Genomic DNA, 72089 nt, shown 5'->3' with positions numbered 1-72089 from the left:
TGCAAAGACTTTCTCCACGTCGGGTTTAATTTATCACCTGAAATCCAAACATCCCGGTCGCTATGCTGAATATGAGAGGAACGCGGCACAGAAAAGCAAAACCCCTCCGAGCATGCGCACTCCGTCTGTGGCGGACGTTTTTAAAAGGCAGGAAGTTTCCCAGTGATAGTGTTGCATTGTTGTATCTTTAAGCAGTTGCACTTTTTCCTGAATGCACTTTGTTTTTATGAAAGAACATATTTAATTGTACAACCTTTCAGCAGGCCAGAGGGCCTGTACATTATTATTTAATGTACACATGAGTGCATTGAAGTTAAACATTTAAGTTTGAATTTTAATTTATTTTATCATGTGCATTGTGGCAATGTGCTATCAATAAATATTTTCATAATTTGTAATTGATTTATTCTTTAAAACTTTGATATTAATTTATGTGATTGAAATGCCTTGATTTTAGTAAGGTTAGTACACAGTTATAGCCATAAATGCAATCGTAATAATAATAATTGACAATATCTTTCGGTGTTTCGGTTTTCGGCCTTGTGTTCCTCTTTTTCGGTTTTCCGTTTCGGCCAAGAATTTTCATTTCGGTGCATCCCTTATATATATATATATATATATATATATATATATATATATATATATATATATATACCCTATAGTACACCCTAAGTGAGCATGTTAAAACTGTGTCCAAAATGTCAATATTTTGTGTGAGCACTATTGTTTTCTAGAACTGTTTTAATATTCCTGGGCATGGAATTCACCAGAGCTGCACAGGTTGTTGCTGGGTTTCTCTTCCACACCTCCATAATGACATCACGGAGCTGCTGGATGTTGGACACATGGCCCTTCTCCACCTTCTGCTTGGGGATACCCCACAGGTTCAGGAGACACACTTAGCCACTTCAGCTTTATCAGCAAGGCAGTTGTCATCTTGGCAGCATGTTTGGGGTCGTTATGTTGGAAAGGGAGTTCCCTCTTCTGAAGGGAGGGTGTGCCGTTCTGCTTCAGAGTATCACATTGAATGGAAGCAATGTTTTCCACAATGAACAGCAAATCTCTCTTACCACCAAAACTCATTCAGCCCCAGACTATGATTTTTCCACCACCATGCTGGACTGTAGGGAAAACACGTTTTTCTTTGTACTCCACACCAGGGTATTTATCTTGGTATCAAACCACAGTACATGGTTCCAGTAATTCATGCTCTTGGACAGGTTGTTTTCAGCAAAATGTTTTTGGGCTTTCTTCAAAGAGGCTTTCTTCTGGGGCCATGCAAACCGAATTGTTGCAGTGTGTAAATTGCAAACTTTAAAGCAATGCTGGAATTTTCTGCATGGACCTGAACATTTAAAATTTTTTAAATTATTATTATTTGTACAGATAATTTGAATTCACATAATGTAAGCCTAGTAATCAACAGATTAAAAAGGTATAGTATAACAAATAAAAGCCTTTTAATTATATGTTGGATATTTTTCACTGTTGAGATATTTACTTGAGTGATTGAGTTAGTGAAGATCATTATGAGTAGAGGTGCCGTTACAGGGGTTGCATAGTTTGCCTGGCATAGTGTCCTACCTATTATTATTATTATTATTATTATTATTATTATTATTATTATATTTTTTATTATTATATCTATGTAGCTAACCTAGACACTAGGGGGCCTTAAATCACTACTTTTTAATAATTATAAATATATTATTGTTTACTATAATATATATTGTCTTAATGGAAATTCATTATGGTTGAGACTTTTTATAAAAATAAAAAAGTCAAATGAAAAAAATCATCTGAAAAGAAATGTTTTGCATATGCTCCTTAAAACTCTTAATTGTGCTCCTGGTTATGAGTATGTAATTATCAAATTTAAACTTCATTATGCTTGCAGCCCTCTTACAACATGTAATTTTCCTGATGGCTGTTTCTAAACCATACAAGGTAGCAGGTCTCACCACAGTCCTATACACTTTCCCTTTCACTCTTGCAGATACCCTTCTATCACAAATCACTCCTGCTACTCTTCCCTGCCTACACGCTCTTCTTTACTTCTCTAACACACTCTTCATAACACCTCTTTTTCCTGCAACCACACCACTCCACTGCCCTCCCTCTCATTCACACAGATGTACTCTGTCTTACTCCTACTGACTTTCATTCCCCTTCTTTTCAGCGTGTACCTCAAATCAAATAAAATTGTATTTGTCACATACACATACAGGGTACGACATGCAGTAAAATGCTTTTTACGACAGCCCGGCATGAGGGAATAGAATGGGGTAAAAAATAAAACAAAGAAAAAGAAGGCAGATGAATAAAGTATAAAAACTATATAACATATAAGAATATATAAGGATATACTATACACTATATCCCGTTCAGAACACAGCCCTGTGGGATGTTGGTGTTTAGAGTGAAGATTCAGAACATACACTCACTGGCCACTTTATTAGGTACACCTTACCAGTACTGGGTTGGACCCCCTTTTGCATTCAGAACTGCCTTAATCCTTCGTGGCATAGATTCAACAAGGTACTGGAAACATTCCTCAGAGATTTTGATCCATATTGACATGATAGCATCACGCAGTTGCTGCAGATTTGTCGGCTGCACATCCATGATGCGAATCTCCTGTTCCACCACATCCCAAAGGTGATCTATTTGATTGAGATCTGGTGACTGTGGAGGCCATTTAAGTACAGTCATGTTCAAGAAACCAGTCTGAGATGATTCGCGCTTTATGACATGGCGCGTTATCCTGCTGGAAGTAACCATCAGAAGATGAGTACACTGTGGTCATAAAGGTATGGACATGGTCAGCAACAATACTCAGGTAGGCTGTGGCATTGCCATGATGCTCAATTGGTACTAATGGGCCCAAAGTGTGCCAAGAAAATATCCCCCACACCATTACACCACCACCACCAGCCTGAACCATTGATACGGTTGATGTCGCAGCAGAAATCGAGACTCATCAGACCAGGTAACGTTTTTGCAATCTTCTATTGTCCAATTTTGGTGACCCTGTGCGAATTGTAGCCTCAGTTTCCTGTTCTTAGCTATCAGGAGTGGCACCCGGTGTGGTCTTCTGCTGCTGTAGCCCATCCGCCTCAAGGTTTCGACGTGTTGTGCGTTCCGCTCACTGGATATTTTCTCTTTTTCAGACCATTCTCTGAAAACCCTAGAGATGGTTGTGCGTGAATATCCCAGTAGATCAGCAGTTTCTGAAATACTTAGACCAGCCCTTCTGGCACCAACAACCATGCCACATTCAAAGTCACTTAAATCACCTTTCTTCCCCATTTCAGTTTGTTGATGTAAATGGTGAGTTCTCCACACTCTCTGAGGTAAAGTTTGGTGTTCCTCAAGGATCTGTCTTAGGCCCTCTGCTTTTCTCTTTTTATATGCTGCCTCTTGGTGAAATGATTCATAAACATAGTATTCGCTTCCATTGCTATGCTGATGATACACAGCTGTATATTTCAGCAAAGCCAGATGGGAGAGATCAGCTTAACAATGTTGAGAAGTGTGTAGAGGACATTAGACAGTGGATGCTTGATAACTTTCTTCTGCTCAACTCAGATAAGACGGAAGTACTTTTACTAGGACCACATGCAGCTAGAAGCAAACTTTCTGATTACGTAGCATCTCTGGATGGTGTTTCTGTTTCAGCGTGTTCTGCTGTCAAAGACCTTGGTGTTATTATTGACCCTAGTCTTTCCTTTGAGGCTCATGTGAATAATATCACCAGGATCTCTTTCTTTCACCTTAGAAATATTGCTAAAATTAGAAACATGATGTCGTTACAGGATGCAGAAAAACTAGTTCATGCTTTTGTTACTTCTAGATTAGACTACTGTAATGCTTTACTGTCTGGGTGTGCAATAAGTGCATAAATAAGCTTCAGTTAGTTCAGAATGCAGCAGCAAGAGTCCTCACTAGATCTAGAAAATATGACCACATCACCCCTATTTTAATCAGTCTACACTGGCTCCCAATCAAATCTTGCATTGATTATAAAATACTACTACTGACGTATAAAGCACTTAACGGTCTCGCACCACAGTATCTGAGTGAACTTCTGTACCAGTATGATCCTCCATGCCTACTTAGATCAAAAGGTGCTGGCTGTCTGTTGGTTCCTCAAATAATGAAGACTACAGCAGGGGGCACAGCTTTCTCTTATAAAGCCCTACAGTTATGGAACAGCCTTCCAATCAGTGTTCGGGACTCAGACACAGTCTCAGTGTTCAAGTCGAGGTTGAAAACACATTTATTTAGTCAAGCCTTTGATCAGTAGATTTTTTCTTAGGTAAAGGCTCAGATCTGGAGGGAACATTGATATAGAGTCTTTGGTGAACTGGGATATTTGTATGCTGTCGTCCCCTCACATTCACACATTTACTCAGGTTTGTTGACGGTGGTGTGGTGGGTCGTCTCTTATCCCAGAGATCCCACCAAGCAGGTTAAGGAGCTCGGTGTGAATGATGTTTAGCTGAACGCACCACCCTCTGGAGAGCTCGTCTGTCCTGCATGGTGCTGTTCCAGGAACCAGGAAGTGATGCTTCCCATCAGAACACTCTCAATGGTACATGTGTAAAAAGTCTTTAGCACCTGAGAGGGTAGTTTAAAGTCCCTTAAACGTCTCAGTTGGTACAGACGCTGCCGGCCCTTCTTCACCAGGGTGTTGATGTAACATGAACAAGACAGGTCCTGTATGATGTGAACACCTAGGTACCGGAAACTGTCCACTCTCTCCACTGGGGTCCCGTTGAGGAGAACGTTCAGGAGAAGGTTGTTCTCCTGGCACCATCTCTCCAGGTTTTTAACCTCCTGTAGGTAGGCCGTCTCATCGTTGTTGGAGATCAGGCCCACCACAACAGTGTCGTCAGCAAACTTGATGATGGTGCTGGAGTTGGAAGGGGCCACACAGTCGTATGTGTACAGTGAGTACAGCAGGGGGCTCAGAACACAACCCTGGGGAGCTCCAGTGCTGAGGGTGAGGGTAAATGAAGTGTGTTTTCCCACCATTATGGCTCATTATGGCTTGTGGTCTGTCTGTCAGGAAGTTAGAGATCCATTGGCACAGCGGCAGGCTGAGTCCCAGGACCTCCAACTTAGAGGTGAGTGTGGAGGGAATTATGGTGTTAAATGCTCAACTGTAGTCCACAAACAGCATCTTAGTATAATTCCCTTTTTTGTGGTCTAGGTGGCTCATTGTAGTGTGGAGGAGATGAGCAATGGCATACTCAGTGAAATGGTTCTGACGGTAAGTGAACTGTATTGGGTCCAGTGTGTCTGGTAGTGATGCAGTGATGAAGTCTCTGACCAGTCTTTCAAAGCACTTCATCACTACTGAGGTCAGGGCTACAGGGCGGTAGTCGTTAAGGCAGGTGGGCTGGGGTTTCTTTGGGTCAGGAACAATGGTGGACTGTTTAAAACATGAGGGGACAACAGATTGTTCCAGTGAGAGGTTGAATATCTCAGTGAACACCGGTGCTAGCTGGTCAGCGCAGGTTTTTAGAACCCGACCTGTGATGCCATCTGGTCCTGCTGCTTACCTGGTATTCACTCTCTTGAATGCCCTCCTCACGTCATGCTCCGAGGTGGTGAATGTGTTTACCTCTCCGGCTCTCTCTGCGTGCACGCTGTTTGTGCCGCTTGCGCCATTAGCGTGGTTATCTGCAGCCTTGAAACGAGCGTTTAGCTCGTCTGCCAGAGAAGCGTCCGCATTCACCATTCTAGAAGATGGTGTTCTATAGTCTGTGATTGTTCTTAGTCCCTGCCACAGGCTCCTAGAGCCACCATGTTGGAACTGTGACTCTAGTTTCCTCCCATAGCGCCTCTTTGATTTCTTCACCACTCTGCGAACACTGTAAGACGCAGCCTTGTACTCATCCATGGCTTCTGGTTGGGAAACGTTCTGATGGTGGTCTTTTGCACCGTATCATCCGCTAGTTTCCTAATGAATCCCACAACCGCTTCTGTAAACATGTTGACGTCATCAGAGCTGCGCCTGAACATGTCCCAGTCTATGTCATCCAAAGCGTCCTGCAGAGCGGCTACCAATTGATCAGTCCAGCGCGCAACCTCCCTCTGAACCGGAGCTTCCTGTTTCAGCCTTTGTTTGTAAACAGGCATAAGGAAGATGGTGGCATGGTCCGATTTCCCAAACGGTGGACGTGATTGTGCCTTGTAGCTGTTTTTGAATAGTGTGTAACAGTGGTCCAGTGTCCTTTCGCCCCTGGTGGGGTAGGTGATGTGCTGATGAAAGTTTGGTAGCGCGGGCTTGAGGTTGGCACTGTTGAAATCTTCTACCACAATGAGCGCAGCGTCCCGATGCTGTGTTTGATGAAGAGTTAGTGTCTCATGTAAATCCCATACTGCAATGTCTGTGTCTGCTTGAGGTGGAATATAAACGGCACTGACTGTTACTGAGCTGAATTCCCGAGGTAGATAAAAGGGCCGACATTTGATGGTCAGTAGTTCCAGGTTTGGTGTGCAGGAGCGTGAAAGAGGAACGATGCTCGCACTGTCACACCAGTGGTTGTTCACCATCAGACACACTCCACCTCCTCTTGACTTGACTCCAGTGTTCTGTCCATGCGGTAAACCGAGAAAAACTCTCACTGTTCAGCCATGTCTCGGTAAAGCAGAAAAGGTTGCAGTCCCGAATGTCCTTCTGGAACTTGACCCTTGCCCTGAGGTCGTTGAGCTTGCTCTCCAGTGACTGGACGTTGGCTAACAGGATAGTAGGTAAGAGAGTGCAGTGTGCCGCAGGCCCTCAGCCTGTTCCTGACAAACAAAAAAAAAAACAAAAAAAGAGAAAATGTAGCCAGAGCAGTCGTGACGGCAGCTGACCTCACTGGCGCCATCTTGAATTCCTCCCCCTCTCCAGGCTCATCTCAACCTGCTCACTACTCTCACCACAAATCACAATATCATCCCCAAACATCATAGCCCAACTTCTCATACATCTCCTCATATGTCTTTTTTCTTGGTTTTCTCAAGGCATCTCCTTGTACTTCTGCCTATTTTCTCCTCTCTCTGCCAATCCCAATTCTGTTTTGCCAACCTCTTTCTCCTTATGCCTTCCTGCACTTCCTCATTCCACCACCATGTCTCTTTGTCTTCCTATCTATTTCCAGATGTCACATCAAGTACCTTTCTAGCTGTCTCCCCATCACTTCTGCAGTAGTTGCCCAATTATCCAGCACTTCTTCACTTATTACTTTTACTCATTACTTTTTTTACACAAATATCTAGTTTATGAAGCTAAGAATGAGCAGGGCAGAAAGCAACAAGTAGTAAATCTAACGTGGATGAGACAGTGATGTAAACATGACTGAGAACAAAGACATTTCTGATCACCTGATTGTCATCATCATCCTTGTGTTCTATATGTGGATTGTCAGCCTAGACACATTCATTAGGTAACATTTTAATTCGTTTTGTATTAATATATATATTAGGCTGTCAAAATTCTAACGCAAATTATTTTAAATGGCACTAAGTTTTATTACATTTCTGTTTTACCATTTTTATAAAAAAATATAAATACATAAATATATAACTAAATATAAAAGTTAAAACCTTCAGCACAACATACATTTATTCACAACGTCCTTTCTTTACTTAGATATAAAATAAATAAATAAACTCCACCGAAAAATATTTTTAATCAGTAAACTGTAAATATTTATGCGCCAAATCTCAAATCAAACGCCAAGTCCGCCATGATTCACACAATTAACCCTCTGGGTGGCATTTTGTGAGTTTTTCCCTCATAATGGCAAAATGAACTTAAATTACTGGCTTTTTTGATCGTACAGATAAGAACAATACATCATTTGAATCTGTAAAATGCCTAATTATATTTGTATACATTTATAATAACAACGAAATGCTGTGCTTTTGTAAAATAAATTAAACAGACAGTGTGCGCTCTCTGCCATGTCATCTCTTTTCACAAACACAAATAAAACAACCTGAATCTCAGTGAACATTTGCCTCACAGACATAATAAATATATGTATAGAAAGCTTGAAATGTCTTTTACATAAACCACATTCAAATAGAATAAAAATATTATCTGATTATGTAATCGGTATGATTACATAAATCAGTATTAATTATACTATAAATCCCATAAAACCATACCATACCATAAATTGGCTTCTTGACTTTACTTAAAGAGGTGCAGTTTCTTCGATATCACCTCATTAACTGTCCGTGTGGAAACATAGCAAAGGTTCCGTTTGGTGTCCTGATGATTTCCATAAATTAAACCATCATTACTTTAAAACATTTACATGAATTTTTTGTCTTCATGCTCTATGTTGCATCCATATTTCTCAATGTCCATGTTGCTTAAAGTATTAAAAACAGGAAGTATTAATATATGGTACATTAATATCATAGAGAAATGTGTGATTAAGTTGCGATTAAATATTTAAATTGTTTGACAGCCCTAATATAAATATGAGGTGAGGTCCAGTTACCAACGTGACACTAAAGCAGGTAGAAGTAGTAACTACTTTTTACTTAAGTACATGTCAGAGACAAAACTTCTTTACTTTCACTTGAGTAAAAAAGTATAATCAGTACTTCAACGTTTACCTGAGCATTTTAATACATGAGTATCTGTACTTCTACTTAAGTAAAGGATGTGTGTACTTTTGCCACCTCTGCCTACAGACCACCATCCGATGCTGTCTAGCTACACTGTTCCCTGCCAACACCTTACAGTCTCCAATCTCTTTCAGGTTTCATCTCCTGCATAGAACATAGTCCACCTGTGTGCACCTTCCTCCACTCTTATACGTTACTCTATGCTCCTAGCTCCTCTTAAAATACGTGTTCACCACTGCCATTTCCATCCTTTTAGCAAAATCTACCACCATCTCCCCTTCCACATTCCTCTCCTTAAAGCCATACCTACCCATCACCTCCTCATCACCTCTGTTCCCTTCACCTACATACCCATTAAAGTCTGCCCCAATCACCAATCGTTCATTCCTAGGTACACCATCTACCACTTCATTTAATTCACTCCATAATTTTTCATTCTCCTCAGAGAATGAGAGATCTCACAGCTGACTTGTGGAGCATAAGCACTGATGACATTTATCATCAACCCTTCAACTTCCAGCTTCATGTTCATCACACTATCAGAAACTCTCTTCACTTCCACTACACTCTTACTATACTCTTCCTTCAGGATAACCCTGCACCATTTCTCTTTCCATCAACACCATGATAGAACAGTTTAAACCCACCTCCAATGTTCCTGGCCTTACTCCCTTTCCACTTGGTCTCCTGAACACACAACATATCTACCTTTCTCCTCTACATCATTTCAGCTACCTCTCTCCCTCTACCAGTCATAGTACCAACATTTAAAGTGCCAACCCGAACCTCCACTCTCCTACACTTCTCCTTTTCCTGCCGTCTCTGTAGATGTCTTCCTCCTCTCCTTCTCCTCCTTCAGCCAACAGTAGCCCAATTTCCACTGGTACCCTGTAGGCTAACGATACCTGTGGCGGTCGTTGGTAACCCGGGCCGTGACCAATCCGGTATGAAATTCTTGGGACCGGCACTAATAGTGCACTGGCTTGTGCAACCATAATGGCTGGGTTACCGATTAATCAAGTCATGAAGGCTATACAGTCTGCTCCAGCTTTAGGTCTTCCAAATTATGCTAAGCCTTTTCACCTTTATGTGCATGAACGCGGTGGTACAGCTGCAGGGATTCTAGCCCAGGAACATGGTGACAGATATAGCCCTGTTGTGTATCTTTTCAAATCTTTAGACAACATAGCACAAGGGATGCCCTCGTGTTTGCGTGCAGTGGCTGATGCGGCTCTGATGATGGGATGCTGAGAAAATGGTGCTGTCACATCCTTTGATACTCACAACAGGTAACTAGGGTGGCCGAGAAGTGCAAAACACTAATGTGCTATGTTCAAATCAGAAAACAAATCCAAAAACAAAACAACAAATGCAAAAACAAATGAACAAATCCGCAATCACATTAACCATTAACAAATCTGAAATTACAACAACAATTTAGACAAACCGGAAATAGTAGGTATAGTTTGTAAATGGAACACTTATTGATCATTGGACTCAAGATATACAGGAAGTATGAAATCTTATAACTTTGTTTCTTGTACATGTGTAAAGTTTTTTGTTTACTTGAAAATATTTTTTGTTTCGATTAGTGCACCTTTAAATATAAGAAAATAACAGAGGTAAACATTGCCAAACTATACCTACCTTTTCCGGTTTGTCTGAATTGTCGTTGCAACAAATCTGAAAACACATGAACAAATCCAAAAGCACAACCTTTCTTCCTTGTCAATGTTTACTTCTGTTATTTTCTTATATGTAAAGGTGCACTAATCGAAATAAAACAGTTGAAAGTAAAAAGTGAACTTTACACATGTACAAGAAACAAAGTTATAAGATTTCATACCTGTATATCTTAAATGACAGGTGTCTTGTCCAATGATCGGTAAGTGTTCCATTCGCAAACTATACCTACCTTTTCCGGTTTATCTGAATTTGTTAATGTGTTTGCGGATTTGTTATTTAGCTTTTGCATTTGTTAATTTGTTTTCTGATTTGTTAATTTGTTTTCTGATTTGTTATTGTGTTTTGCACTTCTTGGCCACCGTAGGTAACAGCTATTTTACACAACCTCAACACACAACATATGACAGCACAACATAGATCTGGTTATGAAACCACCCTCTTGGCAACAGAAAATGTAACCATTAAGCCTACTTTTTAGCCACATTTAGCAGTAGTAGCGCTGCGTGATCTGCTAGACTTTATTGATTTAGATGGTTTTGACGACGCACAGGATTGACTTAAACACATTGAACAAGAGACCTTTTGTAGGCCCAATCTTTTAGATATGGCCCTGGAAGAGGGGGATTGCCTATATGTAGATGGATCATGTTTAAAACCTTCTGATGTGTATTATGTGGATATGCGGTTATAAGATAACCTGATGAAATAGTTGAAGCTAAATCATTACCATACACATCTGCACAAACTGCAGTGTTGGAGGCACTTACAAGAGCATGTCAGTTGTCTAAAGGTAAAGTAGTGCTATATACAGTGATTCTAAGTATGGTTATGGTGTTGTGCATGATTTTGCCAAAACATGGACATGGGCGTAAATTTCATTTAACAGTATGGGGGGGACAATAAATAATAAATTTCTCATGAGCAATTTTTAAAGGGGACACAAATAATACAGTCAAGTTGTACTTATAAAGATATGGTTTAGGTGCACTGAAAAATGACTGTCTTATGTCTTATGTCTATTTTCCTTTTCTCCATTATTTTATCTAGTCTATGACACTGCAAGGCAAGGCAATTTTATTTATACTGTAACACATTTAATACACAATGGTAATTCAAAGAGCTTTACATAAAGAAAGTAAAACTATCATAAAAAATAATCACAACAATAAAAACAAGGAATTAAAAAAAGGTTTAAAATGTTATTTAAAATGAATTAAGACACTTAAGAACAGAATAGAAATTGATTATACAAAAAAATACAGTGGGGTCACACTAAAAAAAATAGCACTTTGGTTGAACATGATTCAATCGTGGACAGTGGTTCCACATGATTACACCACATTATCTTAACAAAACTGGATGATGTTAAACAAACTCAACACATTGGTGTTCATTTAACATAAACAGATGATGTTGATTAAACATGATTTAAATATTTCTATTTAACTTGAATTAATGTTTTTTGTTGAACGTCAATTAATCATGATATCTTAAATTTAATCATTGATGTTAAGCCTATATGTTAACATCACTTTGGATCCAATTTAGTCAAGTTAGTGCTGCTAAATGTTATCAGCCCTGTTTTTCCTTTCCTTGCTTCAATGACCTTTAAAAGATGACTACAGAGGCAGCAAATATATAATAAATCCTTTACTAGGGAACAGTTTACAGCAGGTGCCATACTTTAACAATTTTTGTTTTTACAAAACACTTAAACTAATGCATTTGTAAGCTACAGTTTTCTGACATAACACAAATGTGTACAGAAACTTTCTTTTACACAGCAACTAGTGAACTTGCTGCTTCCTCTTTGTCCATGACCACGTGCACATGACTGAATGTGCTTTTAGGAAAAACAATGTTTAAAAAATATATTTTTTTAAACTAAGAACAAAAACTCAATACATTCAAAGCAGTGTAGCATGAGCATAACATGAAACAACTCCTAAATGAAACAAACATGTTCACATTCCTACATGTACAACAAATGCAGGGTAACCCATTAATAACTAGCATAGTGTTTGCTTTTAATATTTTTCTATGAGATTGCTACACACATTTCACAAAAAAAACTGAATAATTAAGAGTATTTCTGTGAACAATAAAATTAGGCTCTCAAATTTTCTTCCAGCAAAGTTTTTGGCCATTTGACAATAACAATTAGTTATTGTTATAGTTTCAAGGTAAAGATCAGTCTGTTCATCAGTCCTTTAATGTGGTGTAAAAAGCTTGTTCTTGAGTGCTTGAACTTTGGTTGAGAGTTTGTGTCATCAAGCTTCAGGAACACTTTTTGCAGGAGTTCAAAGGTATATCAAAGCTCCTTAGGAAAACTTAGGTTTAAGCATATACAGTATTAGGCCAATTAGTCAAGCAACACCATTAGCTACATTACCAAGATCTTCTAGTGCTATAACCCCTTCAAGAATTAGTCCAACATCTGCAGGTTCATCATCAACTTCACATCCTTCACATCTGATGACAAAAACGCCGATCACCATTTCTTTGAGTGCAGCTTGAGCATTGGAAAAATCTGCATCCATAAACAGAACAAAGTACATTATAACATAAAATACATTGTTATACACAAAGTCTCTGTCTCAATATTGAGGCAATTATACCATGTACTCCTTGATTAGATTGTCAGGATCCTCATTTAGGTAGACAAGCAGGGCTTTGAGGACACACTCTGTCCTAACAATAATGCAGACACATTAAGGAAAATAAAGAAAATTAGCAACACGTACCTATAAACTACTACATTATTACGTTAACACAAGTCATAAGTGAGAAACAACTGATTGATACATCTATTAAAACAATTTTCATGGCTATCATACCTGTGTAAGTGGCAGGAGAAGTTTCCTTATCCGTTGCCCCTGAGCTTCACCTCTCTTGGCAAAGATCCTCAAAAGATTTGGAGTGTGTTCATCCAGCTTTGAGAAGAATTTTGAAATTAAGGCTACAATTGGTATGCAAGCAAATACAGCACCTAAAACGTCACAACTTAAGTATCCAAAAAATTCCAGTTGCTGTTCCACTAAACTGCTGAGTAATATGTGTAAATCATATGGTTAAATAATGTATTATCATTAATACAACGTACACTACTGCATTTTATGTACAAATGGATAGTGCATTGTCTATGGACAAATGGATGGACAAGTGAACAGTTTACTTAACGTTAACGTTACCTGTTAGTTTACTTCAGTTGATGGCGCGGTCATCTCTTTTAGGATTAAAATTGTGCATTCTGTCATAAACACATTAGTCTCAAACGACATAATAAAACGGTGGGCTAATAATGCTACTAAGACTGATGAAAATGGATGGACACGTACCTGTTCGTTTGAGGTTTATTAGAGCATGGCGCGCGATCTCTTTCGGACACACTCTAACGCATTTTGTGAATGTTGCCGCCAGAATGTTGCGTCACGGCAAATTTCCGCTTTCTTAAGAGTGTTGTTTATTTTCGAGATGATGATGATTTTCAGTGTGATTGACTTTTAAAACATTATTTGTATCATTCCGATTGATTAGGCGTGTAATATCAGAAGACAGCATCCAATTATAAACGTTTCTTCTTTCAAAATAAAAGTAATTTAAATTAGAAGCTACAGTCCGTGTGAATTTGTATATTTTACATGCATTCTTTTTTAAAATCTAGAAAGTAAACATTAGTCATTTTTTTCTTCAATTTATTAAATTTTTCATGTAGCGTTGCACTTTACAGCAATAAATGTTAATTATTTATATATAACAGTTTGACTGAGCTACTTGACTGAAACATGTACTTTTAAAATGAAAACTTCAAGTTAAGCCAAAGAGTAACAATTTCAAATCAGTTTAACATAATGCAATCGTGTTAAGAAGAGAAATAGCTGCAATGACATTAATTCAACATGAATTGTTTATGTAAAGTGAACAGAACTGAAAAATCATTTTTTTGAGTGCAGTTTGGACATAGCACAGTGCTCATTTAGTAAATGCACAGCTAAACAATATGCTAATTGTGGCCGTTAATGTTAAGTTTACATTATGCCAAGTCGTTCCCAAATAAAACAATGCATGGGAAAAGATAAGTAATATTTTAATCGCTAATATAGCAGATTCATGGAAAATTACATAGGTAATCAGCCCAACTAATTTATAAATGAGTCTGCATCAGCTACATTAAAGAGAATCGCTTTATTTAAAGTGAATAAAATACCCTACTTAATGGAGTTCAACATTAATTGAGCTGCAGCCACACACCTGACTCGTGTGTGCAGAGTAGATGAACTGAAAATTCAGGTAGTGGGTCAAACCACTGTGAGGAAGGGGAGGGGGAACGCAACTGTTTCTAAATGCATTTTTGCGGGTTTTTTTCTACTTACGCAATTATTTAGGTATACATACATATATTTTTCAAAATAGAGAGTGCAATATTTTTTTAATACTTTTTTTGTGGGGGACAATCCTCGGATGGGGGGGCAACCCTCGGTTGGGGGGACATGTCCTCTCCATCCCCCCGGGATTTACACCCATTATCATGGAAGCAAAGACACTTTAAAACAGCTGATAGAAAGCCCATAGCACATTTTAATCTCATAGGCGACCTTATACATTCTGCTCAACTCCCTGCCAAAGTGGCCAGAGTTAAGGATAAAGGACATGCTACAGGTGATTCAGAGGAAATTCAGGGAAACATGTTGACATGACAGAGAATGCTAAAACTCTGCTATAAAAGTAGCTAAGGAAGCAACAAAACAACCACCCACATAGCAATTTTTCTCTGGCCCATCTCCGGCCCACACAACCAGCTTTTGCTTGGCCCACATACCGCAATGGATTGAGCCCAAGTCTCAGCCAAGTTAAATACCCATAACTGGTCCTGAATTGGGCCAGGTCAAAATATGACATTGGAACCAAAATACAACCATAATTAAACTATATCAACAGCAGAAAGCCCAAAACTTCCACACCTGAGCATAATCCATAGGTTAACTAAACCTGGCAGCCAAAATATGGGCCATAAAAGGGCCATGACAGATCCATATCTCACCCACTTGTATGACCAAAGCTGGCTCTATTGTGGTTCTATACACTGGACCAGATAGGTTCCACATGTCAGCCTTAAAAAAAAACATAACCAGGCCACTTATTACACACCCCTCCCAAATGAATAGTCACAACAACGACAGTATTCTGAACAAATATTTAATTATATTTAACATCAAAACATTGACATATACACTTGTACAAACAACCACCCCATCAGTTCTGCAATTAAAATAAAAGCAAAAATAAAACGAGTAGAAGTTCTCCACTTTGTTTTTGTTCATGAAGTTAAATGTAACGCTTAATCATCCCTGTTTCTGGTCAGGAACAAGATTTACTGTACCTATAACACTTGGTAATAACCAGAAACATGGACATTCAAGTGTTATACATAGTGTGAAACTTGTTAATGACCATAAACATGGATATTCAAGTTTTACACTATGTATAACACTTGAATGTCCCTGTTTCTGGTCAGGAACAAGATTTACTGTACCTATAACACTTGTTAATAACCAGAAACATGGACATTCAATTGTTATACATAGTGTGAAACTTGTTAATGAACATAAACATGGACACTTGAATGTCCATGTTTCTGGTCAGGAACAAGATTTCCCCTTCGGGAACTTGAGCTGCATCGAAACGCTATGGGAAAGCCCCTGCATGACCGCGCTCTGAACCACATTTGTAATCTGACCAATAGGTTGGGACGTGACGTCATCGGCAGGTAAACAGGAAGCTACAAATGGCTGCGAGATGGACAAGACGCTAGCTTCTGCTCGTTCAGGTAAGTGCTGTTTCGCTGTGTTTTTCTGATCAAGTGATGGCAGGCAGGCAGAATTACCGTAAGTGTGTTTATCCATGTCTGCGTTTTATTACCGGAAAGGATTTGCATGATCAGTGTGTTGTTTGCTTAGGAGTTGAGCATGCACAATCGGCTCTCGAGGGAGTCGATTGCTCACATTGTAGCTGCATGGCTATGCGCACGCTTCGCTCCCGGAGAGCACTCTTTGAGAAGAGCTCTTTCCCTCACGGCTCCGGTCCTGCTCTCGCTGAGGCACAGCGGTGCCAGCGCTCGTCACTTCCTCGGCGCCGGGGCCTGCCGTTTTTTTCCGATCGTGGTTGGGGCTAAGGCGTGCGGCTACGGGGTGTTGGTCGGTCCATGGCGACCCTGGTAGCCACAGAGAGGCATCTGTGGTTCACCTTGTCAGACCTCCCAGACAAGGATCGAGCTGTGCTTTTGAACGCACCAATGGCTCCTCCTGGACTGTTTGGCGACGCTGTGATGGCAGTCGTGAACAAGTTCCACGACGCTGCTCCGGCCGTTCGGGTCATGGAAGCCGGTCTGTCAGCCCTACCACAGGGTGTGCTTTAGGGACCAGTGGCTTCCCTCCAGTGGTTCGCTCCCCATCTTTCCACCCGAAGGTTCGTTGTGGGTGGGGGGTTCCACCGACTCTCGCGAGGTGTCGTCAGTTGCAGGGCTCCACCCTGGCTGCTCTGAGTGGGTCAGAGGCCAGCCCTGAGGGGCTGGTTCCCCTGAGGAACTTTCAGGGCTTAGGAGGGGCTGCCAGAAGTCTCCCGGTGGGTCCTGCGGACTATAGAGGATGGTTACACGATTCAGTTCACGTCCTCTTCTCCCCGTTTCAACGGGATGTGTCCCACCCTGGTGGGGCCCAAGCAGGCTCTGGTCCTGGAACAAGAAGTACGCACACTCCTGGGGAAAGGGGCCATCGAGGTGGTTCCCCCCTCGGTTTGGGAGTCAGGCTTTTACAGCCCGTACTTTGTCGTTCCGAAGAAGGATGGCGGGTTGCGTCCCATTCTAGCCTCTCAGGAGGCTCAGGTTTAGTATGCTCACCCTCAAAGAGGTCGTGACTCAGATCAGGTCCGGGAACTGGTTCGTCACAATAGATCTTAAAGACACATACTTTCACGTTTCCATCCTTCCTGCACACATGAGGTTCCTGAGGTTTGCTTTCAGGGGCGAAGCTTTCCAATTTCGGGTCAAATTACATCGCCGATTGGTTGATTCTGGCACATCCGGAGCTCCAGGCGATTCGGCACCGAGATGTCGTCCTCGCCTGCATGAAGGTGCTTGGGTTTCGACTAAACACCAGCAAAAGCGTGCTTTCTCCTGCAGAGAACCACCTTTTTGGGCGTGGTGTGGGACTCGACCAAGATGCAGGCACGGTTGTTGCCTGCTTGGGTCTAGGTCATCCTCACTGCTGTCTGGAGAGTGAGGCAAGGCCAGCCGCTCACTGTGAAGCAGTTCCAGAGGCTGCTGGGTCTCATGGCGGCAGCGTCCAGCGTAATCTTGCTCGACCTCTTGCACATGAGGCCCCTCCAGTGGTGGCTCCAGGGCAGGGGGTTCTTCCTCAGGGGGAAACCATATCGCACTATTAAGGTCTCGTGGCGTGCCCTTCGAGCCTTGACAACAACAAACAAACAACAGTAAAAAAAAACTAAAAAAAACAATACAAAATATATCAATAAATAAAATAAATAAAAAAGGGCCATTGTTTTACATAAAATTCCTTACACAAAAACTTTTAGTACAGTAGAAATTTTACCAGTCTTCATAACTTTATCAGTGGATATTGAAATCAAATCAATATAATGTTCTATAAAGGCCACAAAGACAGGTAAACTTTGCTAAAGAAAATAATTAAATTTATAATAAAACAAATTTTCTTTTGTGGGGTCTGAGTCAAAATACCCAAATATAACATTTCTCATTTGTAATGAAAATTCTGGCAAAATCTTCAATTTAACAAAAACACCAATATCATACCAAAATTCCTGAGTGTAATGACATGTCCAAAATAAGTGTTCCACTATTTCACCTTTACTATTATTATACAGTGTGACAAAAATTACGGTATACTGATGTGCGCATGCCCAGTAGTTTTAGATTTAGCTAAGGATTAAATATAATGAAAATGTTTAGACTGTCTTGATGGTTTATTGGTCTACAAGTTTAAATTAGTCACAAAAACCTTATCAACTGAAATCAAACAATTACAGTTGATTGATGATAAATTCAATTGATATGTTTTTTGTGTGTTTTATAACATCAACAGATTAAAGAAAAATTATATATTAACAATAACATTATACGACCTTAAAAAAAAAAAAAAAAAAAAAAAAAAAGAATCGGTTGTGCAGCTCACAGAGTCTCCCATTGCTCCTGTGCTCCCGCCTTCTGATTCTGAAGAAACGGTCATCACTCAATACCACAGGAGCACCTGACCTGGGGAACCTGACATCTCTGTCACGGTAAGAAATTATCTTTTGTTTTATATTAATCACATTTTACTGTTGTTTCTATATAATGTATACTTCTGAAAGATTTGTGGTAATTAAAGTTACAGGCACGATATAAAGAAGGTAAGTGTGCAGAGTGAACTGGTTTAACTCAGCGATAAACACCTGTGGAAAACTGAATATTCTTAACGATTAGCAGATAACTAGTAAATTGTCTACTAAAATGTGGAAATAACGACTTTTCAAACCATTTTCACTCGTGTTTTCTCCATATAGTGTCCTCATGATAACAGGAGGGTGAAACAGTAAAAGAGGCTTCACGCATTTTTGACTTTGACATGTTTGACTTGAAGCTATGCAGTGCAGACCGACTAATTCGAGAGCAGACAACTCCGAATTCTTCCTGATCACTTTCACGGTATTTTTATCTTAAGCACGCCTCGGTTTGTGCAGTCAAGTCAAACACTTCCTGTGTTAGCGCCACTAAGCTTTTTAAGACAAAACATCATTATAAGTAACTTAAACTAATGTTATATCTAATGTAACTAATGTTATGTCATACAGTAGCATGTTCTACTTTATATAATTTTTTTTGCTTTACAGGTAGCCTGAAGCAGAACCGTTTGCTGAAAACTGTCAGTAAGAAAGAGCTGGAGACGGCGCTTGGTAAATGGTTCACCAAGGCAAGAGACAAAGAAGGCAACCGTGCTTTGAGAGCCCAGTGGGACCATGATCGGAGGGCAGTACAGCCAGAAGTGTAAACCATAACCTATAGCTAGGGCTGCACAATTAATAATATTTTATCCCAATCACTGTTTTTGCCTCTGTATAATTAAAGGAATACTCCACCCTGAAATGAAAAAATATCTTATAAATTACTTATCCTCAAGGCATCCTATACGGTGGCTAAGAGAGCTCAACACGCTGCAACTGAAGAAAACACATGCAAATAGAAAAAAGCACCAGCAAATAAAAAAAAAACAACGTTATCAGTTTGACAACACATGTGCTTTAAACCCCCACAATGCAACCAAGTACAGAAACACGCTGCAAACCCCCACAATGCAACCAAACACAGAAACATGCTGCAAATCCTCACAACACAACCAAACACAGGAACACGCTGCAAATCCTCACAACACAAACAAACACAGAAACACGCTGCAAATCCTCACAACACAAACAAACATAGAAACACGCTGCAAATCCTCACAACACAACCAAACACAGAAACACGCTGCAAATCCTCACAACACAACCAAACACAGAAACACGCTGCAAATCCTCACAACACAACCAAATAGCACAGATCACAAAATAAATGTTTCAAGGGGACCACAACAAGTGACAAACCCATCTGGGACTGCTTATTGTTCAATGTCTATTCGTCAGTGTTGTTGATGTGTGTCGATGACCTGGGGGGTATTCCAGAAAGCAGGTTATGTGACATACCTGGGTATGTTTAAGGGTAAGTTCGTGGATAACCTCAACTTTCGGTTCCAAAAACGGAGGTAACTTTCTGTGTATGTATGTAACCATAGCAACTGACTCTCTAAAGGTAACCTGCTCGGGAGCAGGTTATGTTTCAGTGTAACTTCGTTTCAGAAGGTTGGTGAGCATGGCGTGCCCTTTTTATGAGGATCCTGTCGGGAGATGGTTATAAGACCGCGTATTTGGACTTTGGACTGTTTTTGGTTTGTGTTTTGTTCTGCCCTGTATTGCTCTGTTTGCTGGTATTTGGAGTTTCTGGACTGTTTTTGTTTTTTTGGTTTTGCTTCCCTGTATTGCCCTATTGCCTGTGCCTAGACCCTGGACTGTTTTTGGATTCTGTTTTTGCCTTTGCCCCTTTGCTTTACTTTATATATTAAATTCTGTTTTTTTTCCCATAACCTTGTGTGCATCCTGCATTTGGGTCCTCCCATCCAGTCACTCTGCACCTACCCCTGCACCCGTGCTTTCTGAAACATGGTTGTAATTACACTCCGAAATTTCCTAATTCTCTTTGAACACATCATTCAGAGAGGGAAAACTTTTATGTATATACCTAATAATACTGCTTATAGACATATCATACAAGCACTGAGAAACATTAGTTTTATGATGTCTTGGAGAATGTGAAATAAGTGCTATGCAAAGTTTTTTGAGAAGATTAAGAATTTATTTATGAGCAATTTATTAGTTTAACACACAACTTTGTTTTAGGATTGATTGATGATTGATTCTTGCATGTTGAATTGTTGCAATTGTACTTTGTATGTTGCGATTTTTGATGATGGTAAGACAGGCCATAAAGTTCTATAGAGTATAATATATAATAGTATAAAGTAATAAATTATTATATGCATGTAGGGATGAAATGAAATTAAATCTGTTGTTTTTTTGTTTTGTCTTTATCTTTGCAGTTTATGTCACCGATCCTGTTCCCATGAAGAACATCCTATGTTATGGTGTGAGGCGCTAAATCATAAATGATTAAAGTGACCATTGTTAGTGTTAAGATGGTTCTCACACTGGTTCTCTAAACACATATCTTTGTTGTTTGTTCAGTGTCTATAGGGTCTTTCCGATGTGAGTATGTAAGGTATACAGGAAGTATTTATCTGGGCTCACACATCTCCGGCTATTATGTCTTCTTACCCAATTAGGAACAGTTTAAGGTCAGGTTTTTTCCAGTGTGTAATATATATATATATATATATATATATATATATATATATATATATAGCAACACAGTCTTTTGACCTACACAGAACTACACAGTTTATTTGTTTAGAAAGGTGAAGATCCTAAGTTTTTGTTTTGTTTTTATTTGAAAATCATAATTAAACAGAAAAACAAACAACCTTGGATTCAAGACCTTTATTCACTGTCGTTTTGTGCCGAGTACAAAGGAACTCTGAGGTCCTGGGCTAGTGAGTCAGTTTGTTGCACTCACATATAAGTCAAAAGACTTGCTTGACATAGTAAAAAAATATCGAGTAAAGCCGAAAGACGAGTCGCGTAAGAAGATCGCTAAAGAAAAGGCACTCGTGGTGACGGCGCGCTAACCGACATGGTGGCTCTGAGGGAAACCTGCTAGCGGCTGCTAACAAAGACAACAGACCAATATGGAAGAAAACTGCGTCACAGCAAAGGTACACATAAAGAAAGCCAGAAGAAGCCTACCTAGAGTGTGAGTCGTCGGCTGAGTGAAATTTCCCCTGGAACAGTTCGGATATTTTTCTTCATGACTCTATTAGCCATCGTCTAAAAGTGACTGTAAGTGTTCACTGGGTATTTCATCCTGTAAGTCATAGAGCTTGACATGAATAAATCCTGCACGTCAGTGACTATAAACGAGTCTTTATAAGAAGAGTAGAAGCCATGGAAAATATTAAAAATTGTGACGTTTTTTTGTGAAGCTTTTAAAGTTACGTGACATGGCAGATGAAAGCACAGTTGCCTGTGTTGACCAAAAGAGGGTGCTAAAGCCCACAGAAAAGGCTGTGGAGAAGAATTTACACAGGCTGAAAGGAGAACGCAAGGGAAAGCTGGCACGAATAACCAAACAGAAGAATTATTTGTCCAAATTAATGGGAAACGAACACAATGCTAAGTTCATTAAAGATGAAGAATTGCTACGGTTCGAGAGATGCTTGGGACAGTATGAACGGATTAATGAACTGTTGTGTGAGTTAATAGGCGAAGATGATAAGAAATCGGATCAAGATGCTCATGAGAACAGATATTCTGAATTTCAGCGGTTTATGGGAGACACAAACAAATGATTTTCAGATGTCCTAAAAGATGAGGAAGATGATATTAGGCCACATGATAGTGTATCCAAAGCTAACTCCATGGTAAGCCACACTTCCAGTACTACTTCTGCAATGCTGAGAATTAAAGCCGAACGTGAAGCACGGTTGGCAAGAGCTGCAGCAATGAAAAAGAGAGAAGCAATAGAGCAGGAACAAGTTCACTAGAAAACAGCAATTAGAGCTCGAAATTGAGCTTGCTGCTTCAGACGTCAAACTGAAGGTGTACGAAGAATTTGAAGATGCTCATGGATCTAACTATGATTTATCAGAACTACCTTCAGGACCCAGATTTGAACCCCTGATGTGTAAACAAGAAAAACACAATGTAGACGATTATTTGTGTCGTGGAGCTGGTAAGACATTCCTTACATTCAATCCAAGGCCAGCCACTCAAGTTCGTGCTTCAGATAGAAGAAAGTCATCGTCAAGGTTTGATGCTGTCAGCGGCACGCCGCATCATAATCATCATGACCACACGGATTTTTCTACAGATAGCCTGCACAAAGTGTTACAGCATTAAAACGAAGTCACAGAGATGCTTTTAAACAACAGAGTTTGTCTCAACTCCCTCAAAGAGACATATCCACGTTTACAGGAGATCCTCTGACTTACAGATCTTTAATAAGGGCATTTGAGCATGCTATCGACAGTAAAACAGACAGTCATCAGGACTGGCTGTACTACCTCGAACAGTTCACGAGTGGAGAGCCACTTGAACTCATACGGAGCTGTGAGCACATGAAACCCGACAGAGCTTATAAAGAAGCTAGAGAACTGCTTGATCGTCACTATGGAGATGAAATGACCATCGCTACAGCTTACATCAAGAAGGCTATGGAATGGCCTCAGATAAGGCTGGAAGACAGAAAGGAATTGAATGCTTTTGCTTTGTTCTTGGTTGGATGTTGTAACACAGTGAATGAAGTGGACTACATGGACGAAATTAACAATCCTACCAACATGAAGTCCATTTTATCCAAACTTCCATTCAAACTGAAAGAAAGATGGAGAAGTTATGCTTATGACATTCAAGAAAGAAAAAGAAAAAGAGCCAGATTTCCTGATTTAGTGGAATATGTGTACCGACAAGCAAAGGTTGCCAACGACCCGTTGTTTGGGGATATCCACTGGACTCCACTTCAAGTAACCACCACAGCTCAAAAAGGCAACCAAACATTAGAAAAAGTGAGTCTAAAAGAAGCAGCTTTGCTGTACATGTGTCTGCTACCGAAAATAACACCAGTAAAAACCAACCTGAGAAGAAACCTTTAGCAGCCAAGTCAGCAAGTGTTTTTCAAAGTCCCTGTCTTTACTGCCAGAAGAACCATGCACTAAATGTGTGCAACAAGATTCGAGAACATCCTCTGAAAGAAAGAATTCAGTTCCTGAAAATGAACGGCCTTTGTTTTGGGTGTCTGACGGCAGGTCATATGTCCAAGGACTGTAAAAAAAGGTCCTCTTGTCCAGATTGTTCATTCAAGCACCCAGCTATCTTGCATGTTGTTAAGGAAGATGCTTCATCAAAGAACATCAGTGCAGAGGACAGGTCACAAAGCACGAGTGAAGTCACAAGTTCTCTCGTATCTGCAGGGTGCAGAAAAGGTGACAATACTGGGGCCGGGAACAGCGAGTGTATTCTTCCCATCGTACCTGTGCATATAAAACACAGGTCTAGGAAGTACAGCGACTTTCTGTACTGAAGAATTGGCAAAGAAGCTGAATGTGCGAGGCAGAAAGACGGAGTTCCTGCTTCGTACTATAGCGCAAGAACAGAAAGTAAATAGCTATGAACTTACCGATCTGGAGGTGTGTGGCTTAGAGGAGCAAGATTACATTCAGCTTCCCAATGTGTATACTCAGCCAGATATACCTGCTAAAAAGGCCAACATCCCACAGAAGAAAGATTTGGAGAAGTGGTCTTACCTGAGTCAAGTCCATCTCCCAAAACTTGAAGCAGAGGTTAGTCTGCTCATCGGTGTCAATGCATACAAAGCCATGGAGCCATGGGAAATCATTAATAGCCAGAACGATGGACCATATGCCGTGAAGACAGCTCTTGGCTGGGTTGTCAATAGGCCAATCAGCAAATGCATGAGAATGAATCAGATGATGGCAAAAGTTTCCTTGGTAACCGGATTTCTTTGATAAGCGTTAAAGACATGCTGATGAAGCATTACAATGCAGATTTTCCAGAAAGAAGATGTGCTGACAGACGAGAACAGTCTCAACATGACAAACAGTTCATGCATACAGTGACAACATCAGCTCAGCTCATGGATGGTCACTTCCGCATCAAGTTGCCTTTGAAGAATAACAAGGTGAAGATGCCATGCAACCGAAGAATTGCTGAACAGAGGCTTAACTCTTTGAAGAGGAAGTTCAGTAGGAATACGGACTTCTTTCAAGAGTACAAGGCTTTTATGGACAACATTCTGGAAAAAGGCTATGCAGTAAGGATTCCTGAGGAACAGTTGATTCGCAGTGATGGAAGAGTATGGTTTATTCCACACCATGGGGTTTACCACCCAAAAAAGAGGAAACTTAGAGTTGTCTTTGACTGTGCAGCAACTTACCAAGGTGTGTCGCTAAATGACCAGTTGTTGCAAGGGCCTAACTTAACTAACACCCTCATCGGAGTATTGTCGAGATTCAGACAGGAGCCTGTAGCCATGATGGCAGACCATGTTCTACCAGGTGCGGCTTACAGAGACGGACATGGATATGCTACGCTTTCTCTGGTGGCCAGGTGGTAATCTGAATGTGGTAGGAGAACAGTACAGAATGTGTGTGCATTTGTTCGGTGCTACATCATCTCCTAGTTGTGCGTCGTATGCGTTAAGAAGAACATCGGAAGATGCAGCATCAAAGAGTACCCCAGAAGCCACACAGACAGTCCTTAAGAACTTCTATGTGGACGACTGTTTGAAATCAGTAGCCACAGAAGATAAAGCCATTGCTCTTGTGAGGGAGCTGATGACATTGTGTGCCAGTGATGGTTTCCATTTGACCAAGTGGGTCAGCAACAGCAGAGCCCTGCTTAGATCCATTCCTGACCACAAACGAGCGGCTGAAGTCAAAGATCTTGATTTGGAGCATGATGAGTTACCAGTGGAACGAGCATTAGGCATGCAGTGGTGCACAAGTTCTGACAGCTTCAGGTTCAAAATACATCTGCGGGACAAGCCATGCACAAGACGGGGCATTTTATCTGTAGTCAGTTCGGTGTATGACCCAATGGGTTTTTTTGGCACCACTCCTACTACCCATCAAGCTCATTTTAAGAGATCTCTGCCAAGAGAAGAAAGGTTGGGATAAAGAGATCCACGAAAAGGCAGTCCAGACATGGATGAAGTAGCTGACAGACTTGGACAAGCTTTCAGAACTACGTCTGAACAGATGTTTAAAACCCCCCACATTTGGGCCCACAAATGCTGCTCAAATTCACCATTTCTCAGACGCTAGTCAAGACGGATATGACGTTGTGTCGTATCTCTTGCTGACAAATGACCGGGGTGAGAAACATGTATCATTTTTAATGGGAAAGTCCAGAGTCTCTTCACTCAAACAGATCACGATCCGGAGAATGTAGTTGACAGCAGCAATGGTTGCAGTCAAGATCGATCCGATGTTGAAAGAAGAACTTGAAGTTCCCCTGATGGAGTCGGTCTTCTGGACGGATAGTACAACAGTACTAAAGTACATTGAAAATGATGCTCTTCATTTCAAGACGTTTGTAGCCAACCGTGTTTCTTTCATTAGAGAAGCAACTACATCTCCTCAGTGAAAGTATGTCAACACCTCACAAAACCCAGCAGATCAGGCTTCCAGAGGTTTGAAGATCCAGAGCTTCATGGAAAGTAAGAGCTGGTTTCAGGGGCCAAGTTTCCTGCAAAGGGAAGTTGAATGGCCAGAACAACCGGAACAGTGTTTTTACCTGACTGAAGATGATGTTGAGGTGAAGACATCCGCTGCAGTGTCATGCACAAACTCAAACAAATGCACAGACCCACTGAATCAGCTTGTTGAGTATTACTCCAGTTGGCATAAGCTGAAAAAGGCGGCAGCCTGGATTTTGTACTTGAGAAGGACGTTGCGGCACCTGAGCGAGAAGGGTGTTTGAGCAGAACATACAGCAGAAGGAGAATGATCCAGAGAAATGCAGATCTATAGTTGAACAGCAAATGGTAATATGCAAGAAAAACCTGGAAAAAGGAGTACTTACCGTGGAAGATCTATCCAGAGTGGAAATTGAACTGGTTAAATACAGTCAGAGACCAACTTATGCGGCTGAGATATAAGCCTTGCAGCCGGCAGGCTCCCGTGTGAAAAGGAGCAGTTCTATCTTCAAACTGGATCCATATTTGCAAGAGGGAGTGTTGAGAGTAGGAGGACGTTTGAACAGATCGGCGATGCCTGAGGAGGCCAAGCATCCTGCCATTCTGCATAAACAGCACAGAATAGCTCACCTCATTCTCCACCACATCCATCAAGAGTGTGGACATGGAGGTAGGAACCACATCTTAGCCATATTGCGACAACGGTATTAGATACCAAGAGCCAATGCAGCAACAAGAAAAGTGATTTCAGAGTGCAACCTCTGCAGAAGACTGCATGCAAGGGCAGGAGAGCAGAAAATAGATCTGCCACAAGACCGTCTACTTCCCGACAAACCACCCTTCACCAACACAGGTGTAGATTATTTTGGACCTTTTGAGGTCAAAAGAGGACGTGCAAAGGTTAAGCGTTATGGAGTGCTCTTCACATGTTTAACTGTCAGGGCAGTGCATATAAAAGTAGCCCATTCTCTTGACACTGATTCATGTATTAATGCCTTACGGCGTTTTCAAGCCCGAAGAGGTCAAGTGTCAATTATTCGTTCCGACAATGGCACCAACTTTGTCGGCGCTGAACGAGAGCTGCGTGAGGCATTGGCAGAGTTGGATCAGTCTCGTATCAATGAAGTCATGATGATAAAGGGTGTGCAATGGATTTTTAACCTGCCTGCTGCGTCTCACCACGGCGGTATATGGGAGCATCAAATCCGTACAGTGAGAAAGGTGCTGAGCTCCGTTGTGAAGCAACAGCTCTTAGAAGATGAAAAACTACATACTCTTTTGTGCGAAGTCGAGAGCATCATCAATGGGAGACCCTTAACCATGAACACAGATCACCCCAATGACCTCGATCCTCTGACGCCGAATCATCTGCTCAAGTTGAGAACACAGCCTAGTTTCCCACCTGGTGTGTTTGCTAAGGATGATGTCTATGCCCGCTGGCGCGGGAGACAAATACAATATATGGCGGATCTGTTCTGGCGAAGGTGGACTCACGAATACCTACCGCTTCTGCAAGAACGGCAAAAATGGCTCAGCTTAAAGAGAAGTTTCAAGGTTGGAGATGTTGTCATCATTGCAGATTCATTCCCGCCAAGAAACTCATGGATGTTAGGCAGAATCATGAGGGTGATGCCTGACTCCAAAGGCGTTGTCCGAAGTGCTGAAGTTCGTACGAAGACCAGCATCATTCACAGACCCATAACTAAACTTTGTTGCAGGGAGAAGAATGATGATAGAAGACAAAGTCTGGAATAGAATTGAAATGACCAGTTAAGCAGTCTGTGAGATGTATTTAGTTGTTAATACTTACCAGGTAATGTTTACCTTTAAATACAGTACTTTCCTGTGAAGAATAGAAGATTCTTGCGAAAAGGAGTTGAGAAAGTGTTAAACGTAAGTGTATAAATGACTTCAATTTAAATTTAAGTTGATAATTGATATGTTAAGGCCTATTCAATTAGGGGCCTGGATATGTTGAAGCCATTTCAAGAGTTCAAGTATAATGTAATTTGATTGGCTGTTAGATTTGGTATAAAAGAGATAGAACCTTGCAAAACAGTCACAAGCCACTGGACTTAGGAGCAACACAGTCTTTTGACCTACACATAACTACACAGAATTACACAGTTTATTTTTTGGAAAGGTGAAGATCCTAAGTTTTTGTTTTGTTTTTATATGAAAATCATAATTAAACAGTAAAACAAACAACTTTGGATTCAAGACCTTTATTCACTGTCGTTTTGTGCCGAGTACAAAGGAACTCTGAGGTCCTGGGCTAGTGAGTCAGTTTGTTGCACTCACATCCTAACAACTTGCAACAATAAATTTGTATTGTTCCTACACTCCCCAGGCCTAGCCAAGGTGTGTGTATGTATGTATGTATGTATATATATATATATATATATATATATATATATATATATATATATATATATATATATATATATACATATACATACAGTGGTGTGAAAGTGTTTACCCCTTCCTGATTTCTTTTTTTTTTTTTGCATGTTTGTCACACTTCAGATGTTTCAGATCATCAAACTAATTTAAATGTTAGTAAAAGATAACAAGTGAACACAACATGCAGTTTTTAAATGAAGGTTTTTATTATTGAGGGACAACAAAATCCAAAACTACATGGCCTTGTGTAAAAAAGTGTTTACCCCCCTGTTTATCACACCTGAGTTAAATTTCTCTAGCCATACCTAGGCCTGATTACTGCCACACCTGTTCGCAATCAGGAAATCTCTTAAAGAGGACCTGCCTGACAAATTGAAGTAGAGCAAAAGATCATCAAAAGCTAGACATCATGCCGAGATCCAAAGAAATTCAGAAACAAATGACAGAAAGTAATTGAGCTCTATCAGTCTGGACGGTATAAAGCCATTTCTAAAGCTTTGGGACTCCAGCAAACCACAGTGAGAGCCATTATTCACAAATAGCAAAACCATGGAACAGTGAAGAACCTTCCAAGGAGTGGCCAGGCCGACCAAAATTACTCAAAGGGCACAGCAATGACTCATCCAAGAGGTCACAAAAGACCCCACAACGACATTCAAAGAACTGCAGGCCTTACTTGTCTCAGTTAAGGTCAGTGTTCATGACTCCACCATAAGAAAGAGACTGGTCTGCATGGCAGAGTTCCAAGACGAAAACCGCTGCTGAGCAAAAATAACAAAGGCTCATCTCAGTTTTGCCAGAAAACATCTTGATGATCCTCAAGACTTTTGCGAAAATACTCTGTGGACTGACGAGACAAAAGTTGAACTTTTTGGAAGGTGTGTGTCCCATTACATCTGGCGTAAAAGTAACACCGCATTTCAGAAAAAGAATATCATACCAACAGTAAAATATGGTGCTGGTAGTGTGATAGTCTGAGGCTGTTTTGCTGCTTCAGGACCTGGAAGATTGCTGTGATGAATGGAACCATCAATTTAGCTGTTCACCAAAAAATCCTGAAGGAGAATGTCCGGCCATCTGTTCGTGACCTCAAGCTGAAGCGAACTTTGGTTATGCAGCAGGACAATGATCCAAAACACACAAGCAATTCCACCTCTGAATGTCTGAAGAAAAACAAAATGAAGACTTGAGTGTCCTAGTCAAAGTTCTGACCTGAATCCTATTGAGATGCTGTGGCATGACCTTAAAAAGGAAGTTCATGCTCGAAAATACTCCAATGTGGAGGGTTACAACAATTCTGCATTGATGAGTGGACCAAAATTCCTCCACAGCGCTGTAACACTCATTGCAAGTTATCGCAAACGCTTGATTACAGTTGTTGCTGCTAAGGATAGCCCAACAAGTTATTAGGTTTATATATATATATATATATATATATATATAGTGAGAAAAGTAAGTATTTGAACACCCTGCTATTTTGCAAGTTCTCCCACTTAGAAATCATGGAGGGGTCTGAAATTGTCACCGTAGGTGCATGTCCACTGTGAGAGACATAATCTAAAAAAGAAAAGTCCAGAAATCACAATCTATGATTTTTTTAACTATTTATTTGTATGATACAGCTGCAAATAAGTATTTGAACACCTGAGAAAGTCAATGTTAAAATTTGGTACAGTAGCCTTTGTTTGCAATTACAGAGATCAAACGTTTCCTGTAGTTTTTCACCAGGTTTGCACACACTGCAGGAGGGATTTTGGTTCACTCCTTCACACAGATCTTCTCTAGATCAGTCAGGTTTCTGGCCTGTCGCTGAGAAACACAGAGTTTGAGTTCCCTTCAAAGATTCTCTATTGGATTTAGGTCTGGAGACTGGCTAGGCCACGCCAGAACCTTGATAGAGCCACTCCTTGGTTATCCTGGCTGTGTGCTTCGGGTCATTGTCATGTTGGAAGACCCAGCCTCGACCCATCTCTAATGCTCTAACTGAGGGAAGGAGGTTGTTCCCCAAAATCTCGCAATACATGGCCCCGGTCATCCTCTCCTTAATACAGTGCAGTCGCCCTGTCCCATGTGCAGAAAAACACCCCCAAAGCATGGATGCTACCACCCCCATGCTTCACAGTACGAATGGTGTTCTTGGGTTGGTACCCAACATTCTTCTTCCTCCAAACACTTTTAGTGGAATTATGACCCAAAAGTTCTATTTTGGTCTCATCTGACCACATGAATTTCTCCCATGACTCCTCTGGATCATCCAAATGGTCATTGGCAAACTTAAGAAGTGCCTGGACATGTGCTGGTTTAAGCAGGGCAACCTTCAGTGCCATGCATGATTTCAAACCATGACGTCTTAGTCTATTACCAACAGTAACCTTGGAAACGGTGGTCCCAGCTCTTTTCAGGTCATTGACCAGCTCCTCCCGTGTAGTTCTGGGCTGATTTCTCACCTTCCTTAGGATTATTGAGACCCCACTAGGTGAGATCTGGCATGGAGCCCCAGTCCGAGGGAGAATGACAGTCATGTTTAGCTTCTTACATTTTCTAATGATTGCTCCAACAGTGGACCTTTTTTCACCAAGCTGCTTGGCAATTTCCACGTAGCCCTTTCCAGCTTTGTGGGGGTGTACAATTTTGTCTCTAGTGTCTTTGGACAGCTCTTCAGTCTTGGCCATGTTGATAGTTGGATTCTTACTGATTGTATGGAGTGGACAGGTGTCTTTATGCAGCTAACAACCTCAAACAGGTGCATCTAATTTAGGATAATAAATGTAGTGGAGGTGAACATTTTAAAGGCAGACTGACAGGTCTTTGAGGGTCAAAATTCTAGCCTGATAGACAGATGTTCAAATACTTATTTTCCTATATATATATATATGTATATATATATATGTATGTATATATAAAACCTTTGGTTAAATGTATTAAAAATAAAAAGGAAGCGACTACGCCACCTGGGTTATTTATTCACCCAGGAAAATAGATTGAAACCAAAAGAAAAATTAAACCAAAAAAAAAGTTACAAAAATATGAAGGACCCTGCTGGTTCGGATGGGATTAAAGACAGAGACGTGACTTTCCAAAAATAGTACAAATTTATTACACTTAAAAATATTTTAAAATACCATTTACAGCTTACCAGTTATTTACCCACAATTGGAGAGACTAGATTAAATCCACTTTGTAAAAGAAGGGACAAATCACACAGCAAATCAGTGCATAATTCTTAACAGCAATAATAAACCAAAAACAAAGCCAAAATACACAAACATACTCTCCCCTTCTGTTTAAGTCTCAAAAATCACAGCTCATCAGATAATTACATGTGGAAATAGTTATATAAATGGTACATACACTTATATACACACCTAAAGAAAGAAAAACAGTACTGCAAAACACAGATTTAAAAAGTGTACAAGTGGCTCACGGAGCAAAAATACCAAGCCTGTTAATTTAATACACTTGCACAAGAGATAAATATCCAAGTCCTTACTCAAACATAACGCAGAGAACAGTTGCGCAGAATAATCTCTTAAAAACACTCAGTAACACAGCAGTTTACAACCGCGATGTCCGCTTGGTCCAAACTGCAAATCAACAATCTAAATCAGGTTTATAAAACAGTTTGTAGAAACATATACAAAACAGCAGCTAGCTAGTTTTAAATTCGTCGACCCAACGACATTAACTCCAAGGCCTAAAAAGTGTGGAGGCACTGTTAGTTACAGTCATCTGAGAGCTCACAATACCCCCCTCTATGCCCAATTGTCTCTGGCAAATGATGGACATTAGGATGGTAGCCTGCAGTTGTTCGGGTAGTCCGACATAATTGGGCTCTTACAGTAGGCACTATGTCCTCTGGAGCGATCCAAGATGGCGGCGCGACAGTAGCTCGCAGCGGCCTCTCCGGATCCAAAAATGGTGCCTTTACCATAGTTAGCCCGACCTTCCACAATACATGGACACCACAGTCAGCTGTGTTCATGCGTACGACCACCAGACACTGCTACAGTACAGGCATCATGCAACCAATAATCTGCATGATGATTTTATCAACAACCTTCGCGACCTCGGCTTGCTGTGACCTCGGCCACAAAGACCAGGCCCCCAGCCCTCGGTGTTACCTGATGCTGGTGGCCGGGAGAGGAGACGCAGCAAGCGGGCGGGTGTCCGTGCTAGGCTAAATGCTAACCCTAGCCGGCCGGCTCTCCCGTCCATTCTTCTTTTCAACGTCTGCTCCCTGGATAATAAACTGGACTACATCCGACTCCAGCGAACCACACGGTGAGAGTTTAGAGACTGTTGCGTCTTTGTTTTCACAGAGACGTGGCTCAGCGACAGAGTTCCGGAAGCCGCCATCCAGCTAGATGGGCTACCCGTGTTTCGAGCCGACAGAAACGCAGTTCTTTGCAGTAAGACTTGCGGTGGTGGTGTGTGTGTTTATATCAACACGGAATGGTGTAAGAACTCTGTGCTTGTTTCACGCTACTGCTCATCGTTAGTGGAGTTTGTGACTGTTAGATGCAGACCTTTTTATTTACCACGTGAATTCACCACTGTTTTCATTGTCGGAGTGTACATTCCTCCCAGTGCTAATGCTAAGGAGGCACTGAGTGAACTCTACGGCGCTATTAGCGACCGGCAGAAGGTTCACCCCAACGGATTGTTTATTATCGCCGGAGATTTCAACCATGCAAATCTCAAGAATGTGCTTCCTAAACTCCATCAGCATGTGGACTTTGCAACGAGAGGAGCGAACACGCTGGATCTTGTTTACACAAACATCCCCGGCGCGTATCGTGCAGAGCCCCGCCCCCATCTCAGATACTCAGACCACTGCTCTGTTATGTTATAACATAAGCGTACAGACCGCTCATTAGACGCTCTAAACCGGTTCTGAAACAGGTGAAAACCTGGCCAGAAGGAGCTACTTCTGCCCTTCAGGACTGTTTTGAGTGCACTGACTGGAACATGTTTAGAGAGCTACATCCTGCTACATCAGCAAGTGCGTTGATAATGTGACCATCTCCAAGTCCATCACTACACGCTCCAACCAGAAGCCATGGATGACTGCAAATGTGCGTGCGCTGTTTAAACAAAAAGACTCTGCCTTCAGAACAGGGGACAAGATGGCCTTAAAAACAGCAAGGGCCAAACTGTCTCGTGCCATCAGAGAGGCGAAGCGCGCACACACGAAGAAAATTCATGACCACTTCCAGGACAGTGGAGACACTCAGCGCATGTGGCAGGGCATCCAGGCGATCACGAATTACAAGACCACATCACCTGCTTGTGACCGTGACGCCTCCCTCCCAGCTGCACTGAACGACTTCTACGCCCGGTTTGAGGTACAGAACAATGTGGTGGCACATTGCTAACCACAGCTGAAGTGAGGAAAACTTTATGCAGAGTTAACCCATGGAAGTCTGCTGGACCTGACAACATTCCTGGCAGAGTGCTCAGGGAATGTGCAGAACAACTAGCAGATGTCTTCACTGACATCTTCAACATCTCCCTGAGCAGCAACGTTGTTCCCATGTGCATCAAGGCAACGACCATTGTTCCTGTGCCAAAGAAATCAACTGTCTCCTGCCTCAATGACTATCGTCTCGTCACACTCACTCCCATCCCAAGTGCTTCGAGAGGCTCGTCATGAGGCACATCAAGACACAGCTTCCACCCTCCCTGGACCCCATGCAGTTTGCGTATCGTCCAAACCGTTCCACGGACGATGCCATCTCCACAACCCTCCATCTGGCCCTCACCCACCTGGATAACAAGGACTCATATGTACAAATGCTGTTCATTGATTTCAGCTCAGCATTAAACACAATCATTCCTCAGCACCTGATCGAGAAGTTGAACCTTCTGGGCCTGAACACCTCTCTCTGCAACTGGATCCTGGACTTCCTGACTGGGAGACCTCAGTCAGTCCTGGTCAGGAACAGCATCTCCAGCACCACCACAGTGAGCCCCTCAGGGCTGTGTGCTCAGTCCACTGCTGTTCACTCTGCTGACTCATGACTGTGCACCAACGCACAGCTCAAATCATATCATCAAGTTTGCTGATGACACGACCGTGGTGGGTCTAATCAGCAAGAACGACAAGTCAGCATATAGAGAAGAGGTGCCACGGTTAACTGCCTTGTGTGGAGCAAACAACCTGTCTTTGAACGTGAACAAAACTAAAGAGATGGTTGTGGACTTCAGTCGAGCACAAAGTGACCAATCTCCACTAATTATTAATGGATCCTCTGTGGAGATCGTCAAGAGCATCAAATTCCTTGCTGTTAATCTGGCAGACAACCTCACCTGGTCACTTAACACCAGCTCCATCACCAAGAAAGCCCAGCAGCATCTCTACTTCCTGTGAAGGCTGAGGAAAGCCCACCTCCCTCCCCTCATCCTGACCATGTTCTACAGAGGGACCATTGAGAGCATCCTGAGCAGCTGCATCACTGCCTGGTTTGGAAATTGCACCGTCTCGGATCACAAAACCCTACATTGGATATTGAGGACAGCTGAGAAGATCATCGGAGTCTCTCTCCCCTCTATCATGGACATTTACACTACACGCTGCATCCGCAAGGCACACAGCATTGTGGACGATTACACACACCAGTCACACACACTTCTCACACTCCTACCATCAGGAAAACGGTTCCGAAGCATTCAGGCCGTCACAACAAGACTGTGCAACAGTTTCTTTCCACAAGCCATCAGGCTTCTCAACACAAAGAACTGAAACAGAACTCACACACTCACTTACACACACACTCACGAACTGTACAACCTGGACTAAACACAATCATCACTGATCTTGATCCACTCCACCACCATTTATCTTTTTATTATTATTTATACTCGCTCCTTGTATTACAGTATAATGTTTACATGCTGTCTTTGCACCTTTGTATTCAGTAGAATGTTTACATGCTGTCTTTGCACCTCCTTGCTGCTGTTTTTTTTTTTTTTTGCACTACATTGTTCTGTTCTGTTTGTATTCTCTCCTGGGTATAGTTTTTACATTTCTTCTTACACAGTACTGTATATTCAAGTATACAGTAGGTTTAATAGTCGGCGCTATACTTGTTTTTTTTACTTTTGTCTTGTCTTGTGTTGTCTTGTGTTGTCTGTCTGCACTGTCTGTCTGTACTGTTCTTTCGTTTGCACCAGGTTGCACTCGATGCACTTTGTTTGTGTTGTAGCTCTATGCTGTTGTTGTTTAGTGTAGCACCAGGGTTCCGGAGGAACGTTGTTTCATTTTTACTGTGTACTGTGTACCACTGTGTATAGTAAAAATGACAATAAAAGCCTCTTGACTTGACTTGATGCCACTGAAGGATCACTAGGCGAGGAATCATGGATTAGAAGAGTCTCAAGATCAGGGAGACTATTAGGTAAGATGGAAATACCCTCAGGGGCAAATAGGAGGCGGCAGTGAATGAACAATTGTTACTATAGCCAGAGGGGAATATGCTTGCCTTGACACAAATAAGCACATATCATCATCCGATAGATCTTCACTGGATTCCATAAAGGCTTGATCAGATTCTGAAAGGAGGTCAGAAGGCTCTGCCAAATTTTGCCCAGCTGTTTGAGCTCTTAACAGAGTACGATGCACATGTCTCACTTTTTCCAAATCATCAACAGGGGCAATGGTGTACACAGACCCACCAGATGTAGGGGCTCGCAGCACTTCATAAACCACAGAACTCCAGCAGTCTTGAATCGTGCCTGACCACTTGGCCACTTAAAGTCTAGCTTGATGATCATAAATCCAGTCATGAACACCACCTTGAGTGGGAGCCTCAATTCGACCTAAAAGAAAGTCGACAGGTAATTGTGGATCTTGCCCGAACATTAAGAAATAGGGAGATTGATTTGCAGACTGATGGGGGGTAGTATTATAGGAGAAAACCACTTGAGGGAGATATACAGCCCAGTTTTTCTTCTTACAAGAGGGTAAATTGCTCGCATTGACCATTTCCAGTTGGATGAGCTGGAGTGGTTCGACTCCGTGCAATGCTATACAACTCACACAATTGATGAATAAGGATACTCTCAAAGTTCCTTCCCTGGTCTGAGTGGATGCGACTAGGAACGCCAAACTTGTAGAACCACTCATTAACCAACACCTTTGCCACCGTAGATGCTCTCTGATCACGAGTTGGCACCGCCTGGGTGTATTTGGAAAACACATCAGTCAAGGATGTTCTTCATTCCATTCTGTGAGGGCTCAATTAATGTAAAATCAATAGCCAGAATTTGGTTAGGCCTTGAAGCTAACAAATGGCCCATATAGGTCTGGACACAGGGAAAGACATCCTTAGCAACAGCACAGCGTTCACATTGTTGGCACCATCGCTTAATGTCAGAAGACATATTTCCCCCTTCTCCACAACTGTAGCAACACTCCCAATGCTGCATCTGTTCCTGCAGCCCATGCAGGAAAAGCTGTAAAAGATGCTTGTACACATTTACATTTACATTTGTGGCATTTAGCAGACGCCCTTATCCAGAGCGACGTACCAAAGTGCTTTGAGTCTCTAGTAATGAATAAATGTACACTGGTACACAAGATTACAAACTTAATATAAATATAACCCTTGAATTCTACAAGCTTGGAAGTGCTAATTTAAGTATTTCAGGAAGAAGTAGGTCTTCAGTCGTCACTTGAAGATAGTCAGCGACTGTACGGACATCTAGAGGAAGTTCGTTCCACCACCTCGGTGCCAGAACAAAGAAGAGCCTTGAAGTGTACTTACCTCTCATTCTGAGAGAAGGAGGTACCAGTCGAGCAGTGCTGGAGGATCTCAGACAGCGGGGTGCAGTGCGAGATGTGATAAGGTCACTGAGGTAAGATGGTGCTAGTCCATTTTTGGTCTTGTAGGCAACCATCAGTGTTTTAGATCTGATACGTGCAGCTACTGGAAGCCAGTGAAGAGAGCGCAGCAGTGGGGTGGTGTGGGAGAACTTGGGCTGATTGAACACAAGTCGTGCAGCTGCGTTTTGGATCATTTGCAGTGGATGAATAGCGTTCAGGGGAAGACCTGCCAGCAGAGAGTTGCAGTAGTCAAGTCTTGAAATGACAAGAGACTGAACAAGCACCTGGGCAGCCTGTATAGACAGAAACGGTCGAATCCTTCGGATGTTATAGAGAAGAAATCGAGGAGAACGAGCAACATTAGCGGCATGTGGGAAGAAGGACAGTTCATTGTCCATAGTTACCCCAAAGTTACGAGCAGTGGCTGAAGGGGAGAGCAGAGAGTCATGAAGTGTCATTTGGAGATCTTGACCTGGAGATGAATCACCTGGGATGACCAGCAGTTCTGTTTTGCTGGGGTTGAGTTTTAGTTGGTGAGCACTCATCCATGAAGATATGTCTGTCAAGCATGCTGATATCAGAGCGGAAGCTGTGGTATCTGATGGAGGGAAAGAAAAGATTAGTTGAGTGTCATCTGCATAGCAGTGATAAGAAAACCCATGTGAGGATATGACTTCACCAATGGAGTGGGTATAGAGGGAGAAAAGGAGGGGACCAAGTACCGAGCCTTGTGGGACACCAGTGGTGAGTCTGCACGGGGCAGATGTGCATTCCTTCCTGGTATGAGCGACCTTCCAGTTAGAAAGCAAACCATTTGCATGCTGTTCCACAGATACCGAGGCTCTTGAGGGTTGACAAAAGTGTCTTGTGGTTGACTGTGTCAAATGCTGCTGAAAGATCCAGGAAGATAAGTACAGGCTAACCAAGCAGCATGCAGTCTCTCAGAAACAGCCAAAAGTGCCGTCTCTGTGGAATGTGCTGTTTTGAACCCAGACTGATTAGGATCATGGAGGTTGTTCTGTGAGAGATAGACAGACAGTTGGTTAAAAACAGTGCGTTCCAGAGATTAAGAAAGAAGGGAGAGAAGTGATACCGGTCTGTAGTTATTGATGTCTGATGGACCCAAAGCAGGTTTCTTCAAGATGGGAATGACACTTGCTTGCTTGAAGGTAGTTGGTACATAGCCAGATGTTAATGACCCATTGATGATTGTGGAGATGAAGGGCAGGTGATCTTGTGTGATGGTCTGAAGCATAGTTAAAGGGATTGGATCCAGAGGACAGGTGGTGGGATTGCAAGATTGGATGACTTGCAGTATCTCTTCTGTTAAGGTTGAGAAGCTTGACAGAGACGTCGTGGATTGTCGACTGTGTTGTGTAGTCGTTGTTGGGGAGGAAGTGAAGGTCTGGCAGATTTTCTTAATCTTCTCATCATTGAAAAAGGCAAAGTCATTAGGGGGGTTGAGTAGTGAAGAGAAGATGTTGTGAAGCTTACGAGGATCTTGTGCAGAGGCCTCAACTTTTCCTTGTAGAAGGCAGTTTTGGCAGAAGTCACCTCCAATAAAAATTTAGTCAGGAGTGCACGGTAAGATGCGAGGTCTACATCGAGTTGTGATCTTTTTCACTTCCTCTCTGCAGATCTGAGCTCTCGTCGATTGCTGCGCAAAACTTCTGACAAGAAGTCTTCTTGGGTTTTGTAGTCAAGGGGCAAAGGAGGTCCATGGTTGAGGAAAGAGATGAGAGGAAGGAGTCCGTAGCAACATCTATGGGTAGAGAGGAAAAGGAGTCAGGGTCAGGAAGAGATGAAAGAGTACAGGAAGCTACAGAGGGAGGGAGAGATAGAATTAAGGTTATGACGGATAAGAGAGACATGTAAATTATTTTTAGGTTGAATAGGAAGAGTGATTAAAAAGGAAACCAGGTGATGATCAGAGATTGGAAGTGGAATGGCAGTCATGTCTGTAGCAGGAGTAGGGCAGGTGAAAACCAGGTCCAGGACATTTCCTCCCTTGTGTGTTGGAGGGCAGCTGTTAAATGTCAAGGAGAAGCTATTCAGAAAAGGCAAGAGGCAAGATAATTGAAGTTTGTCAGATGGGAGGTTGAAGTGACCAAGAACTGTCAGAGGGGTGCTGTCAGAGGGAAAAGTACTGAGGAGTGTGTCCATCTCTTCTAGGAAGTCTCCAAGGGGACCAGGGGGGCGGTAGATGACAATGATGAAAAGGTTGATTGGAGAGGTAACTGAAACTGCATGAAATTCAAAAGAAGACATGGTTAGATGAGACAAAGGGAGAGGTGTGAAAAACCATCTCTGTGATAAAAGTAGACCTGTACCACCACCTCTACCAGTTTCTCTTGGTGAGTGAGAGAAAGCATGGGCAGAAGACAGAGCAGCTGGTGTAGCAGTGTTCTGTGGGGATATCCAGATCTCAGTAAGTGCCAGAAAGTCGAAGGTGTAGTGGGAAACCAAGCCTGTTATAAAGTCAGCTTTCCTTACAGCAGACTGGCACTTCCAGAGCCCACCTACCACCACTGTTTGAGATTGAGACAATAGGGGAGGGTAGATGAGGTTACTGGCAATGTGACATCTGTTCTGTGGATGGGAACATCTGTGTTTGTAAGAGATGACTACAGAGATGGGTTTGAGGCACATGACTGATCTCCCAATTTAAGATCAATGTGTTTTAAAAGAAAAAGTACAAAAGAATTTCTAGATAAACACTAAGCGTTAGTGGCCTAAGGGGGGCTACCGACAACCACGCACCTTCAATATAAGTGAGTAATCCCTGCCAACAATTCACACCCCAAGTGAGACTGAAACTACCCTTGATTAATCACCTGACCAAACTAATGAGCACAGACCAACACTCCAGAAACAACTAAGTTAAATAGATATACAAAGTTAGAATCCTACCTTATCAGAATAGAGTAGATTCAAGATAGAGCTAAAGCACACTGAAGATTGAGCTGGTTACACCTTCAATATAAGTGAGTAAGCCCACAATTCACACCTCAAGTGAGACTGAAACTATACTTGATTAATCACCTGACCAAACTAATAAGCACCTTCCAGTACAGGCCCAGCAGGGTGCTGTCGTGATGTCGTGATGTAGTGCATCAGCATTGCTGCGTCCAGAACGATACTTGATGCTGAAATCAAAAGCGGCAAGTTAAGCAGCCCACCTCTGCTCTAAAGCACCCAATTTTGCAGTATTAAGGTAACTCAGAGGGTTATTGTCAGTGTATACTACACACTTATGTCCAAGTAAATACTCACGGAATTTCTCACTCATTGCCCATTTCGGGGCCAAGAATTCCAGCTTCATGGAACTATAATTGGACCTATTCCTCTCTGACGGTCTTAATCCTCGACTCGCATAAGCAACTGGTCGAACTCTGCCTCCCTGTTCCTGAGCTAACTTGCATCCACTTCTAAAATAAACGGCAATGAGAAGTCTGCATAGGCCAAAAGAGGGGTGCTCACCAACCGCTGCTTCAAAGTATCAAAACTTTGTTGACATTCCTTTGTCCAAGCTTCCTTGCAAGACTGGGCTGTATTCTTTCTCTTGGCCCCGGTCAGGTCAGCTACTAGACGATGAAGTGGGGCAGCCAGCTTAGCAAAACCCTCCACAAACCTTCTATAATAACTGTCAAAACCCAAAAAGGACCAAAGTTCTGAGACATGCTGAGGAGGTTTTTGATTTTCTTAGGGTCAGTCGCCACCCCCTGGTCAGAAATCAAGTGCCCCAAGTAGCCCACCTTGGGCCCGAAGAACGAACACTTCCCTAGTTTGGCCTTTAAGCCTTCTTTTTGTAAACGCTTTAGGACCACCTCTAGTCGTTGCAAATGTTCAGACACTGTGGAAGAGAACACTATAACATCATCCAGATAAAGCAACAGTGATTGGAAATGTTGCGAACCAAATATGCGTTCCATCAATCTCTGAAATGTGCTAGGTGCATCACACAGGCCAAAGGCCATCCGGTTCCATTCATATAGCCCAAAAGGTGTACAGAAGGCAGTTTTCATCTTATCCTTCTCGGCCACTGGGACCTGATTGTAGCCGCTCTTTCTGGATCTTCCCAGTCTTCTCTAGGCCTAAATTTTATTTCCTCCCTAGTGTAGCGTGAGGGGCCCAAAAGACCCCAATATGTACTTGTTACTCGACTACGCCACCCTGGGATCTACCCATGGGAAATACTAATTTAAATTAAACAGGTTCAGTGTGTACCAAATAAAAAGGAACAGAGACAGATTTCTTATTTTAGTGTTGAATTTTATTAACCTCCTCAACACATCCAGAATCAGTTAAAATATAAACCTTTATTATTGGTACCTTATTTTATTTAAAACTGCAACATGAATCATATTAAAAGGATACCAACTGTTACAATTACCAATTAACACCAAACATTCCAGTGGATACAAAGGAAGACTGACAGGCCACCGGTGCAGGCCCACTTTAACCCCAAAAGGTTCACCCAAAATGGTGCCTGTAAAGAAAAACACATCAACACACACACGCACACCCACACACACACGCAAAGTGCCACACACCGTAAATTCATAAAATTCACACAGCATGCAGTGTAAACCGTAGCACAGATTCCACCATCAAAGGACCAACACCCACAATCCAACCATTGCTCCCAGATGATCCACTGGAAAGGAACATATGCACAAAATCAGTTGGTTATCATACAGTAAAATATCTGCAAACAATCCCCCTATAGTCTTTTTAACAATCAGCTAAACACAGCATCCATACAACGTATTTATGTTTAATCACCACATTATCTGTGTAAAGCTGCTTTGAGACAATGTTCATTGTTAAAAGCGCTATACAAATAAAAATGAATTGAATTGAACGTGATGGGTGCCTTAAATAAAGAAAACCAAACAAACATTAAATCACAAAACCCAAAAATAAAGGGTAAAGAAGGACAGCAGTGACCAAATGTAGTTCCTAAAAAAACAAAATAAAACATTAGAACTGCATAATCACATCATAACTAAAAAAAACACGTTTAGCATTATTTATTAAAAAAAACCCTACAAACCCCTCCGTTTAACCAGGCCTGCACAACAATACCACACTCAAATGGCAAACAAACAGCACATCCACAGTCCAGCCGCCAAAGAGCAAATCTGATCACCCTAAAACCAAACTCTTACAGATTAAAAAGCAGGATAGCAACCAAACACCAAAAGGGGAAAATTACCCTCCCTTACCTCTTATTAAATGCACAACACTTGCACATGAAGGATAAACGCAGCCTATGGAAGAGAAAAACCCCATAAAACAATACTTCTTTCTACCTGAACACAAAAGAAAACATCGATTGCTCACCTTATTAGAGAAGAAATCTGACGATGAAACAAACAGACAATCAAGCAGCAACCATTCCTCACAGCTGCTCAGACACTTTATAAGAGTACGGAATCCGAAGCGTTTGTTCATTCGCTCACGCTAATCGGGACACTTCCTCTTAAAGGGGCAATGCACTCACTGGGGCCTACCTCTTAAAGGGGCTACGCTTTTTTATGCTTTTAAAAAAAGGTACATTTTAAGATAAAAGGCCCCATAAAGGACCTCACTACAATCTACCCCCCTTTTGTTATCGGCGCCCCGACGATAAGAGAAAAACTAAACTCATGGCCTAAAAACAGCCAGTGTCATATTACTAGACCCAGGGACTTGAGAGGCTGCAGCCCTATCAACTCTACTTATAGCTACTGGCAAATGATGAGGATTGGAATGTCTTCCTGCAGTCTCTCTGGTACTCCGTCTGGGCTGAAATCCACTAGTACTAGGAACAGAATCCCAACTTTCGTCCGTGTGATTTACATCTTCATCAATGACTGGGACACCCACATCTTGACTCAAGGTACGTTCAACAAGATCCAAAATTGGGGCCTCTTCTACAGACTGAGGAGCAATCCACCAATCTCCCTCCAGCTCTTCATCACCTACTGATGAACCAGTATCTGTTGATGGACCCGGGGATGCAGGTGGCAAGTTGACAGGTGCAGCTTGAAGATGGACACAATGCACATGTTTGCTTTTCCTCGAATATCATTAGCTCGAAGATAGACCAGCTCACCTTCCCTGAAACCCACAGAAGTCACCAGCTGGTCATGATGCTCCTTCCGAAGGACTGCAGCAGCTTTCAGCCGTTCCTTAGCTGTATCAAAAGCTATTTGCAGACATTGGCGATGCTCTTGCACCCACTCACTCACAGATCCTGTTACTGACTCCTTAACTCTACCCAAAAGAAAGTCAACGGGTAAATGAGGTTCTTGACCAAACATTAAAAAATAAGGGGACTCGCCTGTAGATTAATGAATAGTGGTATTATTTGAAAAAAATCATCTGGGGGAGATAAAGGGGCCAATCATGCTTCTGATCTGGCTGAAGAATTCTCAGAAGGCCATGCAACGTCCTATTAAATCGTTCGCACTGTCCATTTCCTTGAGGATGATAAGGAGAAGTGCGGGTCTTCTGGATTCCATAGAGTTCACACAACTGCTGAATTAGAGCACTTTCAAAATTTCGACCTTGGTCGGAGTGGATACGAGCAGGCACCCCAAACTTATAGAACCACTCTTGAACAAGTACTCTTGCCACTGTAGGGGCCCGTTGATCTCTAGTAGAAACTGCCTGGGTAAACTTAGAGAAGACATCAGTCATAATTAAGACATGCTCTCTTCCATCCCTTGAGCGATCGAGAAGGGTGAAATCTATGGCCAAGATCTGATTTGGTCTAGAGGCCAACAGATGCCCCATTGAGTACGAGTTATGGATGGAAGGGGTTTTGCCATAGCACATCGCTGACAGCGCTGGCACCACTGTTTTATGTGTTCATACATCCCTGGCCAATAGCACCTCTGCCGCACCAACTCCGTTGTCCTCTCGATGCCCTGGTGCCCGTGACCCTGATGCAACTGCTGCAATACTTCTTCCCTCAAGGCTTCAGGTAGGATCAACTGGTATTGTTCTTCACCACCATCGGGCCGGTGGAATCTACGATACAGGAGCCCCTCTTGATCAAACAAACGATCCCACTGCCGTACCAGTTCTTGAACAGACCTAGAAAGTCTTTTCCGTTCCAACCGATCAGGGCTTCTTTTCTGATGCCAAAAATTAAGAAAAGGGCCTATAACTGGATCCTGTTGCTGAAGAGTGATCAAGTGATTAATGTCATGACTTGGGAGCACAGAAATTGCCAGTTGTGTTACCAAAGTAGGTATTAAGTCAGGATGTAACTGCAAACTTTCTGGAAGGGGAGTCCCTGGAAGAAGAGGTTCTAACCCTGATGAGATGTCAACAGAATGGGGTTGCCTTGAAAGAGAGTCTGCATTAACATTTGTTCTTCCTGAGCGGTAACGAATTGTAAAATCAAAGTCAGATAACTGGGCTGCCCACCTCTGTTCAGTCGCTCCCAATTTTGATGTATTCAAATAACTGAGTGGATTGTTGTCAGTCCACACAACACACTTATGCCCCAAAAGATACTCACGAAACTTTTGTCATTGCCCACTTCAAGGCCAAAAACTCAAGCTTCATAGAGCTGTAATTGGACATATTACTTTCAGAGGGGGATAAAGCTCTGCTGGCATAGGCAACTGGCCTTACTCGTCCATCCTGATCTTGGGACAGCACAGCTCCCAAGCCACTATGACTGGCATCAATCTCCAAAATAAAAGGCAGAGAAAAGTCTGCATAAGCCAACACTGGGGCAGTGGTCAGGGAGACTTTTAAGTTATTAAAACTCTCTTCACACTCCTTAGTCCATGCAGTTCCTATTGGGTGCCTTGCACCCGTCCTATGGTGTTTGCCAGTAAGCGTAGCAACCAGATGATGCAATGGTGCTGCTAATTTGGAGAAACCCTCCACAAAACGTCTATAATAACTGGCGAATCCAAGGAATGATCTCAGCTCGGACACTGTGGTGGGATGACCCCAAGTTGACACAGCCGCTACCTTTTCAGGGGCGGTGGAAACACCCTCTTCAGTGATCACATGGCCAAGATACTTCACTTCTGTTTGAAAGAAGCAGCATTTTTCCAGCTTAACTTTTAGTCCCTCCTTCTGTAGTCTAGACAGCACGGACTCCAACCGGACAAGGTGCTGATCTACGGTAGATGAAAACACAATAACATCATCCAGGTACAACAGTAAAGACTGAAAATGTTGTGCACCTAAAAGCCGTTCCATAAGTCTCTGGAATGTACTAGGTGCATTGCAGAGGCCAAAGGGCATACGATTGAATTCAAAAAGTCCAAATGGCGTGCAGAATGCAGTCTTCCCCTTATCCTTCTCAGCCACGGGCACCTGGTTGTATCCACTGGCCAAATCTAAGGTAGAGAACCATTTAGCCCCAGAAAGTGCATCCAGGCATTCTTCAATGCGTGGCAATGGAAAGGCATCTCGACGAGTCTTACTGTTTAGCTGTCTATAGTCCACACACATCCGCAGGCTGCCGTCTTTCTTTTTAACAAGAACTATAGGGGATGCATAAGGACTGCAGCTCTCCCAAATCACCTGGGCCTCTAAAAGCTGGTTTATATGGGCCTTAACAGTATCATAATCAGATGGAGGTATACGTCTGTACCTCTGCCGAACAGGCACATCATCTACTAAGGGAATTTCATGCATTATAAGATTTGTACATCCCAAGTCACCCTCATGTGCTGAAAAGACAGAAGCATATTTATTCAACAAGTCTCTCACCTTCAGCTGATCTAACGCAGACAACGCCTGCAGATCTACAGATTTTATAATCTCATGCATGGGGTCTACCTGACCTACGTGGGAATTTACCATAGCTACCTCTAGCTCATTGGATTCAGTGTATACTTCTGAAATCCCTGCCGGTAAACTGACAATTTGAGCTTGATGTAACATCCCTAATGGACATCGGGGACGAAGCTTTACAGCAGTCCTATTAACATTCACTACGGGGACATAGGCTGTACCCCTACAAACCTTGACTACAGCTGGATGAAGTACTAGACCTGTCGGAAGAGAAGTACATCCAGAAGACGGCTCAAAAAGTGCAGTATTAGCTAATGAAAACACCTGCTGGGAGCATGTAACTGCAATAAACCTCACAGACTCAGCAGGGACAGACATAGCATCTCTACCCCTAACCCTAGCCAAACACCCAGTACGCTCAGGCTGAGTTTGATGGCATAACTGAAGGGATGTTGCAAAACATCAGGAGCCTGCGTGACCTGTGGGAGGGCAAATAAATCCGGACCGTAGTGCCCAAATAACTCAGTGTAACATTCCCTTATAATATTCATGCCCAACACACCAGGCACACAAGTTGTGGATGTAGAGGTTTGAGGGCCTCGCACCACCAGGATGCCATGCTTAGGAATAACCCTATCCAGTACTTGAACATCAAGCTCCACATACCCAATGTATGGAATGTCAAGACCATTAGTGGCCTTAAGCTGTAACCACTGACATGCATGAGGAACTTGTGAAAAATGCTGAAAAAAATAGGTATCAGAAATGGTAGAAACCATCGACCCAGTGTCTAAAAGACATTTTACTTGCACTCCCCCCATTGTCACAGTAATTGATGGACACATACCAACTAATTGAGAAACAGTCTCATTACTTACAGGACTGGGCAACCTTGAGCCAGTAATATCCCCTTTTGCTCTGTGGCTCTGCAAAACAGAGGGTGCTAGTTTTCCGTCGGCTGATTGGAAGCCACATTCTGTGGCGGGCAAGGCTGCACACGAGGCTGATGGTGCCGAGCCTGCAAAACACGCTCATTATCACAACTACTAGCAAATGGCCCGGCTGCTGACAACGTCTACATATTATTGGGGCATTACGTGACAGTGAAGTGTGTACGAGGTTGCTGCAAAGACATAAACCGTTCAGAAAGTTCATTAAGCTGTTGCTGTTGTTTCAACATCATCTCTTTAAATTCTGCTAATTCAGATATCTGGATAGAGGGCTGCTGCTGTACACTATTATTCTTAAGACTGTATGGCACAAATGGATGGAACAGAATGACTCCTAGCCCTATCAATAATAGGTCTACCTTCCCGTTCCCATCGAATTGCTTCAGCCCTTACATCAAGTAGTGTGCAACCTGGTTTAGCTCGGACCGTCTGCTTCAAAGTCCTGCGAAGATTAGGATCATTAGCATGTTCAACAAACTGATCTCTAAGTAAAACAGCAGAATTAGGCAGTCCATTAGGTGCACACTTAACCACTCTTTCCATTAAACTAAACAGGGCATGTGAATACTCTTGTAAGGACTCTCCTCTAGCTGCTTCCTAGAGAAAAGTCCTCCTGTAAGGCAACATAAGATTGAGAACAACCATATAGTTCTTGCAAAATGGACAAGATCTTTTCAGGATCTTCCGCTCTTCCTTAGATCTATACCTTATTTCATTTTAGCTTCTCCTCCAAATGATCATAAATAAAATAAGCTTGATCTATTGCGGCTAAATGTCGAGCCCGAATACTTGCACGTACCTCTTCAATCCATTCAACAATATTGAGCCCTACATCAAGGAACAAGGGACATTTTCTCTCTCGTGGCACATATAAAAGACGTTCAGAGCCCGTTGTTGGGGTAAAATTATTATGTGAACCAGGGTTGTTAGAACCAGAGGCCCCTGATGAAGGTACTAATGTCACCTCAGTCCGTTCATGTACAAGTCTCTCATTTTCTGCCCTTAACTGGATCACCAAGTCTCGAAGCTCCTGCAGCTCGTTGTCCATCTTAATGAAGACCAGGAAATCGTGTCCACCAGAAGCCTCTTACAATGCTTGTTGAATAGTGAATTTTGATACACCGCAGTCCTTCTAAACAAAACAAAAAAAACCACAACAACCAAAAAGAACTACAGGGGGACAAAAATAAAGAAAAATGTCTGTTTATACACGTCCTGCCGACTACGGCAGATTGTAGCGTGAGGGGCCCAAAAGACCCCGATATGTACTTGTTACTCGACTACGCCACCCTGGGATCTACCCATGGGAAATACTAATTTAAATTAAACAGGTTCAGTGTGTACCAAATAAAAAGGAACAGAGACAGATTTCTTATTTTAGTGTTGAATTTTATTAACCTCCTCAACACATCCAGAATCAGTTAAAATATAAACCTTTATTATTGGTACCTTATTTTATTTAAAACTGCAACATGAATCATATTAAAAGGATACCAACTGTTACAATTACCAATTAACACCAAACATTCCAGTGGATACAAAGGAAGACTGACAGGCCACAGGTGCAGGCCCACTTTAACCCCAAAAGGTTCACCCAAAATGGTGCCTGTAAAGAAAAACACATCAACAAACACACGCACGCGCACACCCACACACATGCAAAGTGCCACACACCGTAAATTCATAAAATTCACACAGCATGCAGTGTAAACCGTAGCACAGATTCCACCATCAAAGGACCAACACCCACAATCCAACCAGTGCTCCCAGATGATCCACTGGAAAGGAACAGATACACAAAATCAGTTGGTTATCATACAGTAAAATATCTGCAAACAATCCCCCTATAGTCTTTTTAACAATCAGCTAAACACAGCATCCATACAACGTGATGGGTGCCTTAAATAAAGAAAACCAAACAAACATTAAATCACAAAACCCAAAAATAAAGGGTAAAGGACAGCAGTGACCAAATGCAGTTCCTAAAAAAAACAAAATAAAACATTAGAACTGCATAATCACATCATAACTAAAAAAAACCACACGTTTAGCATTATTTATTAAAAAAAACCCTACGAACCCCTCCATTTAACCAGGCCTGCACAACAATACCACACTCAAATGGCAAACAAACAGCACATCCACAGTCCAGCCGCCAAAGAGCAAATCTGATCACCCTAAAACCAAACTCTTACAGATTAAAAAGCAGGATAGCAACCAAACACCAAAAGGGGAAAATTATCCTCCCTTACCTCTTATTAAATGCACAACACTTGCACATGAAGGATAAACGCAGCCTATGGAAGAGAAAAACCCCATAAAACAATACTTGTTTCTACCTGAACACAAAAGAAAACATCGATTGCTCACCTTATTAGAGAAGAAATCTGACGATGAAACAAACAGACAATCAAGCAGCAACCATTCCTCACAGCTGCTCAGACACTTTATAAGAGTACGGAATCCGAAGCGTTTGTTCATTCGCTCACGCTAATCGGGACACTTCCTCTTAAAGGGGCAATGCACTCACTGGGGCCTACCTCTTAAAGGGGCTACGCTTTTTTATGCTTTTAAAAAAAAGGAACATTTTAAGATAAAAGTCCCCATAAAGGACCTCACTACACTAGCTTCCCCTTGTAAATGATCATACAAAAAGTGTGCTTTATCAATAATGGATAATTGGTGAACGCGCATACTAGTCTTCACGTCCTCTAAGCAATCAGTCAAAGAAATCCCGGTGCGGCCTCTAAAAACAGGGCATTTCCTTTCCCTAGGGACATAAATCAACCTTTCTGTCACTACTGAATTACCATTGGTGGGAGACATTGAGTGCACATCTACCCCTTTTTCATTAGACTCAGAGGGTGCAACACTTGCCTGTACCTCAACCCGTTCGTAACGTAAGCATTCATTATCAGCCTTAAGCTGGGCCACCAAGTCTCGCAATTGCTGCATCTCCTCCTTCATAGTGACAGCCTAATTAGAAAGAAAGGAGAGGAAAATGCACAAAACAAAAAAAAACTAATGCGCTAGCTGCTGTTTCAAGATCAAAACAAAAATTAATAATCAAACACCAAAATTAATATCACACACAAAAAATAAAGAATCACGTCTCTGCTTTACACACCCAAAGAATCCTGTCGACGGCGCCAAGATTGTAACCTTTGGTTAAAGGTATTAGAAATAAAAAGGAACCGACTATGCCACCTGGGTTATTTATTCACCCAGGAAAATAGATTGAACCCAAAAGAAAAATTAAACCTAAAAAAAGTTACAAAAATATGAAGGACCCATTACAGGAATGTTTTATCCTCTGCCGCTTGGGCAGGATTGCCTTCTGTCCCCTGGACAGGATACCCCTGAATTCAGCCTTTCCTCTCGATCTCTGCTCTCCTACGTGCACGGGGAAGTCTCAATGAAAAACACAAGTCAGCTTTCAGAGAAAAGTTCCAAAGTTTATATGTTTCACACATGAAGATATACTTCCAAAGAGATGGAGAGAAAAAGGCAGGGCTGCCAGGTGTGTGTGTATGTGTGTGTGTGTGTGTGTGTGTGTGTGTGTGTGTGTGTGTGTGTGTGTGTGTGTGTGTGAACAGAAGTGAAAGTTAGGAGAGACAACAAGAGACACAAGGTTATGTTGAGCCTGCAAAAGATAAGCCTAAAACAGAAATACAGGAACCACTTTGTGTGTACGAGCAAAGTAACACATGCCACAAAAGGATAGTTCAGGGTATGGTCAACAGAAACATACAAAAAGGTTATTCTAGAAGCATACAGCAGAATTACTATAACTACTAATGGCAACAAGATACATATTACCATACTGTGAGAACATAAAAACGCTTAACGATAATAATTCCACATCTGGTCATGTTATTCGTTTAGCAGAAACAACAAAGCGAGGATTAGTCATACCAAAAGGCGACAGTCTGGGTATTCTTACAGCGTAAGCGTATAAAGAGCGGATATAGACAAGAACTGAGTGTTCTGGGTCAACGTAATCTAGGACTAGTGATCAAGGATATCTTACAATTCCCCCGTTTTTCCCATGATAAATAAGAATGGATAAACCACAACTTAAACTAACAGACATGTCGCATAGGAATAGGATAATAATCAGAAACATGAGGGAAGTGTTGATAACCAGAAAGCATACGGGTGAATGATCTCTGGATACATTGAAAAATATATGGTCCAAACAGGCATAGCAACAGGAAAACGATGACAGTCGGGATTATCAAAGAAATGTACGGTGACCAATGACCAAACAGAGTATACAACCATCCCCATCCCCTACCTTGATTACCTTTTTCGTCATCCTTAAGAGCCTGAGCCGTGGTGCGCATTTTCTCAACTGCCTGATCTATAACTCCGTGTTCATCGTCGTTGTCAGGGACGTATGTGCAACAACCATCCCCCACCAATGCACATACGCCTCCCTTTTCAGCCAGCAGGATATCTAAAGCTAATCTATTGTGTAGGGTTGTCAGGCGCAAAGCAGTGAGCTCAGTACGTATATCATCAACAGCGATGAGGGTTTCATTAATTAAAGTGGCCAGGTGATAATGGGTGACTTCTATCTGATTCCACAACTGGGTAATACCATATTGTGGGAAAAAGGCGTCCCAAAACTTAACAAAATGGGATTTAAGCTGATGTTCAGGGGAAGGGAAGGCAGGATCAAAAACAGCGGACCGTTTCTGCCGGGTCTGTGTTTGGTTGAGGTGTCCGAATATATATATGACGACGAGCCGAATCGGGTAAGTGCACACACCCCACCCCAATTATGCGTTAGATACATATATACTTGCTTCCCACACACCCAATACCAATCCTCTGTTTTATATACAGTGCCATTACCTGGGTGAATCCGAGAACAGATACACGTGTCAGGACATGTTTGATTGACGAAATACTCAGAAAAGGTATGTGCGCAAAGGCGGTTGTGGGTGACCCCGAGGGAAATGGGTCTATCACGGTGGAAGCACAAGGGGAAAACATACTCTTTTGAAATGCGAGGTTTTATGGAGGTAGGGCTAAATAGTTCCTTCTCCGAGGAATGGGTCCAGGCTACTGTGACCGCAATCAGGAGGTTTATCAGTTTCTGAGTTGGTCTATTACAAACGAGAAGACAACGATCACGATGTGTAAGGTTGTGTATCTGAGAATCTGGGATTACAGGATCATTCAGACAGAAGGCATTCATACAGGTGGATTCGGCAGCATTAAGGATTTCAGTCTCATGCCGGGAGTTGGGTATTAGGGACTTGGACCCTACCGCAGATGGTAACTGCTGACACACATAGCATGGACCTGCTGTGTGCTGACGAGCCGTCCAGTTGGCGTATTGCCAGAAGGTGTTGTCGTGTGGTTGGGCCTGGGCGGGAATCCCAGCCCCAAGGCTGACGATTAGGAGAAAAATGACAACCATACTGGTCACTGGTTGTGTTACCTCCCTGGATTGATGAGAGATTGTCGTTCCGCTTTTTCCTTGACACGTCCTGCAGTTGTGAGGATGCCCAAAGAGTCGGCACAGAAGGGTCTGAGGAGTTGTCACCGAACCTCGATAGATGATGACAGGAACCGATACACATCTCCTAGAGAACTCATAGGGAGGTCAAAAGGCTATGCTTCTGTAACATAAAGAAAAATTGTGATACACAGGGAACATGTACACACAAAACTTAAGAGGGATCACCTCCAGTGGGACATTTCTTGATTCTGGTAGCATGGATTCACTGTGGAAAAAGGTTGGTTAATACACCTGTGCGTGTGATCGCGACTATTTCTGCATTCACCCAATCACCTGGGTTTTAGAGATTTAACCAGAACAGCATCCCCCACCCGGAAGGGATGGTTTGGTGTCAGAGGGATGACAGGTAGAGATTTAGAGACCAGTTCATAATGTTTTGACAGTGTATCAACCAGAGCAGCAGAATACTCGGCGATGTGCATATCCAGATCAGCTGTACCTATTGCTGGTTTACATTTTTTCCAGGGCTCTTCTACAGGAACGCTGAAAAAGGCAGAACACAAGTCAATCAAGAATTGTGTCTGATTGCATGGAATTGAAGCGATAATAGAGGCCACATCGGGCACAACAGGTGCAACAGGAACCACAACATCATTTATTTCAACTGGTCACATATATATATATATATATATATATATATATATATATACAGTGGAACCCCGGTTATCTCGCCCTCGGTTACCTCGACAACCCTATTAAGTCGACGTTTTTGAAGTGGAACCGCCAAATTCTCGCTTTTTCTAAGCATTTTTTATCGGTTCGGTCGGCTTTTTTTATGTCGCCGAACCCTGATATCTCGAGCACAAAGGGGGAAAAATTTGCCATTTAACATCGGTTATCTCGGTGCAGCCACAAAAGAACTCGCAGAAGTGGCGGAAAAATCAAGGCTTACAGCTGCTACAGGTGTTGTATTGTATACTGGTGAATCTCTGCTGTTAGTTAGTGCACATATGCCTTTTGTTGTTAAATGTTATGCGATGAACGGGAGGCGAAAGCCGCGCTTGGCGGAGCGGAACGTGTGATGACCATCCAAAATCATAGAAGGATCGGGGGGAATCCGCAGTGCGCTTTGGGAAGAAAAGAGCAGCCGTTGAGAGAGTGCCGGTGGGAAGGCACGTACCGGGATACGCATGCGCGATAACAACGACCGCCGTGAACCAACATATACCAACAATAACGGACAGTGAGAGTGTGGAAGTTTAAATAGGAGCCAGTGATGATGATAAACGAGCACCATATGTGCGGGGGCGTGCCAGGTGGATTCCTGACAGATAAACATGTACTGTATGTATTTTTATAGCATGCCTTCATCAAACAAATCGCGGCAACGCTGTTGTGTAAAAAAACCTCTCCAAAAACACGTGTATGCACATTCTCATTTATTAACGCACATCATGTACATAAAGAAATTTCAAGCACGTTAATATATTGCCGCCATTTTGATTTTCGTTTATCTAGATCATCGGTTACCTCGATGCTTTTTGGCGACCCCCTAGGACATTGACATAACCGGGTTCCACTGTATATGTATATATCCCGATTCCAAAAAAGTTGGGACACTGTACAAATTGTGAATAAAAAAGAAATGCAATAATTTACAAATCTCATAAACTTAGTTTATTCACAATACAATATAGCTAACATATCAAATGTTGAAAGTGAGACATTTTGAAATGTCATGCCATTTTGGCTCATTTTGGATTTCATGAGACCTACACATTCCAAAAAAGTTAAATGTACATATAAGAAACAGCTGGAGGACCAATTTTCAACTTATTAGGTCAATTGGCAACATGATTGGGTATAAAAAGAGTCTTTCAGTGTGGCAGTGTCTCTCAGAAGTCAAGATGGGCAGAGGATCACCAATTCCCCCAATGCTGCTGCAAAAAATAGTGGAGCAATATCAGAAAGGAGTTTCTCAGAAAAAAATTGCAAAGAGTTTGACGTTATCATCATCTACAGTGCATAATATCCAAAGAATCAGAGAATCTGGAACAATCTCTGTGCGTAAGGGTCAAGGCCGGAAAACCATACTGGATGCCTGTGATCTTCGGGCCCTTAGACGGCACTGCATCACATACAGGAATGCTACTATAATGGAAATCACAGCATGGGCTCAGGAATGCTTCCAGAAAGCATTGTCGGTGAACACAATCCACTGTGCCAACATGCCATAAAACTCTATAGGTCAAAAAATAAGCCATATCTAAACATGATCCAGAAGCGCAGGCATTTTCTCTGGGCCAAGGCTCATTTAAAATGGACTGTGGCAAAGTCAGATGAATCAAAATTTATAGTTTTTTTTGCAAAACTGGGACGCCGTGTCATCCAGACTAAAGAAGATAAGGGCAACCCAAGTTGTTATCAGCGCTCAGTTGAGAAGCCTGCATCTCTGATGGTATGGGGTACTAGAAACTTGGGGACAACTAGAAGAATGGGACAACATTCCTATTCCTAAACTTGAACAACTTGTCTCCTCAGTCCCCAGATGTTTGCAGACTGTTATAAAAAGAAGAGGGGATGCCACACAGCGGTAAACATGGCCTTGTAAACATTTGATATGTCATCTATGTTGTATTCTGAATAAAATATAGAAATTTGAAACTTCATCATTGCATTCTGTTTTTATTCACAATTTGTACAGTGTCCCAACTTTTTTGGAATCGGGTTTGTGTATATATATCACACACAGTATCTCATCCCTCACATTTCAGGAAACATTCTAGTATATCTTCTAAAGGGATAATACTTAGAGTTTTTTTTCTGCTTGACAGGACCATGCAAATTTCTCTGTCTTGTATTAGAGCAGTTAAAATTTTAGTATCTGCTGAAGACAGCCTGTCCAAGAATTACTGAAATCATGTCTCGTGTTCTGATGAGACTAAGATAAACTTGTTTGGGTCAGATGCTGTCCAGCTTGTGTGGTGACACCCCACAGAAAATATTGTACAGAAAATATTAAACATAGGCCTTCAAATATTATGTTATATATTATACATGTTATTAGTGTAAATCTTTTCGGTTATAAATGTTTTATTACAATACAAGCCTATGACTATATTATTATATTTTATTGAAATTCAAGGTTTACCTGCATTATCTAGCTTGGAGTAATCTTTATTCAGACACCATTATGACCACTTTGTTATGTTTAATAATTGAGGTGTCGGATCTGATATGTCAACTACTGTAATAAAGATAAACTCAAGTCTTCAATAAGCTGGGAAGTTCCTGACCTACTAAATATGTAACCAATTATATGAATAGGACATTTGCATTTACATTGCATTGTAAGAATGTACAGGGAGACTTTAAAACTGAAAACGTGAAATGTTTTCTCATTAAAATCAGATAATTTCATATTAAGTTAATAGAATATGTGGAAATAACAATATTTACTTATGACCTCAGAGAAATCTGTTTTTTATAGATCAGTGGATAAGGTGCTGCACTAGTCAATGTCATAATTGCCCTACCATCCAATTACAGTGGAGGAAAGGTGGTACAAGTATTACATTGACCAGCACATCCAAATTGTACACCAACTTAACTATAGCGAAGTGGCAGTGCTCATAGCACAGGACTGTTGTTTACTGAGTTGATTTCTGAAAAATAACAGGTTTCATCATTTTATCCCCCATGTTTAGGTGCAATAATTGTGCAACTGTTATATTGTAGATAAAAATAAGACATTAATCATGATAAACAAAACAGCCATTATGCAATGATGATTTGTGTATGTATGTATGTATATATGTGTATATATATATATATATATATATATATATATATATATATATATATATATATATATACACACAAGAGTGGACAATAAATCATTGGATTAAGAAAAATAATCTTAATTCATAGGCTAAACAGGATTATTTTTTGCTTTGTAAAATATTTTTTTTTGCTGAGATTTGATGTGACAATTTTACATTGTGATTATGCAATGACATCTTCACGCAATGACATCACAACGCCATTTAACAATATTGATCTTTAAAATTGACAATGATTTTTAGAACTATATATTTATTGTTAGCTTTATAGTTATCGTCCTTGGTGTGAACTGGCCTTAATTATTACTTTTTCTTTTCGGTTTAAAGTGGCAAGTGTGATTCAGCAGTTTTCCACTGGGCTGAACTCCTGTGGCAAGTTGTGGAAAGGTGGTTCTTATTAATTCAACAGCCTTTCTCCCAATGTTTAACAACACAAGAGGTAGACTGACAAGACATGAAGTCAGAGACCTCTTCAACATTGTCTGGAGTTCACCAGGAAGCAACAAGCGAGACTTTGAGGAGGACACAGTCTTCCAGTGGGCGTGCTGGCTTATGTTAATTCAAGGCAAGTGTTTCTTCAAATGCACACTGTTTTATAATGTAATTATATTTGCTTCTTGCCTTTTACAGTTTGTTTTACACACAAACAGAGGAAGAAGTTGGCATATCCTTTGAAGATGTCCTAGTTTTGGTGACAGCAGCAGATACTATCCCTCCACTGGCAAAAGTGCCAGGTGGAATTTTATGACCAAGAGGAGTCAACCCGAAGAATTCCGTATGCTTCTACCTGTGCTCTGACTCCAGGAGGTGATCTTCCAAGAGGTGTGTCAGAAGAAGAGGAATTTAGGGAATTAATGTTCCTTGCCATAAAATGCTCTCTTGGATTTGGGAAGGTATAAGCCTTCCAAAAACAGTTGGAAGAAACTTTGTTTTGCTTTTTGCTGCAAATATTTTTTATATTTATACAAATATATATCTATAAGAATTGTGAACGTTCATTTTCACATCAAGTTTAAATGGCTTTACCTTGCCAAGTTTCCATTTATATTCTTTAGTGTTCTAAATTGTTATTGACGTTATTATACTTTGAGTGTAGGCAGCTAAAGTGGCAGCCTGTTGCAGTAGCTCCCGTTAAGTTTGTGCTTTTTTTTTATTAATTTTATAGTGTTCCGGCACTTTGTGTTTTTTTCTTTTTTGTTTGTACGCGTTAAAGTTGCAAACTGCACAATGGACACTAACAAAGTCACAGAGTTTGCTCTACTTTTCCTGCTTTTTTGGACTTTGTTCACAGTCGTGTCTGGAAACTCTGTTCCCAGCCACGGTCCTATTGTTTACACCAGGGATCAGCTGTTAGCATTCCGGAACACGCCGATGCTACTAGAAGAAAAAATGGATATTCCCTGCGAGCTAAGAAGGAAAAGACAAGGGAACCATGCTGGAGATATGTGTCGGAATAAAAGGAGACGTTACAGACCAACTCTCCCGTCCATCGTTTTGGGAAATGTAAGATCTTTACCCAACAAGATGGACGAGCTAGCGGCTCTTACCCAACATCAGAGGGAATTCCGGGAGTGTAGCATCATGCTGTTCACGGAGTCATGGCTAACCAAGCTAACACCGGATACGACCGTGGCTCTGGATGGATTTGATTTACTGCACGCGGACAGAATGATGGAGAGCGGTAAGAGAAAGGGAGGAGGACTGGCAGTGTTTGTGAATAATAGATGGTGTAATACTGGTCACATCACTAATGAAGAGCAGATCTGCTGAAAGGACATTGAGCAGTTAGCCGCTAGCATGAGGCCATACTATCTGCAGAGGGAATTCTCGCATGTTATCGCGATAGCTGTGTATATTCCCCCCTCTGCTGATGGTGAATAGTCATGCGATGTGCTGCATTCTGTTGTTAACAGACTTAACACAGAGCCCAAATGCACTTCTCATTATCTCTGGAGATTTTAATCATGCCCCTCCATCCTCCACTCTGCCCACATTCACCCAGTATGTTTCATGCCACACCAGAGACAATAAAATACTGGATTTATTCTATGCCAACTCAAAGGAGGCTTATAAATGAGCAGCCCTCCCCCCCTTGGGAAGATCAGATCACAACCTGGATCATCCCCTACCTGTGTACAAACCCGTTGTATGCAGGCAACCAGCTACCTCCCGCACAGTGATGACATGGTCTGATGAGACCAGTAAGGCTCTGAAAGACTGTTTTGAAACAACTATGTGGGAGGAATTGTGCAGTCCACATGGGGAGGATATTGACAGTCTAACAGACCGTATTCCGGTATTACGTATTACATTAACTTCTGTGTGGAGAATACAATACCCACCAGGACTGTACTGTGTTTTCCCAACAACAAACCGTGGATTAACCCTAATATAAAGATTTTCCTTAAAGAGAAGAAGAGGGTGTTTAAATCAGGAAACAAGGATGAGCTAAAAAACTGTCCAGAGAGAACTGAGAAAGAAGATCAGGGAAGGAAAAGCATGCTACTGGAGGAAGATGGAGGATCAGCTGCAGCAGAACAATGTCAGCAGTGTGTAGAAGGGGCTCAAAACCATCACGGGTCATAAGGAGTCCAGTTTTCAGGCTAAGGGTGACCAGAAGTGGGTGAATGATCTCAATCTATTCTTTAACAGATTTGATCAGCTACCCTCCCCTGCCCCCATCCAGTCCCCCCTGCTGCAATCCCCCTCTCTGCTTCCACAGCAAGCAGCTCCAGCCCCACCTCTCTCTACACAACTATCAGCTCACACACAATACACAACACACCTAACCCCCCCTGCCAATTCCCTCCAGTCAACACTCCATCCAATACACACTTCCCCTGACAGAAGCCCAGGTGAGAATGGAGCTCAGGAAGATCAAAGTAAGGAGGGCTGCAGGCCCAGACGGCATCAGCTCCAGGCTACTTAAGACCTGTGCAGACCAGCTGTGCGGCATATTGCTGTTTGACCTGAGCCTGAAGCTGGGAAAGGTGCCACAGATATGGAAAACATCCTGCGTGGTGCCTGTTCCAAAGACGTCGTGCCCAAAAGACTTCAGAGACTATCGACCAGTAGCACTGACCTCGCATCTGATGAAAACATTGGAGAGGCTGGTGCTCACTCATCTCCGACCTCTGGTGAGCCCATCAATGGATCCACTTCAGTTTGCCTACCAACCTGGCATTGGAGTGGAAGACGCAGTCATCTTCCTCCTAAATCAGGTTATTTCACATCTGAAAAAGGCTGGGAGCACTGTAAGAGTCATGTTTTTTGACTTCTCTAGTGCTTTTAACACCATCCAACCTGCGCTCCTGAGGGATAAGATGGTGTACATGGGAGTGGACCATCATCTGTCTGCCTGGATACTGGACTACCTCACAGCCCGACCACACTATGTGAGGACTCGTGACTGTGAGTGACATGATTGTCTGCAACACTGGAGCCCCGCAGGGTATGGTTCTAGCCCCGTTCCTCTTCACCATCTACACTGCAGACTTCATGTTCAGCTCAGCAACCTGTCACCTACAGAAGTTCTCTGATGACTCTGCCATCGTCGGTCTGATCATGGATGATGATGACAGGGAGTACAGTGGACTTATACAGAACTTTGTGGACTGGTGCCAACGGAGCTGCCTCCAGATAAATGCGGGGAAAACGAAAGAACTGGTGGTGGATTTCCATAGGCACAAACAAACTTTATCACCAGTGAACATTCAGGGAAAGGACATTGTGAGAGTGGACTCTTAGAAAATACCTGGGTGTTCACCTAAACAACAAACTAGACTGGACAGACAACACTGAGGCAATTTATAAGAAAGGGCAGAGCAGACTCTTTCTGCTGAGGAGACTAAGGTCTTTTGGAGTGCAAGGAGAGCTACTGAAGACCTTTTTTGTCTCTGTGGTGGCCTCAGCCATATTCTATGGAGTGGTCTGCTGGGGCAGCAGCATCTCTACTGCAAACAGGAAGAGACTTGACAAGCTGATCAGGAAGGCCAGCTCAGTACTGGGGATTCCCCTGGACACTGTACAGGAGGTGGGAGAAAGGAGGATGGTAGCAAAACTATCATCATTGCTGCAGAACGCCTCTCACCCCTGTATGTAACCGTTACATCACTGAGCAGCTCCTTCAGTGACAGACTGAAACATCATAAGTGTCTGAAGGAGCGTTACAGAAGGTCTTTCCTCCCTGCTGCTATTAGATTTTACAACCAAAGCTGTTCCCAGTAAAACCAGTCACCAAAATACAACACTGTAATTACTTTTTAGCTGTGCAATAACATTACCTGTGTGCAATATTACATGAATCATGTGCAATATTATGTGCAATATTACCCGAAATTAGGTGTAATACCACCATGAAATATTACCTGAAATGCGTACTTTTTTCTCTCCCCGTATTTGTATTTATACATTGTACTGTGTATATACTGTTATTGTCAGGGAGCTCCCTGCTTCTTCTCCTGTCCGCGCCCCACCCGTCCGGAGCTCCTCGCCATCATACTGATTCCACACACCTGTCTCTCGTTACACACACAGCACATAAGCACCTCACTCGCTCCGTTATTGTCACTGTTGGACTCTGTGTGTTTGCTCTACAACGGTTTATTCATTAAACTCTGTTTGCTGGTGACTCGGCTTCCGCCTCATTCACTCCCGCCTAACAGAAAAAAGGAAAAAGAAAAGGAAAGAAAGAAAACAAGTGAGAGGATCTACCCAGCGCTTACCTCGCGATAGAGGAGCAACCCCACGCGGCATCCGATCCGATTTGGAACCTCATCGCCGCACTCCGAGCAGCTTTCCCATTCACAGCGTCTCGGCAACCTCCCCTGCATTCACTGGCAGTCCCATGGCGCTCCCGGCAACATTCTCCGGAGCAGCGCCTGAATGCCATGGTGTCCTGCTTCAGGTGGACTTGTATATCGAAATGCAACCACAGCGATTTTCCACTGAACGGTCAAAGATGGCTTTTTTCATCTCCCTCCTCTCTGGGAGAGCGCAGGCTTAAACGCAGTCACTGTGGGAAGCCGCCGGCCCAGTTACACACTCCTATGCCTGGTTTACTGCGCACTTCCTGGAAGTTTTTTTGCGCCGGCTCCGGAGTCCTTACCACGGCCGACTAGCTGCTCAGCTTACGTCAGGGGAATGACAGCATCATCGACTACAGCCTCCAATTTCGCACCCTGGTGGCATCTAGTGGCTGGAACGAGTCAGCGCTGCTCAGTATTTATCGGCTGGGGTTAAATCCGGAAATTAAACAGGCAAAGGCGGTGCATGAAGACTCAGTGGGGTTGGAGAGCTTTATACAAAAATCCATCGAGCTCTCCCAGCGCTTGGCAGCATGCCACCCAACTCCACCTCAACCTGAAGCTCTGCAAGGTGCAACCGCTGCCCTGGATGTTGAACCAATGCAGCTGGGCTCTCAAGGGCTATCTAGGAGAGAGAGGACCCGCCGCCTGGCCGCTGGGAGGTGTCTGTACTGCAGGTCACAGGGGCACTCCATCTCTCGGTGCCCCACACGCCCTGCTCGTGCTGCGGTGAGTACTGTGCAGCTACCAACAAACATTTCACCACTGTCCAAATGCACGCCGGTGGTAATGCTACAAGTGGGGCTCTTTCATCGAGAGGAAATCCAGTTCCTGGTCCTGGAGAGTTCCACAGTCAGTGTGATCCTGGGGAGACCGTGGTTACAGAAGCATGCGCCGAGGTGTTCCTGGGACCCCTGTGACATCCTGGAGTGGAGTCCCCACTGTAAGGAGCACTTTCTCTCCCAACTTCCAATGCGGGTCCCAGGGGCGGTGATAGGTGCCACCCGGGTGGAGGAGGCCACGACCAAGACGCAGGTGGAGATCCCAAAGGAGTACCGGTAGTTTGAGGACGTGTTCAGTGCGCAGGCCGCCACCCGTCTCCCCCCTCATCGACCTTGGGACTGCTGCATTGACCTGCTCCCCTGTGCGAAGCTACCCAAGGGCCGTGTATACCCGCTGTCCACTCCTGAGCACCGAGCGATGGAGGAATACGTGCAGCAGGCTCTCCGTCAGGGGTTCATCATGCACTTGTCCTCCCCAGCAGCGCCGAGCTTCTTCTTCGTGGGAAAGAAGGACGGAGGTCTGCGCCCCTGTATCTGCTACAGACAGCTAAACTCGCAGATCGCCCCTCTTCCGTACCCCCTCCCGCTTGTGCCCGCTGCCCCGGAGGACCTGAGGGAGGCGCAGGTTTCACCAAGCTCGATCTCCGGAGCACTTACAACCTGGTGCGCATCAGGAGGGGAGACGAGTGGAAGACGGCCTTTATCACACCCTCAGGGCACAATTCAATTCAATTAATTTTTATTTGTATAGCGCTTTTAACAATGAACATTTTCTCAAAGCAGCTTTACACAGATAATGTGGTGATTAAACGTAAGTATGTTCTTTGTAAGTATGTTTGTCCCTGATGAGCAACTGTGGCAAGGAAAAACTCCCTGAGATGGCATAAGGAAGAAACCTTGAGAGGAACCAGACTCAAGAGGGAACCCATCCTCATCTGGGTTGCACCAAATGTCCATTTAAAGCAGATATACAATGCTGCGGGGTACAGTGATGGCGATCAGAAGCAAACTACACTCCCGAGTCAGTACAGCAGACCACCGACACCAACTACAGTCCAATCCGTCCTCAAAGCACCCGTTCTACTCTGGAATTACATGGACCCACCCAAGGTGTTGATAAGAGACCGTCCCAAGCTGCACAGAAGTGTGAAGATCCACGGAGGGGAGAGGGGCAGGAACAGTGGTCACTGGAGCCTCAGGAGCATGTTTAACTCGACCGAGAGAGAGAGCGAGAGAGAGAGAGAGAGAGAGAGAGAGAGAGAGAGGGTGACGGGAAGAGAAGGATATGGATTTTTAAGTGTCCCTATTGGTGTATGAAAGTTAATGTCACTGTGCAGTTTGGACTCCGGCAAGACTCGCTATGGCAGCATAACTAAAAGGGAGAACCAGAAGGTAACACAGACACGAGGGATCTCTGGGATAAGAGACGACCCACCACACCACCATCAACAAACCCGAGTGAACGTGTGAATGTGAGGGGACGACAGCATACAAATATACTAGTTCACCAAACACTCTATATCCATGTTCCCTCCAGATCTGAGCCTTTACCTAAGAAAAATCTACTGATAAAAGGCTTCACTAGATAAATAAGTTTTCAACCTCGACTTGAACACTGAGACTGTGTCCGAGTCCCGAACACTGGTTGGAAGGCTGTTCCATAACTGTGGGGCTTTATAAGAGCCCTGCTGTAGTCTTCATTATTTGAGGAACCAACAGATAGCCAGCACCTTTTGATCTAAGTAGGCGTGGAGGATCATACTGGTACAGAAGTTCACTCAGATACCGTGGTGCGAGACCGTTAAGTGCTTTATACGTCAGTAGTAATATTTTATAATCAATCAATGCGAGATTTGATTGGGAGCCAGTGTAGATTGATTAAAACAGGGGTGATATGGTCATATTTCCTAGATCTAGTGAGGACTCTTGCTGCTGCATTCTGAACTAACTGAAGCTTATTTATGCACTTACTCGCACACCCAGACAGTAAAGCGTTACAGTAGTCTAATCTAGAAGTAACAAAAGCATGAACTATTTTTTCTGCATCCTGTAACGACATCATATTTCTAATTTTAGCAATATTTCTAAAGGTGAAAGAAGGCGATCCTGGTAATATTATTCACATGAGACTCAAATGAAAGACTCGGGTCAATAATCACAACAAGGTCTTTGGAAGCCGTACACGCTGAAACAGAAACACCATCCAGAGATGCTACGTAATCGGAAAGTTTACTTCTAGCTGCATGTGGTCCTAGTAAAAGTACTTCTGTCTTATCTGAGTTGAGCAGAAGAAAGTTATTAAGCATCCACTGTCTAATGTCCTTTACACACTTCTCAACATTGTTAAGCTGATCTCGCTCATCTGGCTTTGCTGAAATATACAGCTGTGTGTCATCAGCATAGCAATGGAAGCGAATCCCATGTTTATGAATGATTTCACCAAGAGGCAGCATATATAAAGAGAAAAGCAGTGGGCCTAAGACAGATCCTTGAGGAACACCAAACTTGACCTCATAGAGTGTGGAGAACTCACCATTTACATCAACAAACTGATAGCGATCAGTCAAATAAGACCTGAGCCACTATGAGGCCTCTCTATCTCTCCAGCGTCTTTCAGGGGTTCATGAACGAAGTACTTCGGCCCTACCTCCAGAGATTCGTCATGGTCTACATAGACACATACACACCTGCCAGTGGGCAAGCTGATGCCGCTTCCCGTCCCTCAGCGTCCCTGGTCGCACCTGGGAATCGACTTCGTAACAGATCTGCCCAGGTCGGAGGGCCACACCTGCATCCTGGTGGTGGTGGACCGCTTTTCCAAGGCCTGCCGCTTTGTCTGCATGAAGAGCCTGCCCACCGCCCTCGAGACTGCGGAAGCCCTGTTCCATCACGTCTTCCCGGAACTTCGGACTCCCGGAGGAGATTGTCTCAGAGCGGGGCCCTCAGTTCACGTCTCGGGTCTGGAAGGCCTTTTTCAAACTCCTGGGGGTGTCAGTGAATCTGACGTCGGGTTACCACCCGCAGTCTAATGGCCAGGCAGAGCGGAAAATCCAGGAGTTGAGCCGCTACCTGAGTCCTCAGGTAGCGATCAGTCAAATTGTGGCCAGGACCAGGAGGAGTGGTGTCGTTTTCTGCCGTGGGCCGAGTATGCACAGAACTCGCTTCGCCAGGGCTCACCCCGTTTCAGTGCGTGCTGGGATTTCAGCCACCCCTGTTCCCCTGGTCGGACGAACCAAGCAATGTGCCCTCGGTGGACTTTTGGTCCCGGGAGATCAATTGGGTTTGGGAATCAGCACACACCCAGCTGCGTCGAGCCCTCCACAACACCCGCCGACACGCTGACGCACGACGGCTGGACTCTCCCCACTTCTGTCCAGGGGACCTAGTGTGGCTGTCCACAAAGGACCTGAAGCTGAAGCTGCCCCGCTGCAAGCTGAGCCCCCGGTTCATTGGGCCGTTCAGGATCGCCGACCGGGTCAACGACGTGTCCTGCCGACTTGAACTGCCGCCGAGGTCCCGCATTCACCCTTCCTTCCATGTGTCCTTGCCCAAACCATGTGCCTCTCCTGTCTCTCACCCCCCAGGTGGGCCCGCTGCGCCTGCCCAGCCAGAGGTCGTGGACCAGTCTATGTTGTCTATGTTGTGAGGGAGGTTCTGGATTCCAGACGGCGCAAGGGTCGCCTCGAATACCTGGTAGACCGGGAGGGATATGGACCAGAGGAGCGGTCATGGGTGGTCCGGCGGGATCAACTGGACCCTGCGCTGCTGGCGGAGTTCCATGCCTCGCATCCACGCTGCCCGGCCTCGTCGCCAGGTCAGGGCCCGGGGGAGGGGGTGGTGTCAGGGAGCTCCCTGCTTCTTCTCCTGTGCGCATATATATTAGCATTTATTTTTATTTCTTTGTTTATTATTATTATTATTATTATTATTATTATTATTTGTTTTTATTTCTTTGCTTTTATTTCTTTGTATATTCTTTTTTATATATTTGCATTTATTTTTTTTTCTTTGTTTATTATTATTATTATTATTATTATTATTATTATTTGTTTTTATTTCTTTGTATATTCTTTTTTATATATTTGGATTTATTTTTATTTCTTAATTTTGCTGCTGTAAGATAGAAATTTCCCCATTGTGGGACTAATAAAGGTTTATCTTATCTTATCTTATCTCTTATCTTATTGTATTACAAGACAAAACTAATCAATGCTTGTGTTCATTAAATAAAAACTTCAGCAAAGTTTTTGCAAAAATCTAAATCTTTGGATTTTTTATAACAGCTCTGGTAAAAATTTTGTTACAAGATCCAAATATACAGTGCCCTCCACAATTATTGGCACCCCTGTTTAAGATGTGGTCGTGGACTTCTAAAAATTCTCCTTTTTTTTAAAACAACATAGAACCCAAATGCAAAAAAAGAGAAAAATCCAACCTTTCATTTAAGTACATTACTTTGGTGGTAAAAAAGTCACACATTTAGAAACACAATTATTGGCACCCCTGATGTTAATACTTTGTACAACCTCCTTTTGCCAACAAGACAGCACTTAATCTCCTCCTATAACATTTCACAAGATTGGAGAACACAGAGAGAGGATTTTGACCATTCTTCTTTGCACAATCTTTCTAGATCATCCAGTGTCCTGGGTCCTCTCTTATGCACTCTTCTCTTTAGCTCGCCCCACAGGTTTTCGATTGGGTTGAGGTCTGGGGACTGAGATGGCCATGGGAGGACCTTGAGTTTGTGACTGCTGAACCACTTTTGTGTAGATTTTGCCACATGTTTTGGATCATTATCCTGCTGAAAGACCCAATGACGACCCATCTTCAGCTTTCTGGCAGAGGCCATCAGGTTTTTATTTAAAATATCCTGGTACTTCAAAGCGTTCATAATGCCATGCACCCTAACAAGGTTCCCAGGGCCTTTGGAAGAGAAACAGGCCCACAGCATCACAGATCCTCCACCATACTTCACGGTGGGCATGAGGTGCTTTTCGGCATACTCATCTTTTGTTTTACGCCAGACCCACTTAGAGTGTTTGTTGCCAAAAAGCTCAATCTTAGTCTCATCTGACCAAAGCACACGATCCCAGTTGAAGTCCCAGTACCGCTTAGCAAACTCCAGACGTTTACGTTTGTGAGTGTTAGTGAGAAAAGCCTTTTTCCTTGCATGCCTCCCAAACAGCTTGTTGGCATGTAGAGAGCGTCTGATAGTTGTTTTGGAGACTCTGTGACCCCAAGATGCCACTCTTAGATGCAATTCTGTGACAGTGAGCTTGGGAAATTTTTTTACTTCTCTTACCATCCTCCTCACTGTGCGTTGTGGCAAGATAAACTTGGGACCTCTTCCAGCCTTGTTTGTCACTGTTCCAGTTGTTTTAAACTTCTTAATGATTCCTCTGACTGTAGATACCGGCAAGTTAAGGCGAGTGGCTATTTTCTTGTAACCATTGCCTGACTTATGAAGGTCGACACACATCTGCCTTACTTGAATGGTGTGTTCTCTTGTCTTTGCCATGTTGACAAAGAGAATTAGGCCTCTGTGTCACGTCATATTTATACCCCAGGGAAACAGGAAATCATGAATTACTAATTAAAAGTCCCTAGATACCCTGACCAACCTTAGCAACTACAGAAAAATATATTAAAAAAAAAAAACAAATTTTTCAGAGGAATTGTTAGGGGTGCCAATAATTGTGGCACACATGATTTCAAGGTTTTTTTTTTTTTCTAAATGTATGATTTTTTTTACCACCAAAGTTATGTACTTAAATGAAAGGTTGGATTTTTCTCTTTTTTTGCATTTGGGTTCTATGTTGTTTTAAAAAAAAGGAGAATTTTTAGAAGTCCACGACCACATCTTAAACAGGGGTGCCAATAATTGTGGAGGGCACTGTATTTGATTGTCAAAGAATAAATCAGAAAACAATTTTGGTGTGGCAACTGGGCACTTTTATTTCACCAGCATTCCCAAAGACCTCAACATTGACGTGCATTGCCTTAAATTAACTACAACGTCTTTACATATTAAAATAATGACTATTAAAGTCAAGCTTATTCAAAGCCGCAAGCTTATTTGGATCTATACAAATGTAAAAAGGTGATTTCACCAAATTTCCCAAAATAAATGTGGATGTTTTGGACACAGTTCTTTTGGTGTCAAGAAATAAAAACCTGAAAGTGATAATGTATAATGGAACATACTGTAAACAAATGTAGTGGGACGAACTGTGGGTGTCCCTTTAAATTGTCATGAAAGCATCAGTTGTCCAATCAGATACATGCAAGACTATATAAAAGGGGACTTTTAATGCACCATGTTGTGTGATTACCGCTTGTGTGTCATTGCCCGAGGCCCGCCCCTTCCTGGTTTAGACTCTTCCTGTCTCACAGGTATGTGCTTGCTAGCAAGTGTGTATCAACGTGTGTGTTTGTGGTAACTAGCGTTATTTGAATTATAGTTTCCAACGTGTAATCATTCCATGTGGCTCGGCGACTGCTTTTAAACATGAACCCGCCGTAATCCTGTGCCTTCTTGCCGGTTTGATGTCCATTTGCCTGTGCGGCTGGACTTGTGGTCGAAACGACAATATTAAGGTATGTGTAGCTATCTCTGCTGAGGTTTGTGGTGTTTGGTGGGATGAATAAATGTTCTACTTAATCCTTTTTTTAGGTGGAATAGTTTTAAGAGGAGTCATTCAGTGCGGCCTGTGGGGCAACGTACTTTGATGCTGCTGCTTTGTTTTACTTAATTTTGTATGCTTTGTGTTACTTTACTTTGTCTGCTTTGCTAGCTTTGTTTGCTTTGCTAGCTTTGTTTATGCTTTGGTTTTCTTTTTGTTTTACTTTACTTTGTCTGCTTTGCTAGCTTTGTTTGCTTTGCTAGCTTTATGCTTGTTTGCTTTGCTAGTTTTGTTTATGCTTTGTTTTACTTAATTTTGTATGCTTTGTTTTACTTTGTTTGTTTGCTAGCTTTGTTTTATGATTTGGTTTGACTCATTGTATATTCATTCAAACACAACATTCAATTATTATTATTTCTATTATTTCTTGTGTGATTTTAAATTTGGTTAACAGTGTCTTTGTTATAGGAACCGAGGCTTCAGGCAGACGGCTAGTTGGCCTTGGCGTGCGGTGGTGGGACTCTATCACAGGGTGCAGTGTGTTCACGCTTGGTCTTACCGTGTTTGTGTGTGTGTGTGTGTGTGTGTGTGTGTGTGTGTGTGTGTGTGTGTGTGTGTGTGTTGCTCTTGTGCATTTGGTGTTATGCTCCTGGCGATATAGTAGCCGCATACTCATTAGGCTAGTTTACCTGCTTTAGGTAAGCCTCGGTTTCCTTTTATGCCTATTTTATTCCAGCCTATGTTTTAAAAGTAATATTTATTGTGAAATAAAACATTTTTTGTATCTTTGGTATCCACGTCTCTTGCCTCTGTTTATTGAAACCACGTACCTGTGTGTCTTTTGTAGATGATTAATCTATAATAGTGTTCCCTGTTAACAGGGTGGCGTAGTCAGCTGAGTTATAGTTTCTGTCTAATTAACGTCCCGCCACACAAACTTAAAAGGTTCGCTCTATGTTTTGTACATTTAATGAAAGTCAACCATAACATGCAGCCATAAATTCTATTTTGGGATGAACTCGTCCTTTCATATGATTCAATTAAAGATGTCAAAAAAGACAAAACATTGCAAAGGATGTCTAATCCAAGTTCTGCTTGTGCACCACCAAGTGGATTAAATTGTGCAACAAGTTGCTCCAAATTTGCATTGTCCAAAGTGTAGTGATTCTGTGGTACTGGTACTCTGTCTGGCCAGTCAACCTTTGCTGCCCCCTGCATTCTTGGTGTTGTTTCTCCTTGTTAAGATGGTCCTTGAACAACAGTTTCAGCTGCTGACCCAGCTCCTCTGCCAAAGATTTCTTGCATTGCTGTGGTTCTTTGTCCTTGCTGTTCCAGGCAGCCTCGGACAAAAATCTGCATCGGGGTCTGATGTCTTTCAGTTCTCAGCCCATGGATGTTCCATTGTCGGATGAAGGCAGTCAAGTCCCTGTTGATCTTCGGCAAGTAGACATAATGAAGAGCCCAGAGATGCATTTCATTGTCTATGTCCACTATACCTTTACTCTCCAGGAATTGGAAGAGAATATAATAAACATTAGTTAATCCCTGCCACATGTCACCCCAGAGCCTCTCAATAAGCTGGTTATGAGGGCTCCTGCCTCTGATAGCACTGCCTCTCTCTGAGCCCCTGAAAATGTTCATCATCACATAGACATCATTGTTTTCTCCTCCATGAGCTGTTCTGACCCTAGAAGGCACTCCGTACCTGGCCACAGCATTCAAAAAGCAATTCATTACAGTGGTGCTGCGGTTGTTGTTTAAAGCATGGAGAAAGACTATGAGCCGACTGTAGCCATCTATACCACCATGAATGACAATTCTCCACCTAAAACACAACAGAGAAACGCTGTCATAATATAAGGAATTAAGAGCAAAAAGAAAATACATTACAGTACAGTGGAACCTCTGGTTACGAACGCCCCGGCATATGTATAATTCAGGTTACGAATCGCAGTTCATAAAAAATGTTGCCTCTAGTTACGAGAAATTTTTTAGGATACGAGCGTTGCGCACGGAAAAATCGCAGGCAGGTTAGTTTTTTTACGTATCGCCACGTGCTCTCGCTGCGCTCTCGTGCAGCACATACACATCCGCTCGTCGCTCTAACAGTGTGGAATTACTGAACTTTAAATATTGTACGTATTCCTATCACCATGCCGCCAACAAAGTAGCCTGATGGAAATTCTTCTTCCAAACAATAACTCTCCCTCCTCCCGCTTCTACGGACGTCGTCTCCATCATGCACGCAGCGAGACTTCTTAAAGGTAAGGTACCATTTAAAGATTTATTTTTTATATGTTTATATGTTTTTATATGATGCGATTTCAATATAACATGTTAAAAGTAAATAATATTAGTGAATATTGGCGTTGTTTTTTTTTTTTTAAGAAACACTTTTTGGATGTCCAGAACGAATTACCGAAGTTTCTATTCATTCTTATGGGAAAATTTGTATCGGGATACGAGCTTTTCAGGTTAAGAGTAAAGTGATGGAACCAATTAAACTCGTAACCCGAGGTTCCACTGTACATCTTCCTATAACGAATATTTTAATAATAGGAAGTTCATGAAATTTTTTTGATTTAATATATACTTTATTAAATGTTACTTGTAAAAAAACAAAACGCATACTCACATAATGTGTACAGGTGCATCTCAATCAATTAGAATGTCATGGGAAAGTTAATTTATTTCAGTAATTAAATTTAAATTGTGAAACAGGTGTATTAAATAAATTCAATGCACTCAATTGGTTCTTTTAATTGTGATGATTTGGGCTCACATTTAACAAAAACCCACCAATCTCATTAAATTATAATACTTCTACTAATACTATTTTTAGTGAATTGTTGACCTTCTGTAAAAGATGTTCATGTACTGTATATGCACTCAATAATTGGTAGGGGCTCCTTTTGCTTTAATTACTGCCTTTATTTAGCGTGAAATTGATGTAAACAGTTTGTGGCACTGCTGAGGTGGTATGGAAGCCCAGGTTGCTTTGATAGTTTGTGTCTGGATTGTTGGGTCTGGTGTCTCTCATCTTCCTCTTGACAATGCCTCATAGATTCTCTATGGGGTTAATGTCAGGCAAGTTTGCTGGCAAATCAATCACAGCAACACCGTTTTCACTGAACAAGCTTTTGGTACCTTTGGCACTGTGGGCAGGTGACAAGTCCTGCTGGAAAATGAAATCCGTATCTCCATAAAGTTGGTCAGCAGGAGGAAGCATGAAGTGCTCTAAAATTTCCTGGTAAATGGCTGCGTTGACTGTGGACTTCAGAAAACACATTGGACTAACACCAGCAGATGACAGGGCACCCCAAACTATCACCTACTGTGGAAACTTCACACTTGACTTCAAGCAACACGGATT

General features: G+C 42.4%; 2 long non-coding RNA genes across 2 annotated transcripts; one reads left to right on the top strand and one right to left on the bottom strand.

Annotated features, from left to right (window-relative positions):
- Positions 1-48605: 48605 nt before the first annotated feature.
- Positions 48606-49763, bottom strand: LOC124393985. Its single transcript, XR_006927414.1, has 2 exons — positions 49269-49763; positions 48606-49170 (listed from the first exon to the last, which is right to left on the bottom strand). It is a non-coding gene; the product is annotated as an uncharacterized LOC124393985 (long non-coding RNA).
- An 18556-nt stretch (positions 49764-68319) lies between these two features.
- On the top strand, positions 68320-69509 carry LOC124393695. The gene is made up of 2 exons (XR_006927351.1): positions 68320-68690; positions 69185-69509. It is a non-coding gene; the product is annotated as an uncharacterized LOC124393695 (long non-coding RNA).
- The last annotated feature ends 2580 nt before the right edge of the window (positions 69510-72089 follow it).

The sequence above is a fragment of the Silurus meridionalis genome, chromosome 11 (assembly GCF_014805685.1).
Source record: "Silurus meridionalis isolate SWU-2019-XX chromosome 11, ASM1480568v1, whole genome shotgun sequence".
In the NCBI taxonomy this organism is placed as follows: domain Eukaryota; kingdom Metazoa; phylum Chordata; class Actinopteri; order Siluriformes; family Siluridae; genus Silurus; species Silurus meridionalis.
Note: the sequence above shows the minus strand (reverse complement) of the source record. Positions and strands in the feature narration are given on the sequence as shown.